The sequence below is a fragment of the Pristiophorus japonicus genome, chromosome 13, assembly GCF_044704955.1.
Source record: "Pristiophorus japonicus isolate sPriJap1 chromosome 13, sPriJap1.hap1, whole genome shotgun sequence".
Lineage (NCBI taxonomy): Eukaryota > Metazoa > Chordata > Chondrichthyes > Pristiophoridae > Pristiophorus > Pristiophorus japonicus.
This window is the reverse complement of record NC_091989.1, coordinates 110521708-110593796: the sequence shown is the minus strand read 5'-3', so window position 1 is coordinate 110593796 and position 72089 is coordinate 110521708. Positions and strand designations below refer to the sequence as shown.

General features: G+C 47.0%; 1 protein-coding gene across 1 annotated transcript; it reads right to left on the bottom strand.

Moving 5' to 3' along the window:
- Positions 1-15764: 15764 nt before the first annotated feature.
- LOC139278163 (caspase-2-like) lies at positions 15765-24939 on the bottom strand. Its single transcript, XM_070896818.1, has 2 exons — positions 24854-24939; positions 15765-16293 (listed from the first exon to the last, which is right to left on the bottom strand). The coding sequence occupies exons 1-2, from the start codon at positions 24937-24939 to the stop codon at positions 15765-15767; spliced, it is 615 nt and encodes a 204-aa protein (XP_070752919.1).
- Positions 24940-72089: the final 47150 nt, after the last annotated feature.

Below are 72089 nucleotides of genomic sequence, written 5' to 3'. Positions count from 1 at the left end.
GAAACTTCAGTACCCCCTTCCTGCTTTCTCGCCATAACCCTTGATCCCCCGAGTAGTAAGGACTTCATCTAACTCCCTTTTGAATATATTTAGTGAATTGGCCTCAACTACTTTCTGTGGTAGAGAATTCCACAGGTTCACCACTCTCTGGGGAAGCTCGGGGTATGGAAGGCCCGGCTTCGGAGTCGAAGGCTCTTGCTCGGCCTTCCCACTCACAGATGCTGTCGGTCTGGGTGGTATGACACTGGGGACTGCAGTGCCAAAAAGTCGAGACCATCAACTGCCTCATGTCCGCAGATTGTGTCGCAGATTGTGCGGCGATGTTGCCGGAAATGACACCCAGGGCCTGGAGGAGCTCGCGACCCAGTTTGACCTTCTCCCTTGACAATCCCACCATGTCCAGGTTTGCGTCTTCCTGTCTTTCAGCAGAGCGGCTTTGCTGACTCAACCTTCACAGAGACGGCATACGGGGTTCAACCCTGGGGGTGCATTGCTGCACACCACTTGGACCTGCTGCCTCGGATGAGACAAAGCCTGTAAATGTGGCTTCCTCTGAGGAACTTGTGGCCGCAGCTAAAAGACGTGCTGACTGCGTCGCCTCCACCACCCCCTCCACCGCCTCCACCCCCTCCACCTCCGCTCCCAACATCTCCTCCACGCCCTCCAACCCCTCCACCTTCACCACCCCCTCCACCCCCTCCACCCCCTCCACCTCCACCACCCCCTCCACCCCCTCCACCTCCACCCCCTCCACCTCCGCTCCCAACATCTCCTCCACCCCCTCCAACCCCTCCACCCCCTCCACCTCCACCACCCCCTCCACCACCTCCACCCCCGCTCCCAACATCTCCACCACCCCCTCTACCACCTCCACCCGCTCCACCTCCGCTCCCAACATCTCCTCCACCCCCTCCAACTCCTCCACCCCCTCCACCTCCACCACCCCCTCCACTACCTCCACCCCCACTCCCAACATCTCCACCACCCCCTCTACCACCTCCACCCCCTCCACCTCCGCTCCCAACATCTCCTCCATCCCCTCCAACCCCTCCACCTCCACCACCCCCTCCACCCCCTCCACCTCCACCACCCCCTCCACCCCCTCCACCTCCACCACCCCCTCCACCACCTCCACCCCCTCCACCTCCGCTCCCAACATCTCCTCCACCCCCTCCAACCCCTCCACCATCACCACCCCCTCCACCTCCACCACCCCCTCCACCACCTCCACCCCCTCCACCTCCGCTCCCAACATCTCCTCCACCCCCTCCAACCCCTCCACCATCACCACCCCCTCCACCCCCTCCACCTCCACCACCCCCTCCACCCCCTCCACCCCCTCCACCTCCACCACCCCCTCCACCACCTCCACCCCCTCCACCTCCGCTCCCAACATCTCCTCCACCCCCTCCAACCCCTCCACATTCACCACCCCCTCCACCCCCTCCACCCCCACCACCCCAACAAACAACACCCTTCCCCACTACAGCTTAATGATGTTGTTCCTCTTGTGGAGGGTCCTCAGCGTGGCCCTCATCTTCCTCTTTGACCCACAAATGATGGGCTGAGGTGGAGGCTTGCATAGGACGATGTGGCGCCTCAGAATCCTCACCTGCAAAATAGAAAACAACAGACGAGTGGTTAACACCAGGGGAGGGGGCAGGGTGACATGAGTAAGGTCACATAGCGCAGGCTTACTTGAAGGACCATCACTATTGCACTATGTGCCATCGAGAGACACTGCATCACATTACCCGAACCCGAGTCCACAGACACTGTATCACATTGCCCCAACCCTAGTCCGCAGACACTACATGACATGATCCTAACCCAGCCCAGGGGTTTTGCAGGACTTACCCTCAGTTCTGACCATGGGCTCAGCACCTCATGGGTAGTTGACCTCCCGTGGGCACCAATTAAGCCAGCCTCCAGGTCTGTTAAGGGATGTGTATTGGGTGGACCACCACCTGTCCGTCGCTGCTCGCGCCGATTGTGGGACAACTTTTCCTGCAAAAATGACAATAAGAATGGTTACCAGAGTGCCCTTCTGCTCTTGTGGCACACACAGATAGCCATCAAAGCACCTATACCATATTGTGTGCATTTAATATAGCCGTCTGTGTAATGGCCCTGGTAGTTGCACATGGTTCATGAGGAAGACATCAACATGCAGAAACATTTTTTAAGATGACAAAAAGCAGTCTTAATAATGTGTAATGATCATTCATGGCAAATAAGGTGCAACACTAAGCTATCTACTGCAATATGTGTCAGATTTGCAATTTAAGTAATTAATGAGTGCATCAATAAAAATATTACTTACTCTCACGACCCTGCAATGGTCACTCTACTTCTTCCTGCATTGTTGGTAGTTCCTGTGAATGTCATCCACTGAGGACACCTCCTCAGCAACAGTGGTCCAAAATCTCTTTACAACGGGCCGGGGGGGCGGGGGCGGGGGTGGGGGTGGTTTACCTCGACCCCTCCTGTTAAACTCCCCCCATCTCCTCTCAATTGCTGTTATAAGTGCCTCATTTCACATCACAGCTAAATTTTCTGGCCCTCTGCCTGCTATGATCAATCTGCTGCATCTTCTCCTGTCTCTCAAAAATGGCAGAATTCAGCGATCTTAAAAAAAACGGACCTTCTGCGCATGTGCACCCTGACACCTCACCAGAATTGTGGAAAAAAATTGCGCATGTGCAGAAGGTCCGTTTTTTAAAAAATCGTGGAATTTGGCTCTGCTGCACAAATTCCATCGTGCAAGGCCAGATTTTACTGCTACCGCCGGCCACAGTTTGATGAATTTTGCAGCCTTCAGTTATAGCGGTATTCAGTTATAGCGGTATTCCGGCGGTAAAAAAAATTGAAATCATTGATTACCGCCCAAAAATCGGTCATAGTGCTATTTCCCGAATTTCTAGCCCAATATTGACTTTGTCTCTGTCAAACTCAATAAAGATTATTTGTAATCAAAAATTGATGTCCAGTCTAAAATCCTTCTCAAAGGGATTTGTGGACAAAGGGGTGATAGTTTGTAGAAGTCACATCATGATAGTATAGGGCAGGCTTGATGAACTAGCTGGTCTTTTCTTGTTCTTTGTTTTCGTATGTTTATAAGTTATTAATATTGTAATCACTCACCGATTGGGTGCATATATACAACAGTTTCAAATACTGAAATCATTTATTGGATATTGATCTATTTGATGTTGATATAACAATTTTATGATTTTGGAATAATTCAGAATTTTAATAAAATAATTTAGCACAGAGTTGTCCGTAATATCCCATTGATATGATTGGTCCATGCTAACATAGAAAGCAGGTTACTATAGAGCCATCAGTTTAACATCAGTTGTGAGGAAGTTACTGGAATCTATCTAAGTCCGAGTGACTGAGCATTTGGACAATTCTGAGCTGATCAAAGATTTGTGAAGTGTAGGTCACGTCTGACTGATCTAGTTGAATTTGTTGAAATCACTTGCATGGTGGATAGGGGAGTGTCTGTGGTTGTTGTCTGTATGGACTTCCAGAAGACATAAGAACATAAAAACATAATAGGAGCAGGAGTAGGCCATACGGCCCCTCGAGCCTGCTCCGCTATTTAATACGATTATGGCTGATCTGATCATGGGCTTAGGTTCATTTCCCTGCCCACTCCCCATAACCCCTTATCCCCTTATCATTTAAGAAACGTCTATTTCTGTCTTAAATTTATTCAATGACCCAGCTTCCACAGCTCTCTGAAGCAGCGAATTCCAACCCTCTGAGAGAAGAAATTCCTCCTCATCTCAGTTTTAAATGGGCAGCCTCTTATTCTAAGATTATGCCCCCTAGTTCTAGTCTCCCATAACAGTGGAAACATCCTCTCTGCATCCACCTTGTCAAGCCCCCTCATAATCTTATACGTTTCGCTAAGATCACCTCTGATTCTTCTGAATTCCAATGAGTAGAGGCTCAACCTACTCAATCTTTCCTCATAAGTCAACCCCTTCATCTCTGGAATCAACCGAGTGAACCTTCTCTGAACTCCCTCCAAAGCAAGTATATCTTTTCTAAAATATGGAAACCAAAACTGTACGCAGTATTCCAGGTGTGGCTCACCAATACCCTGTATAACTGTAACAAGACATCCCTGCTTTTATATTCCATCCCCTTAGCAATAAAGGCCAAGATTCCATTGGCCTTCCTGATCACTTGCTGTATCTGCATACTAACCTTTTGTGTTTCATGCACCAGGACCCCCAGGTCCCGCTGTACTGCAGCACTCTGCAATTTTTCTCCATTTAAATAAAAACTTACTCTTCGATTTTTTTCTGCCAAAGTGCGTAACCTCACACTTTTCAACATTATACTCCACCTGCCAAATTTTTGCCCACTCACTTAGCCTGTCTATGTCCTTTTGCAGGTTTTTTGTGTCCTCCTCACACGTTGCTTTTCCTCCCATCTTTGTATCATCAGCAAACTTGGCCACGTTATACTCAGTCCCTTCATCCAAGTCGTTAATATAGATTGTAAATAGTTGGGGTCCCAGCACTGATTCCTGCGGCATCATCATCATAGCCAGTCCCTAGGAATCGAGGAAGACTTGCTTCCACTCTTAAAATGAGTCCGTAGGTGGCTGAACAGTCCAATATGAGAAGCACAATCCTAGTCACAGGTGGGACAGATAGTCGTTGAGGGAAAGAGTCGGTGGGACAGGTTTGCTGCATGCTCTTTCCACTGCCTGCGCTTGGTTTCTGCATACTCTCGATGATGCGACTCGAGGTGCTCAGCACCCTCACAGAGGCAAGTGCACTTCCTCCACTTAGGGCAGTCTTTGGCCAGCGACTCTCAGGGTATCAGTGGGGATCCCTGTGGCACCCCACTAGTTACTGATTGCCAACGCGAGAATGAACCATTTATCCTGACTCTCTGTTTTCTGTTAGTTAGCCAATCCTCTATCTATGCTAATATATTAGCCCAACCCCATGAACTTTTATCTTGTGCCGTAACCTTTTGTCAAATGCCTTCTGGAAGTCCAAATACATCACATCCACTGGTTCCCCTTTATCCACCCTGTTCGTTACATCCTCAAAGAATTCTAGCAAATTTGTCAAACATGACTTTCCCTTCATAAATCCATGCTGACTCTGCCTAACCGAATTTTGCTTTTCCAAATGTCCTGCTGCTGCTTCTTTAATAATGGACTCCAACATCTTCCCAACCACAGATGTTAAGCTAACCGGTCTATATTTTCCTGCTTTTTGTCTGTCTCCTTTTTCAAATAGGGGCGTTACATTTGCAGTTTTCCAGTCTGCTGGGACCTCCCCAGAATCCAGGGAATTTTGGTAAATTACAACCAATGCATCCACAATCCCTGCCGCTACTTCTCTTAACACCCTGGGATGCAAGCCATCAGTCCAGGGGATTTATCCGCCTTTAGTCCCATTATCTTATGGAGTACCACCTCCTTCGTGATTATGATTGTGTTAAGTTCCTCCTCCCCCCCATAGCCCCTTGACTATTCACTGTTGGGATATTGTTGGTGTCCTCTACCGTAAAGACTGATACAAAATATTTGTTCAAAATTTCTGCCATCTCCATGTTTCCCATCACTAATTCCCCGGTCTTGTCCTCTAAGGGACCAACAATTACTTTAGTCACTCTTTTTCTTTTTATATACATGTAGAAACTCTTGCTATCTGTTTTTATATTTCGTGCTACCTTATAAGGCAATTGTTAAGGTTCTGCCCAAGAAATGATGAGCAAAAAACAAAGCACATGGAATTGGAGGTGACCTTGTGACATGGGCTGGTAATTTGTTGGGGGTGGAAACAGAGAGTAGGAACAGAGGGAATATTCTCTGAGTGGCAGCATGTGCCAAGTGGTGTTTCTCGGGGAACTGTACTGGAGCCTCAGCTTTTCACCATATATATTAATGACTTGGAGGAAGGTATAGAGAGCTTTATATCCAAGTTTACTGAGGATATTAAGTTAGGAGGCACAGTGAATTGTATAGATGGGAGCAGGAAGTTACAAAAGGACATAGATAGATGACGTGAGTGGGTACAATTATGGCAAATAGGGTTCAATATGGGGAAGTGTGACTTATCTTCCTTGAATCAAAGAAAGACACATCAGAATATTTTCTTGAGAGACTAGGAACTTGGAGGAACAAAGGGATTTAGGTGTCCAGGTACACAGATCATGAGGGAGGCCATTGAGAAACATTCCACACGAGGTGACCATTGAGGAACACACAACACGAGGTGACCATTGAGGAACGTTCCACACAAGGTGACCTTTGAGGAACACTCCACACGAGGTGACCTTTGAGGAAAACTCCACACGAGGTGACCATTGAGGAACGTTCCACAGGAGGTGACCATTGAGGTACACTCCACACGAGGTGACCATTGAGGAACGTTCCACATGAGGTGACCATTGAGGAACATTCCACAGGAGGTGACCATTGAGGAACACTCCACACGAGGTGACCATTGAGGAACGTTCCACACGAGGTGACCATTGAGGAACACTCCACACAACGTGACCATTGAAGAACACTCCACACAAGGTGACCATTGAGGAACGTTTCACACGAGGTGACCATTGAGGAACGTTTCACACGAGGTGACCATTGAGGAACACTCCACATGAGGTGACCATTGAGGAACGTTCCACACGAGGTGACCATTGAGGAACACTCCACACAATGTGACCATTGAGGAACACTCCACACAAGGTGACCATTGAGGAACGTTCCACACGAGGTGACCATTGAGGAGCGTTCCACACGAGGTGACCATTGAGGAACATTCCACATGAGGTGACCATTGAGGAACGTTCCACACGAGGTGACCATTGAGGAACATTCCACATGAGGTGACCATTGAGGAACGTTCCACACACGAGGTGACCATTGAGGAACGTTCCACACGAGGTGACCATTGAGGAACATTCCACATGAGGTGACCATTGAGGAACGTTCCATACGAGATGACCATTGAGGAGCGTTCCACACGAGGTGACCATTGAGGAACACTCCACACGAGGTGACCATTGAGGAATGTGCCACACGAGGTGACCATTGAGGAACGTTCCATACGAGGTGACCATTGAGGAACACTCCACACGAGGTGACCATTGAGGAACACTCCACACGAGGTGACCATTGAGGAACGTTCCACACGAGGTGACCATTGAGGAACGTTCCACACGAGGTGACCATTGAGGAACGTTCCATACGAGGTGACCATTGAGGAACACTCCACACGAGGTGACCATTGAGGAACACTCCACACGAGGTGACCATTGAGGAACGTTCCACACGAGGTGACCATTGAGGAACATTCCACACGAGGTGACCATTGAGGAACACTCCACACGAGGTGACCATTGAGGAACGTTCCACACGAGGTGACCATTGAGGAACGTTCCACACGAGGTGACCATTGAGGAACGCTCCACACGAGGTGACCATTGAGGAACACTCCACACGAGGTGACCATTGAGGAACACTCCACATGAGGTGACCATTGAGGAACGTTCCACACGAGGTGACCATTGAGGAATGTTCCACACGAGGTGACCATTGAGGAACGCTCCACACGAGGTGACCATTGAGATGACCATCGAGAAACACTCCACACGAGGTGACCATTGAGGAATGCTCCACACGAGGTGACCATTGAGGAACACTCCACACGAGGTGACCATTGAGGAACGCTCCACACGAGGTGACCATTGAGGAACACTCCACATGATGTGACCATCGAGACACATTCCACACGAGGTGACCATCGAGGAACGTTCCACACGAGGTGACCATTGCGGTGACCATCGAGAAACATTCCACACGAGGTGACCATTGAGGAACGTTCCACACGAGGTGACCATTGAGGAACATTCCACACGAGGTGACCATTGAGGAACATTCTACACGATGTGACCATTGAGAAACACTCCACACGAGAGTGGACAAGATGTGGAGCTGCACACATGGGTTTTTGTTTCCAAGAATGGTACTTTATGTGATATAAGCAGGCAGTTCAAACATGCCTATAGTTGCATCCTCTGAATCAAGAATTAACGTCGCATCCTCAGTACGGTATAAATGTTGTATTAAATTATTCTTCTTTCCCTTGTGCGTACTTTTGTTTTGTTAATTTTCTCCTTTTTTCTTTCTTTCTGTATATGGTAAATCCAGCTGTTTTGCTTGAAGTGAGCATGGATCTGATAATGTGGTCTACAGTATTGTAAAACAGTCTCCAATCCATGATCTGTTGGGAACTGCCACATCCTCTTGAAGATATAATTTGGCGCGTTGTATACAACCATTGCGTTTTTTACCCTTGATCTTTCATTGTGCCTAAGCTGCAGGGCTCACTTTTATTGAAGGTGATAGCGGAGAAACTGCAAACATGCTGAGGAATCCCAACTGAGGTGTGAATGGCAACCATGACTGGAATTCAACCTCGGGGCTCCCAGTTGGGAAGTCAGTGTTTTTTTTAGGTCTGGAGCTGCTAAACGACTCTGTACTGTTCATCTTATCTGTTTCACCAAGCATTGTAATGTGACATACAGTGAAATTTATTGTATAAATGTGTGTTTTTGAAGAATAAGGGGGTCACACCCACACTTATGTATCTTTTACAAGAAGAGGGAAGGGTAATGAGGTGTCTCATTGTGCAAGAGTTTTCCACTGGTAAAAAAAAATGGTGTCAGTGGGTTTATTTGATCAATAATACAAGTTTTTGTTGTTGCAGAGGATGGATCTATAGAAGAAACATGAGCAAGTATTGGAGAAGAATAAAATTGATAAATAAAGAAAACATTAAACTGAGAATTCCTGAACTATTGCTGAAAAGCCTAAACTTGAGTGCAAAGAGTTGGGTTATCCTTCAGCAGATGATACAATTCTGTTGTACTTGCTCTTGTCAAGGAGAGGCAACAGAGACAGGTCTCCTCTGACATGTCCAGGTAGGTGTAGCAGATTCTTTAAACACAGATCCTAGGGGAGTGCTGGAAACGGACAAAATGTCTCGGGCGTTATCACAACTACACTTGTTGTCCTCTCATGGACCCACCTTCCTCAGCTGTGTCATGCAATGTAACCAGAACTCCCAAAGGCATTCCCATCTTCACTCTTCACATGCTTTAGATGGCAGCAGCAACCAATACCAAAGAAGGAAAATACTGGCAGGGAAAAAAATTGTGGACTACACAAAAAAAAAGCCAAATTTAATACCAAACGCACTCTTCTTAACAACTGTGAAACATTATCCTACCTTAACTAAGGTGTATTCCTTGCCTAATGTTACGAAATTCACCATGGGACAACTATTTCCATTGCTACCAGAGGGTTGTGCATCCCTACAGCAAGATCTTTTTATTCTGCCCAAAATCGCCCCTGAGAAAATTCAGTGCACCGTGAATTGGACGTGCAAGATTGGGGACCCGCTTTTCCAACCAATACGGCTCTGACTATCAGAGTCTGTTATTTAAAGTACATTAGTATCTCACATGTGAAGGAATTTTAAAAGTTTCCAATGAATCTTCAGCTGCAGCCAAGAAAATCTCACGACTCAAGTCCTAACGCCCTGCCCTTTCCTGCTGTCTGTCTAGTGTGGGACTTGACCAAAGGTGGTAACTCTACTCCTAAAGCACATATCATTCTGAAATTAAAAGCAAACCTTTCCAGTGACAGGTGGCTCTGGCCATGATTTGAGACAGTGTAAACTTCCTGAAAATCCAACAGGGGGAGCTCATTCAATGAAATGTGTCCTTATGTTTAGCAAATCAAATCCAAAAAAAACAAACGTGATACTCAGATTCACACAGCAATATCAGATCAGAATGGGTGTCACCAAAAACGATGCCTGCTCAGCAATCTGAACCTGATGGTCTCTGTAACTCCATGTCTAAGCCAGGGAAACAAAAACTGCTGCAACTGCACCTCGGCATTTGTCATTAGTCCCAAAGCTTCACCTTGAACACCAGGCAGAAGCTTAATACTCATTGGTCCTGTGGAATTCCTCCTTAGACCATGGTCATCTCACCGTTCTGGAACTTTTCCCTTGAATACAGAGGTTGTAAATGTAACCTGAACTAGCCAAGAAAAGTTACCTGTAACATATATACGCACAGGACAGTGTACACTTACCTGAGATACTGGGAAAAAGTCAGTGCCATTTAAAAAAATTAATTCACCAGATGTGGGCATCAAAACATAAGAAATAGGAGCAGGAGTAGGCTATTTGGCCCCTCAAGCCAGCTCCACCATTCAATAAGATCATGGCTGATCTGATCCTGGCCTCAACTCCAATTCCCTGCCCGCCCACCCCACACCCTTGACTCCCTTATCATTCAAAGATCATGGTAAGGCCAGCATTTATTGCCCATCCCTAATTGCCCTTGAAGGTGATGGTGAGCCACCTTCGTGAATCACTGGAGATCTTGTGTAGGATCACAGTTCTGACTTTGTGGCAGTGGTTTGATACAACTGAATGGCTTGCTAGGCTATTTCAGAGCACAGTTAAGAGTCAACCGCACTGTTGTGGGTCTGGAGTCACATATAGGCTAGACCAGGTATGGTACAGCTGATTTCCTTCCCTGAAGGACATTAGTGAACCAGATGGGTACTTTATGACAATCTAGTAATTTCATGGTTACCATTACTGATACTAGCTTTTTAATTCCAGATTTATTTAATTAATTGAATTGAAGCGATGGTATTTGAAATCACAATGACAGATTATTAGTCCAGGCCTCTGGATTACTAGTCCAGTAACATAACCACTATGCTACCATAACACTGCCCATACTGCTTGGTGCCACTCCTGGCTCATCCTCTTGCAGCAACCACAGGAGGTAGGGGACTGGGAGTGGGTGTAAGGAAGGAGGGAGAACCCAGTCTTGGTGTAACTGAGGAAAGACGGTGGCCGATGTTTTAATGCTCCAAATATAATTCATCTTAACTCCACCTTGTGAAACATAAAGAATGGCTGCAACAATAAAGAGAATCAGATAGAATTGTCACAAATTTCTACTTCAAACTCTAAACGCCCTCAATGATGGGACTTTTCTAATTTTTTTTTCCTACAAATACCTATGTAAGCGAGTACAACAGGCAGATTATTTGCACCGGGCCTACAGGTTTGCTCTGCTTCACATGGTGATTTTTGAAACATCCACTTTCATTTTGTGACTTGTGGAAGAGCATGCATATCAGGAGAGAGGGGAGGGGGCTGGATTATGCCATGGGTTAGACTCTAGCCTTTCACTCCTGGAATGTAGATTCGAGCCTGGTCTCCAATTGCCTTGGATCCCCTTGCCATTGGACCAAGACCTTGATCTGTCAAATTAGTGTGGTAGCTGGTGTGCAACGGCCAGACCACATTAAAAGAATTCACGCACAGGCATCTTCCACACTTTAAAATGAAGTTCGGGCCCTGGAACATCAGGACCCTCATTTGGTCTCATCAGTCACCTTAGCGTGGAAGCAAGTTATCCTCGACTCCGGGGAACTACCTAAGAGAGAAAAGATTTATAGGATAAGTCTGCTCAGGTTCCGTTTGTATTGGGCATGGTTCCACAGCACAAACCTAGCACTGATTGGTCATCTCCACTCAAAACACAATGTGGTTTAGGAAACAGGAAAATGTTAGACTGAGGCAGTAGAAGGTGCTGTTTTGGTACTGAGGCACATCAAGGGTACTTCACTCTGCATCTGACCATGCTGTTAATAACCTGGGAGTGCTTGATGCTGACACTCGGTTCCACTCTCCAATACCAGCATCCTTCACCTTCATGAGTGTATTTCTTGAGAAGTACCTTAACTGTTACTTTATCAGATTTATGCAATAATTTGTATCTCTGCAGATTATCCTCCACTTTTCTCCTTTGCTTTTCTAATGGTAGCAACTCATGCTGGGGTATGTTTCCACTGGTTTTGGAAGCTGCCTGATGCTTGCAATTCTATGGCGATAAAGGGATGGGGGAACAGGGCAGGCATATGGGCTTAGAGCTTTGAAGGTGATTGACAGGGTAGATGGCTGGAGTGTCTAAAACTAGGGGGCATAGTCTCAGGATAAGAAGTCAGCCATTTAAGTCTGATATGAGGAGGAATTTCTTCACTCAGAGAATTGTGAATCCTTGGAATTCTTTGCCCCAGAGCGCTGTGGATACTGAGTCTTTGAGTATATTCAAGGCTGAGATAGATAGATGTTTGGACTCTCGGGGAATCAAGGGATATGGAGATCGGGCGGGAAAGTGATGTTGAGGTCGATGATCAGCCATAATCTTATTGAATGGCGGAGCAGGCTTAAGGGGCCGTAGGGCCTACTCCTGCTCCTATTTCTTATGTTCTTATGTTCTTTGTATGGAGGGTGAACGCTATAACGGACTGGTTGGGCAAGATTGCATGTTTTCGTGTTGTAATTGTATGTAACTTTGTTGAAATGGTGATTCTTCATATGTGGCCATAGACAGCGAGTGATGGTGGGTGGCAATGCCAAGTAACTGAGGAACTACAGCATTCTTTTGATAAATGTCACTGGTGCATCATCTCAACTGGGGTGATGGTGTGTCTCATTATATCAAAACCCCCACAAATGGAGCGACATTTAGTAGCTCTTTGCACCCCTGTATTTCTGTGGGGATTGGCAGTGTTAAGTATGTAAACATTACCAATGTGTAAGACTTTCCATCAGGGGGCGCACCTGTGGGAGACCCAAGGGTCACCTGCACACCCTGGGCAAGCAGGTATAAAAGGCAGACTACTATGCTGCCTCCTCACTCTGGAGTTATAATAAAGAGACCAAGGTCACAACAGTTTGAGCTTAAGATATACAGTCTTGTGGAGTTATTCTAAACATAACAATTGGCAACAAGTAACAGATCACAAACTTTGTTATGGCTGCCGTTGGTATTCTTGAGAGATTTGTTGAGGGTGATGATTGGGAAGGCTTCGTTGAGCGTCTTGACCAGTACTTCATGGCCAACGAGCTGGAAAAGGCAGAAACCGCGATCAAGCGCAAGGTGATTCTCCTCACCGTTTGCAGGTCCACGATATATGGCCTTATCAAAAATCTGCTAGCACCGATGAACCCAACGGACAAGACATATGCAGAGTTGTGTATGCTGGTTCGGGAACACCTCAAGCTGAAGGAGAGCATCTTGATGGCCAGGTATCGATTTTATACGCACCACCGCTACGAGGGCCAGGACGTGGCGAGCTATGTCGCCGACCTAAGACGCCTTGCATGACCGTGCGTATTTGCTGGATTTTTGCGGGAAATGTTGCGGGACATTTTCGTGCTTGGAATCAGCCACGAGGTCATTCTTCGTAAACTGCTGTCTGCTGAATCCCTAGATCTGAGCAAGGCCATCATGATAGCCCAGGCTTTTATGTCCACGAATGATAACACTAAACAGATATCATTGCAGCATCGGAACTCACCGGCAAGTACTGTGCATAAAATAACGCCTTCAGCAGGCAGAACTGTACATGGCAGGGCCTACACGCCCGCAGAGGCCAGACCTAGGATGACTCAGAGTCTGCCGTGAGGCGTGAATGCAAATCCATTTGCACCGTGTTAGCGCTGTGGGGGTAATCATTGACCCCATCAATGTCGATTCAAGCACTACATGTGCAAGGGCTGTGGAACAATGGGGCACCTCCAGCGAATGTGCAGACATGCTGCGACTCACCACGTGGCAGAGTCGGCAGAAGATGACCGATCCGGCGCGGATCACGCTGAACGAGTGAGAGCAGCAACTCAACCCGAGGCTGAAGAGGAAGTGTATGGGGTACACACCTTCACCACCAAAAGCCCTCCGATAATATTAAAAGTCAAATTAAACGGCATTCTAGCTTGCATGGAATTGGACACGGGGGCGAGTCAGTCAATTATGAGCCAGAAGGCTTTTGAGAAACTGTGGGGCCAGAAGGCACAAAGGCCAAAACTAAGTCCGATCCACACCAAGCTGCGCACTTACACCAAAGAGCTCATATCAGTCATTGGCAGTGCGGCAGTGAAGGTAATGTACAATGGAGCTGTGCATGATTTACCACTATGTATTTTACCAGGCGATGGCCCAATGCTGTTCGGCAGAAGCTGGCTAGGAAAGATCCAATGGAACTGGGACGACATCAAAGCGCTGTCTTCGGAGGATGACGCCTCATGCACCCAAGTGCTAAACAAATTCCCGTCGTTATTCGAGCAGGCATCGGCAACTTCACAGGCAAAGTGCAGATCCATCTAGTCCCTGATGCACGACCCATTCATCACAAGGTCCGAGCGGTTCCATACATGATGCGAGAGAAAGTCGAGATCGAGCTGGACAGATTTCAACGAGAGGGGATCATATTGCCAGTCGAGTTCAACGAGTGGGCCAGGACAATTGTTCCGGTGTTGAAGTGCGATGGGATGGTCAGAACCTGCGGGGACTACAAGGTAACGATCAACCGAGTCTCGTTACAAGACCAGTACCCGCTACCCAAAGCGGATGACCTGTTTACAGGGGGGAAGTCATTCACCAAGCTGGATCTAACCTCTGTGCCCCTTTGGGATTCGTTCGGCAGCGGCCATCTTCCAGAGGAACATGGAGAGTCTGCTGAAATTGGTTCCATGCACCGTGGTGTTCTAAGATGATATCGTGATCACTGGCCGCAACACCACCGAACACTTGCACAGCCTGGAAGAGGTTCTCAAGCGACTGGACAGAGTGAGACTCAGGTTGAAACACTCCAAGTGAGTTTTTCTGCCGCCAGAGTTCAAATTTCTGGGGAGAAAGATTGCGGTGGATGGCATCAGACCCACGGATTCCAAGACGGAGGCCATCAAGAATGCACCCAGACCACAGAATGTGACGGAGCTGCGTTCATTCCTGGGACTCCTCAACTATTTTGGTAACTTTCTACCGGGGTTGAGCACTTTGTTGGAACCATTGCATTTATTACTACGCAAGGGTGACGACTGGGTTTGGGGTAAAGCTCAAGAGACAGCCTTTAACAAGGCAAGATCCCTGCTATGTTCCAACAAGTTAATTGTATTGTATGACCCGTGTAAACGTTTAATACTAGCTTCGTGAGGGGTCGGGAGTAATACGGGGCAATCAATAATAACAATCGTCCGAGAGAGGGGGGCAGGGAGAGAGACAGAGAAAGAGAGAGGGAGAGAGAGATGGAGAGAGAGAGAGAGACAGAGAGAGAGACGGAGAGAGATGGAGAGAGAGAGAGACGGAGAGAGAGGGAGACAGAGAGAGAGGCTGAGAGAGAGAGAGAAAGAGAGACAAAGGGAGAGACAGAGAGAGACAGAGAGAGAGACAGAGAGAGAGAGAGAGAGAGAGAGAGAGAGAGACAGAGAGAGAGAGAGAGAGAGACACAGACACATAGAGAGAGAGAGACAGAGAGAGAGAGAAAGAAAGACAAAGAGAGAGACAGAGAGAGAGAGAGAGAGAGACACAGACACATAGAGAGAGAGAGACAGAGAGAGAGAGAAAGAAAGACAAAGAGAGAGACAGAGAGAGAGATACAGACAGCGCGAGCGGACACAGCCCGTGTCTAGCCGGCAGCAGATAGGGGCAGGGAAGCAGATCTGGCTGAGACTAGGAGCTCGACTCCCCCTCACCCCGTCAGAGCTCCACTGTCTCACCTCCCGATGAGATCGACATGCGGCAACGGCAGGCGATAGATGAGGCATCCGGGAAAGGGCTGGGAGAGCGGGATCACCCAGGGTGCGGAGGCCCTGTGTCCCAGTCTCCTCCTCCATCTCCTACTTCTCCCCGTGGGGCTCAGGGAAGAGGTGCAGGTCCTTGTACAGGGTGCTGGAGTATTCCGACATCTCCTTGTAGCGATGGAATTCTGTGCCGGGCGAGAATCCTTCACGATCCTTGATCAGGGAGTTCACCTTCACCAGCATGTCGGCCACATGCATGTCTTTGGTGTGTGGGGCGAAAACTTGTGCAAGGGCTTGAGCAAATCCTGACCCTTTGTGTGTGTTCCTGAGCGTCGCAGTCCCTTTCAGACAGGCGTAGCCACAGATGATGTCGGATCGAGTTGGTAGCTTGATCTGAAGAGGCTCCTCTCTCCCAGCATCACTCTGCTCCCAGCCCGGCGAATCAGAACATTCCTTCCCATCCTGCAGGTCCATCCCAATGTCTGTCTCATCTCTGTGGCAGGCCTGGATGAAGACCATTTTGGGTTTGTTCTGGAGTTGGGGGCAGTTGTCATTGTCGAAGAGCCGTAATATGTCGTGGATCTGTAGCAGTTTGCCATCTGTATTACTCCCAGTGGTGGGGCTGCTGTATTATCCCCGTGTGGGGCCTGTATCTCTGTGTCGATCTGCCATGGGTCCTGGTGCTATTTCCGTGCTGTACACTGAACTCCGCCTCATTCTCTGCAAACCCTGTCTGATATAAACTTTCCCGGTGACAGTCAGTCCTCTCTCAGCCACGGAGGGCTAAGTGGGACCCAACTAACCATCTCTGTACACTGCCTGCCGTGTGCCCACACCGTAAGACCCTTCCCACCAGTCCCATCTCTTCATCCCTCCTTGCACAATGTCCCCAAGACCCCCTCTCTCGAACATCACATTCCAGCGTAGCCCTTGCTGACATGGGGGGGCGGAGAGGGAGCTGGTGAAACGGTTGTGGTGCATGTCACTCTGGGAGGGTGTGGAGACTCTGGTGTAGCTCCGGAGAGCCCTCCCAGGGTGACATATACTGCGGCGGTTTCACCAGCTCCTCCTCTTCCCTGACGGTATGAACGCTGCAAGAACTGCTTCACTGACACACCGACACAGGCTTGGAGCAAACAGGCTTGGAGCAAACTCTGGTCCTCCAGCATTGCAATGGTCTTCAGAGACGTCTCCAAATGTTGGCCCTCCAGCATGGCAATGGTCTTCCTGGAACATCGTGGGCTGCCCTGACCTGTGTGAGAACACCACCGCAGGTCGGGGCTATAAATATAGCTGGAGTGCCAGGCCCTGGAACATCACGGCGAATGAGGGTATGGGGCCTAGAAGAGCCCAGGGCCCAGGGGCAACACGGGCCAGCCCACACTGCGATATGTGCGTGCACTAGGTCCGTGCAGCAGAGCTGGTCTCCAGTCGTCCTGGTTAACCCTTGCCATTGGATAAAGGCCTAGCTCTGTCGAGCCCGTGTGGTGGCTGATGTCCAACGGTCAACACACGTTAAAAAAATTCACGCACAGGCAACTTCCACCCCTTCAATTGGAGTTCAGGACTGGAACATTAGGTTCTTCATTAAAACACCTGTGAACTCATGTGGAAGCAAGTCATCCTCGTTCGAGGGACCGCCTATGATGACATCAAGCCAATGTGTCAGGCAAACTGCAACCAGTTGCATATGCATCCAGAAGCTTATCTAGGGCTGAAAGAGCCTACAATATGGTTGAAAAAGAAACATTAGCAATGCGTATACGGGGTTAAGAAAATGCACCAATACCTATTTGGGCTCCGGTTCGAGCTCGAAACCGACCACAAGCTGCCAATTTCGTTGTTCTAAGAAAGCAAAGGTATTAATACCAATGCTTTGTCCCACATCCAAAGATGGGCACTAAGGTTATCTGCGTATGATTATGCAACCCACACAGGCCAGGGACTGAGAACTGTGCGGATGCCCTCAGTCGGCTACCATTGCCCACCACCGGGGTGGAAATGGTGCAAACCGCAGACTTGCTCCTTGTAATGAATGCTTATGAGAGCGAGGGGTCACCCGTCACGGCTCGCCAGATCAGGACCTGGACTAACCAGGACCCGGTGCTGTCACTTGTAAAAAGCTGTATCCTCAATGGGAGCTGGTCGGGGAAATGCAAGATGAAATTAAGCCGTTCCATCGACGCAAGGTCGAAATGTCCATCCATTCAGACTGCCTCCTATGACGGAATCATGTAATTTTGCCAAAAAAAGGCAGGGAAACATTTATACGCGACCTTCACAGTACCCATCCAGGCATAGTTATGATGAAGGCTATCGCCAGGTCGCATGTTTGGTGGCCCAGCATTGACTTGGAATTGGAGTCATGCATGCACCAATGCAACACTTGCTCACAGTTGAGCAATGCACCAAGGGAGGCCCTACTGAGTCTGTGGTCATGGCCCTCCAAACCGTGGTCCAGGGTCCACGTAGATTTCGCTGGCCCCTTTCTAGGAAAGATATTCCTAGTAGCAGTGGACGCTTATTCTAAATGGATTGAATGTATAATAATGTCGTCATATACATTCACTGCCACCATTGAAAGCCTCCGGGCCATGTTCGCCACCCATGGTTTGCCCGACGTCCTTGTTAGTGACAATGACCATGCTTCATCAGCTCGGAATTCAACGAGTTCATGACCCGCAATGGCATCAAGCATGTCAGGTCTGCGCTGTTTAAGCCCGCATCCAATGGTCAAGTGGAACGGGCAGTCCAAACCATCAAGCAGAGCTTGAAATGTGTGGCAGACGGTTCCCTGCAGACCCGGTTATCTCGGATTCTGCTCAGCTACCGCACGCGACCCCACTCGCTTACCGGGCTTCCCCCTGCAGAATTGCTAATGAAGAGAGCACTCAAAACCAGTCTCTCCTTAGACCACCTGGATCTCAATGATCATGTAGAAATCCGGCGTCACCGGCATAACATGTACCACGATTGCGCGGCTGTATCAAGCAACATTGAAGTTAATGACTCTGTGTTTGTTCTTAATTATGGTCATGGTTCCAAATGGGTTGCTGGCACTGTGTTAGCCAAGGAGGGGAATAGAGTGTTTGTTGTCAAACTTTTGAACAGACAAACGTGCAGAAAACACTTGGATCAGACCAAACTCAGGTTCACTGACAACCAAATATACAGTTTGAAGAGGACACTACCATCAACACACACACACCCAACCAGCAATCGACCTTGCGGTCAACCACGAGGATGAACCCACCATGCCCGACAGTCTGATCAGACCAGCCACGCTGCAGCGACCGACTCACCCAGGCCAGGACTTCAACTCAGGCGATCGACCCGGGAACGCAGAGCCCCGGATCGCCTCAACTTGTAAATAGAAACATCGAAACATAGAAAATAGGTGCACGGGTAGGCCATTCGGCCCTTCGAGCCTGCACCACCATTCAATAAGATCATGGCTGATCATTCAACTCTGTATCCCTTTCCTGCTTTCTCTCCATACCCCTTGATCCTTTAGCTGTAAGGGCCATATCTAACTCCCTCTTGATTATAGCCAATGAACTGGCATTAACAACTCTCTGTGGTAAGGAATTCCACAGGTTAACTTGTACATAAGACTTTAGGGGGGAAATGATGTTCTGTATGTAAACATTGCCAATGTGTAAGACTTTCCATCGGGGGCGCACCCGTGGGAGACCCAAGGGTCACCTGCACACCCTGGGCAAGCAGGTATAAAAGACAGTCTACCATGCTGCCTCCTCACTCTGGAGTTATAATAAAGAGACCAAGGTCACAACAGTTTGAGCTTAAGATATACAGTCTTATGGAGTTATTCTAAATGTAACAGACAGGGTAGATGCTGAGAGGTTTTTTCCGCTGGATCTCTCAATATTTACAGAAGGTTTACAGAAGACCAGTTTTTCAGACATGATATAATTGGTTGCGGAGGTTATAAATGGAGAGCAGTTTGTATAATGCTCTTGAACTGCATTGATCTGTCATTGAGTGCTGGGTGGCCTTTGCAACGTTTAAAACACCAGCTTCCCGTCGACTAACTGAGAAGTGTACAAGTGCTGAACGCTCAGGAATCAGCAACAGCGCAGATTATTTCTGGTTTCACAAAATGAAACCGAGCTAAAAACATTTCGGGAACAACTTGACATTTTGGGAGCCTAAATGTTACTGCTCGCAGTTAGGGCAAAAAATGTCATCTCCATCAGAACTAATGAGTGCCCCCTGAATAATAGGAATCTAACAAGCTTCTAAAGAGGAACTAATGAGGTCTAAAGAGCAGCCAACAAAGATCTGAGCAAGATTTAAGGAGGGTCTAAAGGTGAGTCAATATAGGCTGAACAACCCGAGCAACACACTGTCCCAGACCACCGAGTGCAGCAGTAATTATGCACTAATGAGGGGATTTCAATGTTTTATCATTTCTTACTCCCATTCAAGGGAAAGAGCCACAGGTTGTGACTGGTGCAGCGCAGGGAATCACGTTTTCCACAGGTCAGGTCGGGGTTAGAGTTGGGGTTAAGCTCAGACACTTCTCTTCATGCTCCAGTGACTGCATTACTCAAAGGGTTCATCGTGGGAACGAGGGTAATCATCTCCTTTCCAATCCTGAAAATAGTCTGTGTGCAGGAGCCTATGTCGAAATGAACATATAAAAAAAAGAACTTCAGTCATATGATTATAATTCACCCATTAATACTTTTAAAAGCCTCTAGCAAATGGCAATCATCAGCTGCTCTCTGTCATTATAGCACTTCTCATTTTGACCCACATCTCAGCACACTTATTATTTTCTGTGATTTTTCAACATAGTTAGTTGTTCATCGGGTGATATTTTATCAACAATCTATATCTGCAGCAAAATAGTAGGTTTCCAGCTGCAGAGATGATAAGATCGTAAATAAACATCTCATCGTACCTTTTTAAAATCTCAGTTTATCAAAATCTTACTTGATGTGAATAGTGCAGCAATGATGCCTATTTGGGAAGCTCACCATGTTAACCATCAGATACATTCAATATCAAACGGGGCTCCATTTTTACCTCGTCCATCTTGGGTTGCACTCCATCATTTCCCAGCTGAGCCGACAGGCCAGGCTTTTCACTCGAAGGTCTATGTGAGTAGCAGATTTGGCCTCCGACCTTTTATTCTTCCCTGTAGTGACGTGAATGTCACAGGGAGTTTCTCAAAGCGCACAATGAAAATAGAAGCCCAAGCCTTATAATCTTACAACGGAGGTGGTAGGCCCCAAATTCTGGGAATCCTGTTCTTTGGGGGTGGGGGCGGTGGGGGAAGCTCTCAGTCACCCATGGCACAAGACGTAGACCCCATCAGCAATTAGGAGAACATGGTCATTGCACAGTCGGGTGGGCATTTCAGCAGCATCCCCCCCAATGTCAGCTTGGAACATCAGAGCTCCACCGAGGGCTGAAGAGCTCAGGAAACATCCACGTCCTGCAACCTTTACCCTTCCTTCACGCAACTCCTAACCTCTCAACAAAACTTCCTCAGATCCATGTTTTCTGCCATTGTTAATGATTCGCTTGACTCGAGCACCGTCTCTATCTCTTTAGATTAGTTCATTAATTAGTTCACTAGATTGATTCCTGGGATGAGAGGGCTGTCTTATGATGAGAGATTGTGTAGAATGGGCCTATACTCTCTGGAGTTGAGAAGAATGAGGTGATCTCATTGAAACATACAAGATTCTGAAAGGGATTGACAGGGTAGATACTGAGAGGTTGTTTCCCCTGGCTGGAGTGTCAAAAAGTAGGGGACACAGTCTCAGGATAAGGGGTAGGCCATTCAAGATAGAGGTGTGGAGTAATTTCTTCACTCAGAGGATTGTGAATCTTTGGAATTCGCTGCCCCAGTGGGCTGTGGCTGCTGAGTCTCCGAATATATTCAAGGCTGAGATAAATAGATTTTTGGAGAATCAAGGGGAATCAAGGGATATAGGGCTAGATTTTCCATTATTTTTGCATGCATAATGCCCACTTAACGTCCATTTTACTGCTGAAATGAGGAATAACGTCCAGATATCGCCCATTTAGCCACAAAATGGAAACTGACGCCCATTTTTCGGACACTTATCGCTGAGTGTTACTTTCGGCATGTACGTAACACCTGGAAAAAATAATACTGCCCGCCCACTTTTTTTGTGTGGAATCATCAGAATGGGCGAAACCAATGCCTATAATATCACCACCTCACACACATCCCGCCCACAATATCGCTTGCCGAAACACCGCTCTGAAAAAGTGGAACTGTTCTGCACGAATCACAGCGGTGTGGGCACCATTTTTCAATTCGCTTCATTCAATAGGCTGCTTCAACTTCAGGGGAATTTGGATTGACTCTGGAGTTCTTCTAAGGTGAAGTGACCATCTCAACAGACATATTTTCAGATTCTGGATGTTTGGGTTTTACTGTAGGTGTCTTTTAGCGTGGAAATTATTGCTTCTGATCAATCGCTATTATACTTTCATTGGAATGGGGCCAGCCATTTCTCAGCCTGCATCGATTAATACGCAGATGCTGCAGAGTTCAAATGGCACACCGTCTAATGCACATCATTATGTGCCCAATCTAAGACATGCCAGAATGAGGAGGAGGTCCAGACCATACACATCCCGCACTTATAGGGAGAAAAGGTCTTACCTCGTCGTGTCTGAGAACACTTGCCTTCAGAGACTGCGCTTCCACAAGGTGGTGATCACTGAAATATGCGAGCTCATCAGGCCAGATATGCAGCCTGCCATCAGGACATCACTGTTGGTTGAGTTCAAGGTCACCACGGCACTGTCGTTCTACACGTCCAGTTCCTTTCGGACCTCCGCAGTCGGGATTTCCCCTCTGTCTCACCATGCCACACATCGCTGCATTAGACAGGTCATGGAAGCCCTGTAGGATGGACTTTAACAGCTTCCCCATGACCACGGAGGCTCAGACCGACAGGGTTGGAGCATTCTACTGCATAGCTAAGTTCCCCAGGGTGCAGGGAGAAATACAGTGTACTCACATCGCTATGCGGGCACCTTCTCAGGACCCAGAGCTTTTTTGTAACAGAAAAACATTTCACTCCTTGAAGGTCCAACTAGTTGTCGACTACAACCAGATAATAATGGCAGTGAATGCCAAATGTCCGGGCAGCTTCGATGAGGCTCACATCCTGAGTGAGAGCGCTGTCTCTGACATGTTTAAGAGTCAGCCACAAGGACAATGCTGGATGCTTGGTGACAACCGATATGGCCTAGCCACCTGGCTGATGACCCCCTCTGCGTGATACCCACTTCAAGGATGACAAACGAAAACAACCTGAGCCACAGAGACATACACAATGTGGTCCAGAAAACAATAACTGTGCTTAAGCAGCACATTAGATGCCTGGATCACTCAGGAGGGAAGCTACAATACAACCTTGAGCAAGTAGCTAAACTAGTGGTCGTGTGCTCCATGCTACAAAACCTGGCTATCAGGAGGGGACAAGAATTGCCAGAAGGGACTGATGGTCCACCTCAGGAGAAAGAGGAAGAGGAGGACGAGGGGCTGGATGCTGACCCAGGGCCAGACAATCAGGCTGACTATGCAACCATGCCCACTCCCCCCTCCAAACCGCAGGAATGGGCCCCTGGTGGCTACATAGCTACAAGACTCTTATGTCAGGAGCTCATAAATGAGCGATTTTCCTGAAAGAACGTTGCTGTAATTGACAAAGCTGACACACTGCTGTGTGTGTGCAGCTCAGACATCAATGGTGAGCACCACCTTGGTGCCAGTTAAACTTTAAATTGATTCCAGTTATGTTTTATTTCATGTTAAGGAATCACCAGTGTGTAACGGTCCAGCTATCCGAGACAATGCGCAACAAGGTTATATTGAATAAAAAGCATTTTACACGACCATTGATCTGAAATCATAAGTATCATGGGCAAAAACACTGCACCCCCACCCCACTTTTTCGACCATTGACATCAATCAAATGGTCAACATGTCCAGCAACACAGAATACAAATGCAAAGCAGGAGGGTGATCCCCTCCCCCCATACATTACAATAAATTGCATACACTGAGATGGAGATATAACATAGCCATCACTTGCGGACATGTAGCTCACTTTCCTTCCCCTCTCCCCTTCTTCTCCCCATCTTTATGCCTTCCTCTCCTCACTCCACTCTGACTAGCCGAAGGCTCCTCAGGTGGTGCCTCATTGGCCTGGATGAAGGCAGAGGCAGTGGTTGCACGGGGACGGTAGCGGGGGGTGCTGAGGTGGGAACATCCTCCGATCCAGAAGCAGGATCTTGGTCCTGCCTCTCATGTGTCACTAGCACTGGTGGTGCAGAAACTAGGGGTGGAGTGCCGCGCTCCGGGACCACTGGGAGGCCTGTGCCAGCAGTGTTCCTGACTATCACCTCCAGGGCCTCCGCCATCCGCGGAACGTACTCAGTCATGGTGCCGGAGATGGTAGCCAGCTGTCGGAATATGCTCCCCAATGCATCAAGGATCTGGTCACCAATGTCTACAGTTCTCCTGGACAACTGTACCATCTCTCTGCTCTCATCTGGCGCTCGTGGACCAGACCTGCTGAGTCCACGAAACCTCCGCGGGGTTGGCACCGTCCTGGGGACAAATGAGGTGCCCTGTGGCGAGCTGCTTGAGCCCAGTACCTCCAGAGTGGAGGCGGGAATGACCGGAGGAGCACTAGATGGCCTTGGGGTGGAATGCCTTCTGGAGCGTGGCGAAGCAGGTTCCTCGAAGTCTGCGCTCTCATCCATAGCGAAAAGACCCAGCGAATTGACAGGCGGGAATCGGAGCTCCTCAGCACCAGATGTAGGATTGTCCGGCGAGTCCAGCCCCGCACTCCCACCTTCTGGCCTCTGTGGTCTTGTCTGGGGCTGCGCTGCTGGCTGAGCTGCAAAACACAAATGAGGTTATTAGAGGAGAAGTGGGTGCTAAGGTGACAAGGTGAGTCCAGCGCTACACACAGCATATGCACGACAAAAGCACCACCGCTCTCAAAATCATCACAGACATCACATTTCATGACCATCAAAACATTCTGCATTGCAATGATTTTCATTAGGCCAGCATTATTTATAGGACAATTTATTATTGTTCAGATATGAGTAGGTGTGGCATCAATTGACCTTACATCATGCAATGGTGTATACTTTACTCAGGTGGCATCACTTCAGGGTCGGCAGCTGCTTGTGTGGCTGTCTGGGTGTGCTTCCCCATGAGTATGAGCACCCGCTCCTCCATGTCAGTGATGTTGCTGATGACTGGTGGTCCCCCACCCGTTCGCCTCTGCACGGATCTCATCATCGACAGCTTCTTCTGTAAAAGGTAACAGGACGACATGGCATGAGATCATTGTGTGATATCATTGCTAGGTACTGTCACAGAGACTGATACAACATGTAACCAACAGATGTAATCATGATTATTATGATAATTATCATTCTTTACCTAAAGACATACATCATGAACGCAGGCTTTGAGTACAACATTCCCGCTAAAAGTGAAAGGCCTCACATCTGATGATAGTCACTCATGACTCTTACAAATCAAATTATATAAATATATAAGTACATGTAAATAAATGTAATACTTACTCTTGCAGATCCAACATGGTCGTTCCATCGCTTGCATCATTGGTTGTCCTCACGCACCTCGTTGGTCGCCGACGAGACCACCTCTGCTATCTCGGCCCATTTCTTCTGGTAAGCTTTTGGAGTGGGCTTCCCACACCCTCCCTGGGTCAAATCACCCCAGCGTAACTCGACCTCCTGCAAAGGAAGGCCTTTGCCTCCTCCAAGAACCTTCTCGCTCTTTTGCGGCCTCCAATGTGCTCCTCTCTCAGCTCACTGCTCTCGCTAGGGGCAGTCTCCACAGCGCGCTGTGTCACCTCCTCCTCTTCCTTGATTATAGGCACCAAATTCAGGCAAATATCTGGCTGGTAACAGCTAATTTTTTTGGCACAATTTGCTATAAAGCTCGAAACTCTCCCTCCATCCTCCCAAAGCAGCCACACTACACCCACACACGCCTTCACTCTCTCTCAGCTCCCTCTCTCTGGGCCCAAGTTTCCACAGGATAAAAAACGGGCGCCCAGCTCGTTTTCGCGCCTAAAACGGCGGCAGAAAAAAAACGCGCTATTCTCGAGCGCTTTGCAGCTTCTTGTCTGTTTGGCGCGGCGCCCAGGGGGGCGGAGCCTACACTCGCGCCGATTTTGTAAGTGGGAGGGGGCGGGTACTATTTAAATTAGTTTTTTTCCTGCCGGCAATGCTGCGCGTGCGCGTTGGAGCGTTCGCGCATGCGCAGTGTGAAGGAAACATTGGCACTCGTCCATTTTTGTAGTTCTTTGTAGCTGTTTAATTTTTGAACATTTCTTAATAAAAGCACATTGCCATCAGCACATCAGCACTGAGGCTACCCGTCTCACTGTCTCCTTCCCCTCCTCACCCTCCACGGCAACAAACGGCGGTTTCCTCCCCCTCCCTCCCCTCCACGGCAACAAACCGCTGTCTCCTTCCCCTCCCTCCCCTCCACGGCAACAAACGGCGGTTTCCTTCCCCTCCCTCCCCTCCACGGCAACAAATGGCGGTTTCCTCCCCCTCCCTCCCCTCCACGGCAACAAACCGTTGTCTCCTCCCCCTCCCTCCCCTCCACGGCAACAAACGGCGGTTTCCTCCCCCTCCCTCCCCTCCACGGCAACAAACGGCGGTTTCCTCCCCCTCCCTCCCCTCCACGGCAACAAACCGCTGTCTCTTTCTCCTCCCTCCCCTCCGCGGCGGCAACAAACCGCTGTCTCCTTCCCCTCCCTCCCCTCCGCGGCAACAAACCGCTGTCTCCTTCCCCTCCCTCCCCTCCGCAGCAACAAATGGCGGTTTCCTCCCCCTCCCTCCCCTCCACAGCAACAAACCGTTGTCTCCTTCCCCTCCCTCCCCTCCGCGGCAACAAACCGCTGTCTCCTTCCCCTCCCTCCCCTCCGCAGCAACAAATGGCGGTTTCCTCCCCCTCCCTCCCCTCCACAGCAACAAACCGCTGTCTCCTTCCCCTCCCTCCCCTCCGCGGCAACAAACGGCGGTTTCCTCCCCCTCCCTCCCCTCCGCGGCAACAAACGCCGGTTTCCTCCCACGGGAACGAACGATGGCTGAAGCACTTTCACACAGGTAGGAAGATGGTTTATTTAATCTTTTCTTTGCTTATAAATGTTTATTCAGGTTGGATTTATTTGTATAATATTTGTAGAAGTATAAATAAGGATTGATTGTAGAATTTAATGACTTCCCTTCCCCCCCCCCCACCTCATTCTGGACACCTAATTTGTAACCTGCGCCTGATTTTTTAATGTGTAGATCAGGTTTTTTCAGTTCTACAAAAATCTTCACTTGCTCCATTCTACTTTAGTTTGGAGTACGTTTTCACTGTGGAAACTTTGAAATCAGGCGTCAGTGGCCGGACATGCCCCCTTTTGAAGAAAAAATTCTGTTCCAAAGTAGAACTGTTCTACCTGATTAGAACTGCAGAAAAAAAAAATGTGGAGAATTGCGATTTCTAAGATAGTCCGTTCTCCACCAGTTGCTCCTAAAAATCAGGCGCAAATCATGTGGAAACTTGGGCCCTCTATGTCTCCTCTTATGCGAATGTCATGATGATCCTTGACCTCCTGAATCGCGGGAATCGAGCGTTACCATGCCATTGCTAAGGACGGCGACACTTTACGGCATATTGCTCGCGGTAATGCCCAATTTCAAAAATGGAGACTAGGGGCTTTGAGAATGGGCGACAAGGTGGCGATCTGAAAACTAATTTTTACCGCCCACGCCGGAAATAACGTCCATTTTTGGGCGATCTGCATAAAAGTGTAATATCTAGCCCATGGAGCTCGGCGGCCAAGTGAAGTTGAGGACGATGATCAGCCATGATCTTATTGAATGGCGGAGCAGGCTCAACGGGTCATAAGGCTTACACCTGCTCCTATTTCTTATGTTCTTTGGAAACTGGCATCATCATTCAGCCTCAAAAGGTCCGCTCTCGACCCATCCATTCTCTCCTACATAGCTACATGCCACAGTGTGCTTAGCTTTAGTTACCAGTTCCTTCGCAGTAATAACACACACATGCTTTGAGAGAGTGCACACACAATCCACCGAGCATCAAGCCATCAAGAAGAGGTCTGGGTATAGACTGACAGGCAATACACCAAAATAGTCTGAATTTTGATCACAGATAAATCATTTACTAGGGCCTTTAGAAATCCCCATCAAAGTACGATGCAATCAATTTCTTTAGAATTGATTTCTTTTAAGTTCCGATGCCAAAAAAATCCTATTTTCTCAGCAAAGGGAAGAGCAGCCTGGATTTCAATACGTCCATCATTGCAATATACCGGCACAAAAATCTACTTGCAGAAATCAGGCTCGTCACACAAGTGCCAGCTATTTGGGTTTACGCTTCAGATCTCCGCTTTGCTGCTGCCACTCACTGCGAGCCAAAGCCACTGAGGTGCCCGCTCAATTTGCATTTGGCCCTTGCTGATTTTTCAGTGGGTCTGGGGGAGGAAACCTACTTGGGGCATGTGCCGCACTGTGTCCCTTCTTCCTTCCCCACCCCCATTTCTTGGTGAGTGCACCCGGCAACCTAAATGTGCTCACCCACATAAGGGCGAGAACATGAAAATTAGATTCAACTGAGGGATATCCGGCCTCTGTTGTATTTCCCACCATTTGCACCCAACTGGATGCTAGGGTTGCGGGTTAGGTCCCTATATTCAATGTTCAACGTTGGGGATGGGTTGGGGGGGGGGTGCCTTGGAGGAAGAATCATCCAAAGGCTTGTGTTAGTGCTTTCAGCTGGAGATACTGGAGGGAAATAAAATGAATGGGTAAAAAAGCACGGGTTGGCAGACACGGAAAAATCTGGCGGTTAAGTTTCAAGGAACTGCCAAGGGTTTCCAACAGGGACAGCACGGGAAGTGGGTGCAAGCACAGCGGCCCAGAGCCAGGTTGGCAAACCAAGCAGCAAACAGGAGCTGACTGCCGCGTCCTCATTCATCTGGAACCTGCAAGGCTACAATCCAAGGTACACACACTGTCGCCTTTCAGATCAGGCTGCAGCAGCACCTTCCATTTGACTCTGGGGCCGCAGTTAACATTTATCGCAGGTGCCAGCGTAACCTTTTTACCGAGACACTGAAACTGCTTAAAATGTCACGGCCCTATCCTGACTTGATTCGCAGTGTTTGCTGTCGCAGTTTCAGTTTTCATATCCAATCCCGCTGACGTGGTTCCGTCCTGCCCACATTTTGCCATTTTTCTCTTGTGCCCAGAAAATTAAAAATCAAACCATCTGCTCTCCTTTTGGAAATGTGTAATCTCTATTGGAATCAATTAGAATAGTGAGTTAACGCCAAGCAATAAAATTTTAGCTCCATGCACCTAATTTAATTTGTGTATCAGCAGAGTACTTTCCATGTCTTTGTTACCTCGAGACTTGACTATTCCAACACACTCCTGGCTGGCCTCCCACATGCTACCCTACGTAAACTTGAGGTGATCCAAAACTTGGCAGCCCATGTCCTAACTCGCACCAAGTCCCATTCACCCATCACCCCTGTGCTCGCTGACCTACATTGGCTCCCGGTTAAGCAATGCCTCAATTTCTAAATTCTCATCCTTGTTTACAAATCCCTCCATGGCCTCGCCCCTCCCTATCTCTGTATGGCGGAGAGGCACTATTGGAACGAACGCATGACCTCATCGCTCTCATCTGGAAGGAGGAGAGCATGCCGGGAGATCTCAGGGATGCAGTAATCGTGACCCTTTTTAAAAAAGGGGAGAAGTCCGACTGCGGCAATGACAGAGGAATCTCCCTGCTATCAACCACTGGGAAAGTCGTCGCTAGAATCCTCCTCAACCGTCTTCTCCCTGTGGCTGAGGAGCTCCTCCCGGAGTCACAGTGCAGATTTCGTCCCCTACAGGGTACAACAGACGTGATTTTTACAGTGCGACAGCTGCAAGAAAAATGCAGGGAACAGCACCAGCCATGGCCTTCTTTGACCTTACAAAGGCATTTGACACTGTCAAACGCGAGGGTCTATGGAGCGTCCTCCTCTGTTTCGGCTGCCCCCAAAAGTTCATCACCATCCTCCGCCTGTTCCACGACGACATGCAAGCTGTGATCCTTACCAACGGATCCATTACAGACCGAATCCACGTCTGGACCGGGGTCAAACAGGGCTGTGTCATCGCACCAACCCTCTTCACAATCTTCCTCGCTGCTATGTTCCACCTCACAGTCAACAAGCTCCCCGCTGGAGTGGAACTAAACTACAGAACCAGTGGGAACCTATTCAACCTTCGTCGTCTCCAGGCCAGGTCCAAGACCGTCCCAACCTCTGCCTTCAAGCTACAGTACGCGGATGATGCCTGCGTCTGCACACGTTCAGAGGCTGAACTCCAAGTCATAGTCAACATCTTCACTGAGGCGTACGAAAGCATGGGCCTTACTCTAAACATCCGTAAGACAAAGGTCCTCCATCAACCTGTCCCCGCCGCACAGCACTGCCCCCCAGTCATCAAGATGACAACGTGGACCATTTTCTGTACCTCAGGAGCCTCTTATCAACAAAGGCAGACATTGACGACGAGATTCAACATCACCTCCAATGTGCCAGTGCAGACTTCGGCCGCCTGAGGAAAAGAATGTTCGAAGATCAGGTCCTCAGATCTGTCACCAAGCTCATGGTCTACAGGGCTGTAGTAATGCCCACCCTCCTGTATGGCTCAGAGACATGGACTATATACAGTAAGACACCTCAAATCGCTGGAGAAATACCACCAACGATGTCTCCGCAAGATCCTGCAAATTCCCTGGGAGGACAGATGCACCAACGTTAGCGTCCTCACCAGGCCAACATCCTCAGCATTGAAGCACTGACTACACTCGAGCAGCTCCGCTGGACAGGCCACAATGTTCGCATGCCTGAGACAAGACTCCCAAAGCAAGCGCTCTACTCGGAACTCCTTCACGGCAAACAAACCAAAGGTGGGCAGAGGAAACGTTTCAAGGCCATCCTCAACGCCTCCTTGATAAAATGCAACCTCCCCACTGACACCTGGGAGTCCCTGGCCAAAGACCACCCTAAATGGATCTGTGAGGATGCTGAGCACCTCGAGTTTCATCGCCGAGAGCATGCAGAAACCAAGCGCAGACAGCAGAAAGAACGAGCGGCAAACCAGTCCCACCCATCCTTTCGCTCAATGACTGTCTGTCCCACCTGTGACAGGGACTGTGGTTCTCGTATAGGACTGTTCCATTAACTAAGAATTAATTTTTAGAGTGGAAGCAAGTCTTCCTTGATTCCGAGGGACTGCCTATGATGATGAATTTCCTTCAGCCTCACAACGCTTCGAGATGTCTGCACTTCTCAAATTCTGCCCTCTTGAGCATCCCTAATTATAACTGCTGAATCATTGGTGGCCGTGCCCTCAGCTGCCTAGGCCCTAAGCTCTGGTACTCCCTTCCTAAACCTCTCTGCCTCGCTACCTCTCTTTCCTCCTTTAAGACGCTCCTTAAAACCTACCTCTTTGACCAAGCTTTTGGTCACCTGCCGTAATTTCTTATGTGGCTTGATGTCAAATGCTGATGGCAGCATGAGAGTTCAGTTGGTAACTCTGAGAATGTGAGTGTTGGATGAAATGCATGAGGCTTCCACCAAATGTTTGAGACTTGGCATAGTGAGAGCAAAGCAAGAGCCACCCACATTTTACATATGGGGTACCTAACCTGGAATGCTCGATGGGGCAATGTAAAAGAGAGCTACATTACATCTACAAATACAGGTTGTGCCTGACGTGGGAGTGCCTGACAGGGCAGTTTAGATGGAGTGTTACCCTGCATTTAACATGTGTTTCACTCCCAACTCTGGTTAGAAAGTATTACAGGAGATTTCATCACATGACCTCCCACCTCCAACTGTTCCGCCACTGGTTACACGGCACATCAAATCTCGAGGCAATTGGTCAATAATGATGACTTCAATACCCAGAATCCTTTGGGCTACAGAAAAGGCTCTCTCCATTACGTGGTTTTACCGGTTAGAGCGCACATGTGCCAGAGTTTCACTGTGGCCCTGCTGTTTGTGACTCCAGCCAGAGCAAAATAGATAAAGAAAATGACCCTATGATTCTTCTCCTGGATTGCTTTCAGGAGTGTTAGAGAGATTAATCATTAATTTCAGGAGATTCTAGGTCAATCTGGGAGGGTTGGCATCCCTAGTTGTAGCAGAGTGTTCGACGGGTCAGCGTAGAAAGTTATCCTACATCTAACACATGTTGTGCCTGACCAGGGATGTATAACGAGCCAGTCTAAAATGAGAGTTGCAATTTCGGAACTGAACTTTCAACCCCATATCCTCTCCATCACCAAGAGCGCCTACTTCCACCTCCGTAATATCACCTGTCTCCACCCCAGCCTCAGCTCAGCTGCTTCTAACACCATCATCCATGGCTCCTCCAGGCTTTACTATTCCAATGCTCTTCAGGCTAGCTTCCCACCTTCCATAAATTGAGCTCATCCAAAACTCTGCTGTTCGTGTTCTAACTTGCACCAAGTCCTGTTCACTCATCACTCGTGTGCTTGCTGACCTACATTGGCTCCCGGTCCGGCAATGCCACCATTTTAATAATCTCATCTGTAGTGGAGTATTTAAAATAAACACTCAACACCAGATCTGGGTTCAAAGATTCAAGCAGTCTTTATTTTGCACCGGTGGGGAGGTTGTCTGTAGCCAGGCCTCTCCAATGATACAAAGTTCCAAGCAACCTTTTATACACTTAGGGCCAGACTTTTGGCTTCATTGTCGGTGATTTTCTTGGCGTTACAGCTGGTTTTTCGCCCGGCGAGAGTTTCCAGGCAAGCTTTTGAATGTCATCGCCCATATCTGAACTCCTCCGCCGGGACCAAACCGCCCAAGTGCAACGCCGAGAACAACCGTAAGTTTGGCCTCAACCGCCGACGCCCAGATCGCTGAGAGACCCGCCCTGTAAAAGCTGCTTTTATAGGGCAGTAAGGGGGGACCCAGAAAAAAAATTAAGTTAAAGGTTCTTTAATTTAAAAATTTTTTTTTAACATGGCGATTAGGGTTAAAACTGTCTTGGGAATGGTTTGTACATGTTTATTTTTTTTAATGAAGATTTCTTTTTTGAGTTTTCCCCATCCCCAGGCCCAACCGCAGCCTCAGGCTAAATTTTTCTACTTACCATCTATTCCAGTAACGACCGCCCATTTGTCTAACTTTGCACTTACCCGCTGAGAAAACCGCTGAGAATGAGTGTGCAACGCCCATTTTCTCGCCGGGCGATCAGTTCTACTTAATTTTACCTTCAAAATGGAAATTCTCGCCAGCTTTTTTCGCCGAACGTTAGCGGTCCTTCTCAGCGGGCAATCGGGCGTTGAGGGCCTTTATGTAAAGTCTGGCCCTTAATAATGCATGTCGGCATCGTGTACGGCCCCCCTATGCCGTGTAATTGGCCCAAAGCCCACTTGCACAGTTGCTGATTGACGAATTCCCTTTCGTGTCACACAATCATTCACCTATGTCTCATACCAGATGGAGTTTCTCCAGCGTGTCACTTTTGCCCTTTTTAACTGCCTCTCTGGGGCTCCTGTGGTTCAACAGTTTGGCTATTTGTAATTGTCCTCAGGTTACACAGATTGTAACAGTTAATCATTCCGACTTATTATCTCTTCTGCCCTTTAAGCAACTTAGAAAGAACCCTTTAATTATAGCAGAGCTCAAAAGCCCCACTTTCGTCCATCCTTTTGCTACTTGGTTACCCAGCCCAAGATTACCAACCTAATTCTACTTCATCCTGTGTCCCCTGCTCCATTCTGTGGTGATCAGCCATGCGGTTTGGGGCACTCAGGACATGACCTACGTCTCAAAGTTTTTCAGGGTACTCGGCTAACAACTTTTGCTGTTCCATAATTAAAGCTTTTGCCTTCCTTCTCCGTTGCCTCTTTCTGCATGCCATGCATAACCCGATTCCCCATCTGACAGCTAGCCCTAACTGCATGACCACCAATACGTGAGAGTCTATATGAATCCACGGATGGATATTCACATTCATTCCCCAATTCCATACATGTTCCCACTATTGAGTGTCTTCCAGGGTTTCTTCAATGTCCTTTGAATGCTGTATGGAATCTTCCAGTCTGCTTTTCTCAGTGTCCGTTTTCAATTGCGTCAAATGTTCTTTGAGACGGGGAATGTCTTGCCAACTTGGTATCTCCTATTGTTCCATTTCATCATCCCATCTCGGGTTGTTTAAAGTGACGTTCTCGATGCATTCCTCTCTTCGTGGGAATAAGTATCGATGGCCTAGTTTGACCACAGCTTTAGGCGTAAAACAGAAATTATGTTGTGGGATCGCACATTCAGCACTACCATATTCCTACTTAGTTTCTTTGGTGGATATGCAGTACGTCCCGTCATCCCGGGCTGCCACCTCAGTCCCTCCATGCCTAAGGGGACTAATCTCCAACATGCAATTAACCGTCTGAGTGAACCCGCACGTTGTGCATTGCCCTCCTTCCATGGGATGTGCGCACACTACCACATCCAAATATTGAGTGCAAACAACGGTATGCATCCCTTGAAATGTGCCACTGAGTTTTACCGCATAAGGGAACGTATCGTGGAATTGAACCCAGGAATGGCCTTGTATTTCACCTATGTTCTGTACTGCCCACAGAGGTTCGGTATTCGTACCCTCTATTTGTGGGATAGCTAGAACCATATCTACCAATTTCAATTCTCTGGTAATACAATTACTTGGGGACAAGAACACTTGTGTTGTCTTATGAACATCACAGAGGGTAATACTGTCCTTAGTCCATTTGGACAACTGCTCATTACTTATTCAATTGGGTATTTTTCCCTGTTTCATCTGCTTTACATTGTATTGGATGTTCCCTAGTAACCATGTGCCATACATTGCATATACAAGTTCTTTATGTATTTCTTGGGTTAGATCATTTGGTCGCACACTTATCCTATTGATAGTTTGGGCCTGAGGCTCTCGGATTTCCTTGACTTGCAGCATTTGTCTGGCGACCACGTCCCCGGTTTCTGACAACTGCGAAGTCCACTCGTTTCTCTTTAGTAAAAGGGTTCTCAAATATTGGGCTAAGTCTTGAACTTCTTGGTTTATACTGGCTATGTCAAATGTGTTAATAGCTGCCACTCCCGCCGCATATCGATAGTGTGTGACGGTTGTTGTTAGACCAATAGATAACATGAAGACCACACATCGTCTCGTGGTTCATTGTCGGATTATCTCGATCATATGTATTGTAAGTATCACCTCAGCGTCTAGCCGTTGTTACCCTCTGTTCCCCATTTCGCTTAATGCCCATTGTACGTGGTCCTAAATTGGCCCAATTAACTATCCAAATTCATTATATTTTCCCTTTGGCAGTTATACTTTTAACTCCTTTCTTACAGTGATATTTACTTGCCTACGCAAATAAATACTTAATGAAACTCGCGCCCAAGTCTCACAGTTTGGACTGGGTAATACAAAAAGTTCCTGTCACAATGGGACAAGTCATGTAGGTACTGTACTGGTATTCCTGATGTATGGTGCTGATACAACATTCACCCTTCCCTCTTTATACAGATCGTACAGGAAATGCTGTCCCGCAAATACCTTCATCGTGCAGTTCCATGTTATCCCATCCACCCGGGTTACATTTCCGGTTTTCATTGTATGTTACTAAATTTTCTCAGGCATGATTGGGTAATACTATACTATCTCTAACAGGGTGATGGCATTCTGTTCCTGTAACTGACACTCGTGCCACCAGGTACACCTTTACCAACCTTCTGACTGGGCAGAGTCTTAGTAAGTTGATAAGTGGACATTGCCCTAGGTTTCAATCAGTTGCCCAGAAAGAGAGCTTTCCCTCTGCAATATGCTGCAGGTTTCCTTGGGCTTGTTACACTAACCAAGATCCATAAATTACTTCGAGCCATTTCATTGAAGACGATTTGTTCCCCTTCTATAATCTGGTTTACCCCCTTTTTAGCATTAAACCTGTTGCAACATATTAATCAGGCCTCACTGCCTTCTGTTATGATTCTCCCCACTAGTCTCAGCATTATTCTTGTTAAGGTACGATCAAGCCCATCACTCTCCCTGAATTCAGTGTGGGTTGTACTGGCCCTCTGCCAAAATCCTTTCATCATTCTCCCATGTAGCCACGCTGTTTTAGGCTTGCACCACCCAGGTAGTCCCACTTTGGTCCGATTCAATATTACAGGTACCACTTTGTGATGCACATCATGGTACAATATCATCTGAGTTGAGATTACCATTAGCCCATTTGTTGGCCCTGGATGTGCTTATGACAAACAATTCACTTATCCCAAAAGGAGGGAGAGAGAAAACAGGGTAAACAGGGAATTATAGACCGGTCAGCCTGACCTCAGTAGTGGGTAAAATGATGGAATCAATTATTAAGGATGTCATAGCAGCGCATTTGGAAAATGGTGACATAATAGGTCCAAGTCAGCATGGATTTGTGAAAGGGAAATCATGCTTGACAAATCTTCTGGAATTTTTTGAGGATGTTTCCAGTAAAGTGGACGAAGGAGAACCAGTTGATGTGGTATATTTGGACTTTCAGAAGGCTTTCGACAAGGTCCCACACAAGAGATTAATGTGCAAAGTTAAAGCACATGGGATTGGGGGTAGTGTGCTGACGTGGATTGAGAACTGGTTGTCAGACAGGAAGCAAAGAGTAGGAGTAAATGGGTACTTTTCAGAATGGCAGGCAGTGACTAGTGGGGTACCGCAAGGTTCTGTGCTGGGGCCCCAGCTGTTTACATTGTACATTAATGATTTAGACGAGGGGATTAAATGCAGTATCTCCAAATTTGCGGATGACACTAAGTTGGGTGGCAGTGTGAGCTGCGAGGAGGATGCTATTAGGCTGCAGAGTGACTTGGATAGGTTAGGTGAGTGGGCAAATGCATGGCAGATGAAGTATAATGTGGATAAATGTGAGGTTATCCACTTTGGTGGTAAAAACAGAGAGACAGACTATTATCTGAATGGTGACAGATTAGGAAAAGGGAAGGTGCAATGAGACCTGGGTGTCATGGTACATCAGTCATTGAAGGTTAGCATGCAGGTACAGCAGGCGGTTAAGAAAGCAAATGGCATGTTGGCCTTCATAGCGAGGGGATTTGAATACAGGGGCAGGGAGATGTTGCTACAGTTGTACAGGGCCTTGGTGAGGCCACACCTGGGGTATTGTGTACAGTTTTGGTCTCCTAACTTGAGGAAGGACATTCTTGCTATTGAGGGAGTGCAGCGAAGATTCACCAGACTGATTCCCGGGATGGCGGGACTGACCTATCAAGAAAGACTGGATCAACTGGGCTTGTATTCACTGGAGTTCAGAAGAATGAGAGGGGACCTCATAGAAACGTTTAAAATTCTGACGGGTTTAGACAGGTTAGATGCAGGAAGAATGTTCCCAATGTTGGGGAAGTCCAGAACCAGGGGTCACAGTCTGAGGATAAGGGGTAAGCCATTTAGGACCGAGATGAGGAGAAACTTCTTCACCCAGAGAGTGGTGAACCTGTGGAATTCTCTACCACAGAAAGTAGTTGAGGCCAATTCACTAAATATATTCAAAAGGGAGTTAGATGAAGTCCTTACTACTTGGGGGATCAAGGGTTATGGCGAGAAAGCAGGAAGGGGGTACTGAAGTTTAATGTTCAGCCATGAACTCATTGAATGGCGGTGCAGGCTAGAAGGGCTGAATGGCCTGCTCCTGCACCTATTTTCTATGTTTCTATGTTTCTATCCAGTGAGTTGGTCACACCGCAGGTAAGGGTTAGGACAGATAGTGAATGGGTGACCAAGAGACAAGGCAAGAGCAGGAAGGTAGTGCAGGAGTCCCCTGCGGTCATCTCCCTCCAAAACAGATATACCGTTTTGGATACTGTTGGGGGAGATGACTTACCAGGGGAATGTACCAGCAGCCAGGTTCATGGCACCATGGGTGGCTCTGCTGCACAGAAGGGCGGGAAAAAGAGTGGGAGGGCTATCGTGATAGGGGACTCTATTGTAAGGGGAATAGATAGGAGTTTCTGTGGCCGCAACCGAGACTCCAGGATGGTATGTTGCCTCCCTGGTGCAAGTGTCAAGGATGTCTCGGAGTGGCTGCAGAGCATTCTGGAGAGGAAGGGTGAATAGCCAGTTGTCGTGGTACGATATAGGTAAGAAGCTGGAAGAGGTCCTACAAGCTGAATTTAGTGGGCTAGGAGTTAAATTAAAAAGTAGGACCTCAAAGGTAGTAATCTCTGGATTGCTACCAGTGCCACGTGCTTATCAGAGTAGAGGGAGCAGGATAGTTAGAATAAATACGTGGCTTGAGCAGTGGTGCAAGAGGGAGGGATTCAAATTCCTGGGACATTGAAACCAGTTCTGGGGGAAGTGGGACCTGTACAAAAGGGACGGTTTGCACTTGGGCAGGACTGGAACTGATGTCCTGGGGGTAACATTTGCTATTGCAGTTCAGGAGTGTTTAAACTAATATGGCAGGGGGATGGGCACCTATGCAGCGAGACAGGGCGAAGTAATATGGAGTCAGCAACAGAAGGTAGAAAGGTAAAAAGCAATAGTGGAAGGCCGAGTAAACAAAGGCAAGAAACAAAAAGGGCCACACTACATCATAATTCTAAAAGGACAAAGGGTGTTAAAAAAACAAGCCTGAAGGCTTTGTGTCTTAGGAGTATCCGTAATAAGGTGGATGAATTAACTGTGCAAATAGATATTAACAGATATGATGTGATTGGGATTACAGAGACGTGGCTCCAGGATGATCAGGGCTGGGAACTCAACATCCAAGGGTATTCAACATTCAGGAAGGGTAGAATAAAAGGAAAAGGAAGTGGGGTAGCATTACTGGTTAAAGAGGAGATTAATGCAATAGTTAGGAAGGACATTAGCTTGGATGATGTGGAATCTATATGGGTAGAGCTACAGAACACCAAAGGGCAAAAAACATTAGTGGGAGTTGTGTACAGACCTCCAAACAGTAGTAGTGATGTTGGGGAGGGCATCAAACAGGAAATTAGGGGTGCATGCAATAAAGGTGCAGCAGTTATCATGGGTGACTTTAATATGTATACAGATTGGGCTAACCAAACTGGAAGCAATACGGTGGAGGAGGATTTCCTGGAGTGCATAAGGGATGGTTTTCTAGACCAATATATCGAGGAACCAACTAGGGGGGAGGCCATCTTAGACTGAGTGTTGTGTAATGAGAGGGGATTAATTAGCAATCTCATTGTGCAAGGCCCCTTGGGGAAGAGTGACCATAATATGGTAGAATTCTACATTAGGATGGAGAATGAAACAGTTAATTCAGAGACCATGTTCCAGAACTTAAAGAAGGGTAACTTTGAAGGTATGAGGCGTGAATTGGCTAGGATAGGTTGGCGAATGATACTTAAGGGGTTGACAGTGGATGGGCAATGGCAGACATTTAGAGACCGCATGGATGAACTACAACAATGGTACATCCCTGTCTGGCGTAAAAATAAAAAATGGAAGGTGGCTCAACCGTGGCTATCTAGGGAAATCAGGGATAGTATTAAAGCCAAGGAAGTGGCATACAAATTGGCCAGAAATAGCAGCGAACCTGGGGATTGGGAGAAATTTAGAACCCAGCAGAGGAGGACAAAGGGTTTGATTAGGGCAGGGAAAATAGAGTACGAGAGGAAGCTTGCAGGGAACATTAAGACGGACTGCAAAAGCTTCTATAGATATGTAAAGAGAAAAAGGTTAGTAAAGACAAATGTAGGTCCCCTGCAGTCAGAATCAGGGGAAGTCAGAACGGGGAACAAAGAAATGGCAGATCAATTGAACAAGTACTTTGGTTCGGTATTCACTAAGGAGGACAAAAACAACCTTCCGGATATAAAAGGGGTCAGAGGGTCTAGAAAGAAGGAGGAACTGAGGGAAATCTTTATTAGTCGGGAAATTGTGTTGGGGAAATTGATGGGATTGAAAGCTGATAAATCCCCAGGGGCTGATGGACTGCATCCCAGAGTACTTAAGGAGGTGGCCTTGGAAATAGCGGATGCATTGACAGTCATTTTCCAACATTCCATAGACTCTGGATCAGTTCCTATGGAGTGGCGGGTAGCCAATGAAACCCCACTTTTTAAAAAAGGAGGGAGAGAGAAAACAGGGAATTATAGACCTGACATCGGTAGTGGGTAAAATGATGGAATCAATTATTAAGGATGTCATAGCAGCGCATTTGGAAAATGGTGACATGATAGGTCCAAGTCAGCATGGATTTGTGAAAGGGAAATCATGCTTGACAAATCTTCTGGAATTTTTTGAGGATGTTTCCAGTAGAGTGGACAAGGGAGAACCAGTTGATGTGGTGTATTTGGACTTTCAGAAGGCTTTCGACAAGGTCCCACACAAGAGATTAATGTGCAAAGTTAAAGCACATGGGATTGGGGGTAGTGTACTGACGTGGATTGAGAATTGGTTGGCAGACAGGAAGCAAAGAGTAGGAGTAAATGGGTACTTTTCAGAATGGCAGGCAGTGACTAGTGGAGTATCGCAAGGTTCTGTGCTGGGGCCCCAGCTGTTTACATTGTACATTAATGATTTAGACGAGGGGATTAAATGTAGTATCTCCAAATTTGCGGATGACACTAAGTTGGGTGGCAGTGTGAGCTGCGAGGAGGATGCTATGAGGCTGCAGAGTGACTTGGATAGGTTAGGTGAGTGGGCAAATGCATGGCAGATGAAGTATAATGTGGATAAATGTGAGGTTATCCACTTTGGTGGTAAAAACAGAGAGACAGACTATTATCTGAATGGTGACAGATTAGGAAAAGGGGAGGTGCAACGAGACCTGGGTGTCATGGTACATCAGTCATTGAAGGTTGGTATGCAGGTACAGCAGGCGGTTAAGAAAGCAAATGGCATGTTGGCCTTCATAGCGAGAGGATTTGAGTACAGGGGCAGGGAGGTTTTACTACAGTTGTACAGGGCCTTGGTGAGGCCACACCTGTAGTATTGTGTACAGTTTTGGTCTCCTAACTTGAGGAAGGACATTCTTGCTATTGACGGAGTGCAGCGAAGGTTCACCAGACTGATTCCCGGGATGGCGGGACTGACATATCAAGAAAGACTGGATCAACTGGGCTTGTATTCACTGGAGTTCAGAAGAATGAGTGGGGATCTCATAGAAACGTTTAAAATTCTGATGAGTTTGGACAGGTTAGATGCAGGAAGAATGTTCCCAATGTTGGGGAAGTCCAGAACCAGGGGTCACAGTCTAAGGATAAGGGGTAAGCCATTTAGGACCGAGAAGAGGAGAAACTTCTTCACCCAGAGAGTGGTGAACCTGTGGAATTCTCTACCACAGGAAGTTGTTGAGGCCAATTCACTAAATATATTCAAAAAGGAGTTAGATGTAGTCCTTACTACTAGGGGGATCAAGGGGTATGGCGAGAACGCAGGAATGGGGTACTGAAGATGCATGTTCAGCCATAAATTCATTGAATGACGGTGCAGGCTCGAAGAGCCGAATGGCATACTCCTGCACCTATTTTCTATGTTTCTATGTTTATGTTTCTATCTGTTTATTCCTTGGAGAAGGAGCCTTTCGATGAGTCTTTTTTGAACTCTACTACTTGTACAACCGCGCTCCTGTTCTTGCAACCCTTGATATAATGGATGGTTACATGCCACTGTAAACATATCCTTATCCTATACCCTCGGCTATCCCTACTTCTACCATTCACGATATGTCTCTTACTGCTTCGTGAGATTGGCGGGGTTTGCGAGGCATGTCTGTGGACAGGAGGTGGTTCCAGATCTGGGAACCAAGGAGATTCTTCCAGCTCCCATGTCCTGTCCACTTCCCTTTGGATCATACTGTACCTGATTAGCTGGGGATATCCCATTAGGCACCCCTTCTTCCTCATCCCCCTGGATAGGACGAATCCAGTTCCCCATATTCATAACCATCTCCTCTTGTCTCAGTACCTGCTGGTGAACTGAAAAAACTTAATCTGGTTGATATAAAACATTTAAATTCTCCTAGGTAACCGGGCTGCATATACAATGGGACTAGCTGTATCAATGATATTGTACAGTCCCTTGTACCAGAGTTCAAAACTTCCACCCTGGCATAGTTTTGTTCCATTACCTGGTCCCCCCACTCCCACTCCTAAGATTTACTTAGGGCCAGATGTAATCGGTTATGGTGGTGTGCCCTCCTGATCACTTAGGCACAATCCACTAACCCCTTTAAACTACATCGCCTCTTCCTGATGATCACCTACTTAAAATAAAAGAAACAGAGAATCTCTGGTTATTCTCTTCAAATTAAGAAAATTTCCAATATTCAAAAGGTATCGCCCACTGAGTTAAAATAAAGTTCACAGCTGCCTGTGAAAGAGTTAACTTCCTTTGATTCGAAAGCCGCCAAACACAGACACCAATCAATGTCAACTTCAATCCCACAGCCTGCAGCCTTTTCAGTTTGAACAGCCCAGTTAAAAATCTCTTACTTTTGTAAAGTCTCTGCGCTTTTATGCGCAAAATAAACGTTCAGAAAAACAACTTCGCACACAATATCATTTCATACTTTTCTCCCCAGGTACACATTGGTCAGAATTTTTTAAAAAACCATGCTAATTAAGATGTGAAATGCCTTATGTCCGGAACTAAAGGCTCTCCACACAATTTACACCAACCAGAATTTTATTATGGCCATAATAAAAGTCTGATTTTTAATAGGTTAATTAACCTCAGTAATTCCAATCTTAAACTTTCCAATGCCACTTAAAAAGGGGGGAGGGGCCACAGCCACACAAAGGAATATGCCTTCCCAAAAACTTTAAACACCAAAGAAAAACACCAGAGCAGCAAGAAATAAACATTATCTTCTCTTTTTTCCTTTTTATTGAGTCATAACTATCCATTATTCCTTTAAACAATTTCAATTTCTGATCCCCATACACTCTAAGTGCATCTGCAATTACTCTCTAAGTTTGGTGAGGGTTTCTGCCTCTACCACCCTTTCAGGCAGTGAGTTCCAGGGTGAAGGGATCTTCTCGAAACCTCCCCCTAATTCCTTTAAACCTATGTCCCCTATAGGTTTTAGCATATGCTTCCCTCCATTTTCATGGTTTGAATTCCCACTAAACATCTTTTCTTTTAAAGATTACTTCCTGCTTTTTTAAAACGGTCACCATAGCAACTAACTTCGACCCTTATTTCTTGCAGCACAAAAAGGTCCCTCTCTCTCCACATTCCAATCATCACTTTTGTCCGAGTTTGTTGCAGTTATAACAGACTTCGGGTTTTTCTACCACCCCCACTGTTTCTAATTAATGGGGGCTGCTGGCAGTTGTTTCTCATAGGGGAGTGGTCCAAACACTTGTGGTCTTGATTTTACTCAGTGGCCTTTCTGCCTAAGACCCCCCCCAGTCTATATCGTCGGCCTTTTCGTGTGTCTTAACAGGTGCTGTCGCCATCACACCTACTGTCGGATTATCGCTATTTCGTCGCTTTTCAGTTAATAGTCTAGTCCGTCTACTTAATTCATAATATGCACGAGTGACTAAAACAAGGGCTTTCTCCTCCTTTTTTTTCTTTTCTGACTCCCACTATTTTCCTTGTTCAGCTGGTCGGTCGTCTGGTTTCCAATTTTGTTTAATCATTATTTCAATTAGTTTTTGATTTTTGTCTGCCAGGTATGATGTCAGAGACCCCTCTGGTCCCCACTCGAATTTCTCACTTCCCATGGCTATTGGTTGTCAGCGGTATATTCCTTACTTACTTACTTGCTCCTCACGAGTGAGACTGATACTTGCAACCTATTTGTTGTCAGCGGTACGTCCCTTACTCCTCACAAGTGAGACCGTTACTTGCAACCTATTTGTTGTCAACGGTACGTCCCTTACTCCTCACAAGTGAGACTGTTATTGCAACCTATTGGTTGTCAGCGGTACGTCCCGTACTTACTCGCCCTGAGTGAGACCGATACTTGCAACCTATTTGTTGTCAGCGGTACGTCCCTTACTCCTCACAAGTGAGACTGTTACTTGCAACCTCGCCATCATCATCATCATAGGCAGTCCCTCGAAAAGAGGATGACTTGCTTCCACGCTGAAAAGGGATGAGTTCACAGATGTTTCAATGAAGGACCTAATATTCCGGATCCTGAACTACATCTTGAAGGGTGGAAGATTGCAACCTATACCAATTATCAGTCACAATGTTATACAGTCACACTTCTATATAATCAACCATAATTGTTTCACCTGGGATCTTCCGCTGACTACTTGAAATCTCGGCCAGACCTGCAGATTCGGATCTCTCAGGCAGCTGACACCAGACAGATTTCTGCCCTTGTCATAACTGTGCATGGTAATTAAAACATACTCATGCCTTTGTCATGGCTTCCATCTGCTGGTGTCCGCCATCCGCTTGAGATCCTGCCGACTACACCAATTGTAGTGGAGTATTTAATATAAACATTCAACACCAGGTCTGGGTTCAAAGATTCAAGTAGTCTTTATTTTGCACCGGTGGGGAGCCTGCCTGCTGGTTTGTCGGTAGCCAGGCTTCTCCAATGATACAAAGTTCCAAGCAATCTTTTATAAAATTAATGATGCATGTCAGCCTCGTGCATGGCCCCACCCCCCACCCCCCCATGGCATTTACTTGGCCTAAAGCCCGCGTGCACAATTACTGATTGACGAATTCCCTTTCGCATCACACAATTATTCACCTGTGTCTCATGCCAAGATGGAGTTTGTCAACGTGTCACGTTTTCCCTATTTAACTGCCTCTCTGGGCCTCCTGTGGTTCAACAGTTTGGCTATTTGTAATTGTCCTCAGGTTACACAGCTTGTAACAATTAATCATTCTGTCATGTTAGCTCTTCTGCCCTTTGAGCAACTTAGAATTAATTATAGCAGTGCTCAAAAGCCCCACTTCATCATCCTTATGTTCAAGTTCCTCCATGGCCTCGCCCCTCTGTATCTCTGTAACCTCGTCTAAACATAGAAACATAGAAACTTAGAAAACAGGTGCAGGTGTAGGCCATTCGGCCCTTCGAGCCTGCACCACCATTCAATAAGATCATGGCAGATCATTCACCTCAGTACCCTTTCCTGCTTTCTCTCCATACCCCTTGATCCCTTTAGTCGTAAGGCTCATATCTCATCATTGATGTATATTATAAATAGCTGGGGTCCCAGCACTGAGCCTTGCAGCACCCCACTAGTTACTGCCTGCCATTCTGAAAAGGACCCATTTATCCCGATTCTCTGCTTCCTGTCTGCCAACCAATTCTCTATCCATGTCAATACATTACCCCCAATACCATGTGCTTTAATTTTGCACACTAATCTCTTGTGTGGGACCTTGTCAAAAGCCTTTTGAAAGTCCAAATACACCACATCCACTGGTTCTCCCTTGTCCACTCTACTAGTTACATCCTCAAAAAATTCTAGAAGATTTGTCAAGCATGATTTCCCTTTCATAAATCCATGTTGACTTGGACCGATCCTGTCACTGCTTTCCAAATGCGCTGCTATTTCATCTTTAATAATTGATTCCAACATTTTCCCCACTACCGATGTCAGGCTAACCGGTCTATAATTCCCCATTTTCTCTCTCCCTTCTTTTTTAAAAAGTGGTGTTTTTTTAACACCCTTTGTCCTTTTAGAATGCAATAAAGGTGCAGCAGTTATAATGGGTGACTTTAATATGCACATAGATTGGGCTAGCCAAACTGGAAGCAAGACGGTGGAGGAGGATTTCCTGGAGTGCATAAGGGATGGTTTTCTAAACCAATATGTTGAGGAACCAACTAGGGGGGAGGCCATCTTAGACTGGGTGTTGTGTAATGAGAGAGGATTAATTAGCAATCTCATTGTGCGAGGCCCCTTGTGGAAGAGTGACCATAATATGGTGGAATTCTGCATTAGGATGGAGAATGAAACAGTTAATTCAGAGACCATGGTCCAGAACTTAAAGAAGGGTAACTTTGAAGGTATGAGGCGTGAATTGGCTAGGATAGATTGGCGAATGATACTTAAGGGGTTGGCTGTGGATGGGCAATGGCAGACATTTAGAGACCGCATGGATGAACTACAACAATTGTACATTCCTGTCTGGCGTAAAAATAAAAAAGGGAAGGTGGCTCAACCGTGGCTATCTAGGGAAATCAGGGATAGTATTAAAGCCAAGGAAGTGGCATACAAATTGGCCAGAAATAGCAGCGAACCCGGGGACTGGGAGAAATTTAGAACTCAGCAGAGGAGGACAAAGGGTTTGATTAGGGCAGGGAAAATGGAGTACGAGAAGAAGCTTGCAGGGAACATTAAGGCGAATTGCAAAAGTTTCTATAGGTATGTAAAGAGAAAAAGGTTAGTAAAGACAAACGTAGGTCCCCTGCAGTCAGAATCAGGGGAAGTCAGAACGGGGAACAAAGAAATGGCAGACCAATTGAACAAGTACTTTGGTTCGGTATTCACTAAGGAGGACACAAACAACCTTCCAGATATAAAAGGGGTCAGAGGGTCTAGTAAGGAGGAGGAACTGAGGGAAATCTTTATTAGTCGGGAAATTGTGTTGGGGAAATTGATGGGATTGAAGGCCGATAAATCCCCAGGGCCTGATGGACTGCATCCCAGAGTACTTAAGGAGGTGGCCTTGGAAATAGCGGATGCATTGACAGTCATTTTCCAACATTCCATTGACTCTGGATCAGTTCCTATGGAGTGGAGGGTAGCCAATGTAACCCCACTTTTTAAAAAAGGAGGGAGAGAGAAAACAGGGAATTATAGACCGGTCAGCCTGACCTCAGTAGTGGGTAAAATGATGGAATCAATTATTAAGGATGTCATAGCAGCGCATTTGGAAAATGGTGACATGATAGGTCCAAGTCAGCATGGATTTGTGAAAGGGAAATCATGCTTGACAAATCTTCTGGAATTTTTTGAGGATGTTTCCAGTAAAGTGGACAAAGGAGAACCAGTTGATGTGGTATATTTGGACTTTCAGAAGGCTTTCGACAAGGTCCCACACAAGAGATTAATGTGCAAAGTTAAAGCACATGGGATTGGGGGTAGTGTGCTGACGTGGATTGAGAACTGGTTGTCAGACAGGAAGCAAAGAGTAGGAGTAAATGGGTACTTTTCAGAATGGCAGGCAGTGACTAGTGGAGTACCGCAAGGTTCTGTGCTGGGGCCCCAGCTGTTTACATTGTACATTAATGATTTAGACGAGGGGATTAAATGTAGTATCTCCAAATTTGCGGATGACACTAAGTTGGGTGGCAGTGTGAGCTGCGAGGAGGATGCTATGAGGCTGCAGAGTGACTTGGATAGGTTAGGTGAGTGGGCAAATGAATGGCAGATGAAGTATAATGTGGATAAATGTGAGGTTATCCACTTTGGTGGTAAAAACAGAGAGACAGACCATTATCTGAATGGTGACAGATTAGGAAAAGGGGAGGTGCAACGAGACCTGGGTGTCATGGTACATCAGTCATTGAAGGTTGGCATGCAGGTACAGCAGGCGGTTAAGAAAGCAAATGGCATGTTGGCCTTCATAGCGAGGGGATTTGAGTACAGGGGCAGGGAGGTGTTGCTACAGTTGTACAGGGCCTTGGTGAGGCCACACCTGGAGTATTGTGTACAGTTTTGGTCTCCTAACTTGAGGAAGGACATTCTTGCTATTGAGGGAGTGCAGCGAAGATTCACCAGACTGATTCCCGGGATGGTGGGACTGACCTATCAAGAAAGACTGGATCAACTGGGCTTGTATTCACTGGAGTTCAGAAGAATGAGAGGGGACCTCATAGAAACGTTTAAAATTCTGACGGGTTTAGACAGGTTAGATGCAGGAAGAATGTTCCCAATGTTGGGGAAGTCCAGAACCAGGGGTCACAGTCTAAGGATAAGGGGTAAGCCATTTGGGACCGAAATGAGGAGAAACTTCTTCACCCAGAGAGTGGTGAACCTGTGGAATTCTCTACCACAGAAAGTAGTTGAGGTCAATTCACTAAATATATTCAAAAGGGAGTTAGATGAAGTCCTTACTACTCGGGGGATCAAGGGGTATGGCGAGAAAGCAGGAAGGGGGTACTGAAGTTTCATGTTCAGCCATGAACTCATTGAATGGCGGTGCAGGCTTGAAGGGCTGAATGGCCTGCTCCTGCACCTATTTTCTATGTTTCTATGTTTCTATGTTTACATTAGCTACCCTCCAGTCCATAGGAACTGATCCAGAGTCGATAGACTGTTGGAAAATGATCACCAATGCATCCACTATTTCTCGGGCCACTTCCTTAAGTAATCTGGGATGCAGACTATCAGTCCCTGGGGATTTATCGGCCTTCAATCCCATCAATTTCCCTAACACAATTTCCTGACTAATAAGGATTTTCTTCAGTTCCTCCTTCTCGCTAGACCCTTGGTTCCTAGTATTTCCGGAAGGTTATTTGTGTCTTCCTTCGTGAAGACAGAACCAAAGTATTTGGTCAATTGGTCTGCCATTTCTTTTTACCCTTTATAAATTCACCTGAATCTGACTGCAAGGGACCTACGTTTGTCTTCATTAATCTTTTTCTCTTCACATATCTATAGAAGCTTTTGCAGTCAGTTTTTATGTTCCCAGCAAGCTTCTTCTCATATCTTATTTTCCCCCTTCTAATTAAAACCTTTGTCCTTCTCTGCTGAATTCTAAACTCAACCCGCCGAGATTTATGCGCTCTTTAAATTCTGGTCTCTTATTTGTCCCCGATTTTAATCGCTCCACCATTTGCTGGAATTCCCTCCCTAAACCTCTCCGCCTCTCTACCTCTCTCTCCTCCTTTTAAGTCGCTCCTTAAAACCTACCCCTCTGACCAAGCTTTTGGTCACCTGTCCTAATATCTCTTTTTGTGACTCGGTTTCAAATTTTGTTTGATACCGCTCCTGTGAAGTGCCATGGGAAATTTTTATTACTTGAAGACGCTATATAAATGCAAGCTGTTGATGTTGTATATCTAACACATGTTGTGCCTGACCTGGGAGCGCTTACCAGCGCAGTGCAGAGCGAAAGTTACGCTGCAAACCTGCTTCTGAATCCAATGTCTGAATCTGCCTGCCCCTGAAACTGTAATATTACATCATTTGAGAACATAGCCCATCTGTAAAGGCCACTCATCTCTTTGCAATACCTTCCCACACCCCACTTGCTTTGCCAGCTGCTCAGGGACTAGCTGAAGAAATCTGAGATGATTAAAAATTGAAATAACCATTAGCCATGGATAACCATTGCTGGCGCACACGCACCCAAGCAGAATGCGAACACGTGGCCAGTGATTGTTCCTGTTGGAGGGGCATTTCCTCAGTGCTGACCCTGAGGAGCATCACTCCTGCAAGCTGCCTGTGCACATTCTATGTTCAGGCAGGTAGGCCCAAGCACTGGCAGTGCTGCACCCCACACACTGCGATCAGGAAATGTTACCGTTGTTCAAGGCCAAGCTCAGAGCCTGCACCTTAGCTCTGTATTTGATGCAAATTAATTTCAATGGGTCCTACAACGAATTACTTGTGTTTTCTGACTTCTAAACTCTTTGTGAGATGCTCGCCGCTTTAAAACCGGCATTTATTGGCTTCAGTGCTGTTCACTGGTTGGTTTACAGTCTCAAAGCTGGACTTTCTGAGTTGAACTTTGCTTCCTTTTTTGATCTGCCAAGCTCCTGATACTACATTCGTGTTTTTCCAATGCAGGAATCCGTAATGTATGTCCCTGTGAGCATGCTCACAGGTTGGTAGTGCTGTTGAGTTGTGAATGGCTGAGCCAGCCATGTGATGTTCACAAGACTCAATAAAACCCCAGCCAGTTAGGTTCAGGGGATGCATGATGAGGCAGGTGGTTGTGAGCATGGTGGCTGAACTAGTAATGTTAAACCTTTGCTAATAAATCAACTAATTCTTAATAGCAATGTGTTGCTATGATTTCTTAAGCAAAGAACCCATGAAGCAAATATATTACAGAATCAATCTTCACAAACCTCACACCACAGCATTGCTGCTGCCATGAGCTGCAGACCTCACATCCAATCACCTCGCTTAGTATATCTGTTGTACCGGGCCACCAATGACTGTCGTGGATTCAGAGGAGGAAGAGGAGCTCATGCACAGGGAGCTCCACCTGCAGCCCAGGCCTCAGGTGCCCACTCCAAAGCAGCAGCAGGAACAATATTTTCAGACCTCGGCCCACTTACTTGGCCATGTCTGAGGAGACCTGCCTTTGCCACCTCCATTTCACGAGGGAGGCCATGATTGAGTTATCACTCCTCATGGAGCCTGCAGACAAGATCCAGGGACAGCCGCACCTGTCGCGATGAAAGTCACCACGGCACTGAAGTGCTACACAACCAAATCCTGTGACGTCCTCACTGGTGAAGTGCGCCACATTAGTCAGACTTCGCTCGCCGAAGAATCAAACAGTGGGCAAAGGCTTTGTTTGTGAGGGGAATGAAAGCAATAGCATAAAAGCATTTTTACCAAGTGGCTGGCTTTGTGAAATACAGGGCCTCAGCGATGCCATACATATAGTCGTCAAGGCCCCTAACAACGACCCTGTGACGTTATGAATAGAAAAGGCTTTCAATCCATCAATGCACACATCATCATCATAGGTAGTCCCTCAAATGAGGATGACTTGCTTCCACATAAGTTCTCAGATGAAGGACCCGATGTTCCAGTCCTGAACTCCAATTGAGGGGGTGGAAGATGCCTGTGCGTGGATTTTTTTAACATGTGGTGACCGTTGCACATCAGCCACCACACGGGCTTGACAGAGCTAGGGCTTTATCCAGCGGCGAGGGTTAATGCACACAAGAATGGAGGTGAAAGCACAGTTCCCGAGCAGCAGTGACAATGCCGGCAGTTTGCAGCAGTCCACAGTGTCAGCAGTATTTCACGGAGCTGGATGCATGGCTCCTGGGGGTCTAGGCTAGTCTCTGGAGCCCTGGCTATTAACATCTGTAATGGGTAACCTTTGACGAGAGGCCCAGCAGAAAGTACAATGAGGCTCTAACCTCCACTTGAATTCTAGTGGGACATACAGCTGGCAGATTGGAGCAGAGATTTCATTGTCTGGACTGATCAAGTAGGTGTTAGTTTTAATGGTTAGCTCCCTGGTGCTTCTTCTTTGTGTGAGAATATGGTGTGAGGATAGATTGACTAGCCTGTGCCCTCAAAGTGTCTCCTTGTCAAAAAGAGGACAACTCTGACACTAGCAGCAGGTCACAAACCAGCTTCTTCAGCACAGTCTGGCTCAACAGTCAGCCTATGGAAAATGCCATGTCCGTTTCACGAGAGAGGCCAAGGCTGCGTTATGCCTCCTACTGGAGCCTGCACACAATAGATCTTGCCCTATAAACAGCAGCAGGCTTCTAAGAGATGCTGTGCTCTCATTCCCAGGCACTACAAGTTCAACCGCCCTTATCGGGAATCAGCCCTCGTCCGTAACCATTCCGGCCACCAGGTGGCGCATGCACAGATATCCGACAAGAACAAATTGAAGTCCTTCCTCGCTGCTGACTCGCTGGCCTGACCCCGCGATCCACTGCACCCCCCCCCACGATCTCTCTGCCGCACTCCCAGCCTCAAGCCAGCCAGCCCCGACATCCCCTTGCTCAGTACCATCCAATTTAACGTGACCACCCCTCGTCCGGAAAAATCCCTGATCCAGAACAGGCCAGGTCCCGAGGCTTCCGGAAAGGGAGGTTCAACCTGTACTGCCAAAGCACTCATGCCTGCTTCCCAAACCAGCACACCATGAAGGGCACCTATCCACACTGGGACCTAGACCGCGATTCTACCTACCGACGCAGGTTCAGTGCAGCTGAGGGCTGTTATGGGATCCGTACCCACTGCTGGCTCCATTCCGACTGTACAAGTGATTTTACATTGATTGGGCTTGTTTACCCCACCCAGCGAGGTTCTCGGCCAATTAAAAGGAAGCCGGTCTGATATCATTTGATGATGTGTCATCAGCCGGTTTCCTTAAAGGGACCATGGCCACATTGATTTTGACAGTTGTGTTGTTGGTGTTCTGCAGCATTGAGGTGCTACAAACACTGACAAACACTGCACCGAGGTACACGGCTGCACCCAGACTCTCACATGACTCCCTTCATATGGAGGGAGTCACAGCAGGCATGGAGGTTCTCTTCCCCTCCAATGGGCGGAAGAGACCTACCTAGAACACCAATGCAGCCTGGTTGCACATTGTACAGAAGGGCACAAGTAGGGGTGTGATCAGGAGGAGCTGGCTGTAGTGGTGCAAACCTTTCGATGATCTTCATAGATCACGGAATGTTACTAGAAAGCCACACTCAATCTCATCCTGCTGTGCCACTCATCGCGTCCCCATCACTCTGCCTTCCCTACCCTACTCCTGCATATCCTTACTCACACCAACTCACCTTGCACCTCCACCCATCCCTCTCTCTCTATATTATCACTTCCTCATTTACTAGCCATCCCTCACACTCTCCTCACCCTAGTGCAATCATACCAACAAACAACACACAAGAGGAGGCACTTGGATCCTTTAGCCAATGTTCATGTAAAGTTTATGATAATGTGTTGTCAAACATTGAAATCCTTACTTTCTACATTTTGCGTACTCGGATAGATTTGTGTGCACCTTTGGAAGTGGCTTAGTGAGTTGCAGTGAGTGATGAGACAGAACGGTTCCTCCCGCAATGGTGATGAGTGTCAAAGGAATGGCTTGGGCATTGTAGGGATGCTTTATGTTGCTGGTGTGGGGTGATGCCAACCTGGCGCATCATGTGACAGCGAGGGTGTACAGCATCAAGTGAAATAAATCTGGCCATGGTGAGGCCATCCCTGGCATCCCAGTCAGCAATGTGGTCGGGTGCTGATGCCCTGTGTCCTGTGCAGCATCAGTTGATTGCGGAGAAGGTTTGAATTGTTGTTGGTGCTGCTTGTGTTGGGGATGATCGTGGTGTGATTCTGAGGACCAAGGTGAGATAGTTTTAAGGGAACCGATGCTAATGTAATAGATGGCAGGTGAAGTAGAGATGACGAGCCACCGATCCTGTCTTTTGAGCGCTGTCACAATTCTGGCCCTAGTGTCTAAAGGCCCAAGTTTCGAGCCGTGCCTAGAACGGCGCAGTCCCGACCTGGACGGCCATTTTTCGCGCCACAAAGTGCGCCTAAAAAAACCCTCCAGATTCTCCACCTCCCTGCAGGTCATTTGCAGCTCGGCGCAGCGCACCCAAGTGCAGTAGCTCCAGACGCCCAAAACTGTGTGGGAGGGCCCGAAGCACGCAGCCCCTAGCCCTGGCCGAATGGCCTCACTGGGGCTGCGTGAATAAGGCTCCTCCCACGGCCAGCTCCTGCTTCCTCCCGACCCGACCCGACTCCCGCTTCCCCCCCGCCCCTGGACCGGACCAGACACCGACCCGACTCCCGCTTCCCCCCCCCCCGCCCCTGGACCGGACCAGACACCGACCCGACTCCCGCTTCCCCCCCCCCGGCCCCTGGACCGGACCAGACACCGACCCGACTCCCGCTTCCCCCCCCCCCGCCCCTGGACCGGACCAGACACCGACCCGACTCCCGCTTCCCCCCCCCCGCCCCTGGACCGGACCAGACACCGACCCGACTCCCGCTTCCCCCCCCCCCGCCCCTGGACCGGACCAGACACCGACCCGACTCCCGCTTCCCCCCTGCCCCCGGACTGGATCCGACCTGACCTCCCTCCCCCTCCCTCCCTCTCCCCAACCCGAACTGAACCGACCTCCCTCCCACCACACACCCCGACTCGTGCTCCCCCCGACCCGACCCAACGCCACCTACCTGTAAATCTGGTGCTGGGGACAGGCCCTGCCCGAAGTCTCCTTCTCCTTCCCCCCCCTCCCCCATCTCCTTCCCCCCCCTCCCCCATCTCCTTCCCCCATCTCCTTTCCCCCCCATTTCCTTCCCCCCCCATCTCCTTTCCCCCCATCTCCTTCCCCCCATCTCCTTTCCCCCCATCTCCTTTCCCCCCATCTCCTTTCCCCGCCATCTCCTTTCCCCCATCTCCTTCCCCCTCCCCCTCCTCCCCCTTCTCCCCCTCCCCCTTCTCCCCTATCCTTCCCCCTTCCCTCCCTCTGCTCCCCCCTCTCTCCCTCTACCCCCCTCCTCCCCCTCCCCTCGCTGTCAGAAACACAGACACTGACAGACAGAGAATGAGAGACACAGACAGACAGACAGACAGAGAGAAAGAGACACTGACAGAGACACACTGGGGGGCGGGGGGCATCCCAGCACGCTGTTGGAGGGCTCCCGGTGCTGCAGTTGGTAAGTAGAAAATGTTTTATTTATTGATTTAAAAAAAAAATTATTTCTTATAAATTTTTTTTGATTGATTTATTGGTTGATTTATTGATGTATTTATCATTTATTATTGATGATGGCTCTTTATTTGTAAAACTGAAGTGTTTAATGTTTGTAAACTTCCCTTTAAAACCCCGCCCCCCCCCCCCCCCGCCGCCATTCCCTACGCCTGATTTGTAACCTACGCCTGATTTTCTAAAGTGTAGACAAGGTTTTTTCGAGCGTACAAAAATCTTCACTTACTCCATTCTAAGTTAATTTGGAGTAAGTTTTCACTGACGAAACTTTGAAAACAGGTGTAAGTGGCCGGACACGCCCCCTTTTGAAAAAAAAATTCTGTTCCAAAGTGAAACTGTTCTAACTGACTAGAACTGGAGCAAACTAAATGGCGAGAATTCCGATTTCTAAGATACTCCGTTCTACATCAGTTGCTCCTAAAAATCAGGAGCAAATCATGTCGAAACTTGGGGCCTAACTGTGGGGTGCTCAGCATAGTGACAGTGAGAGTGGGAGTGGGATGTATAAACGCTGGGTAATAACACAGGGACCTAAATACAAGGATGAGGATCGAGCACAAGAATATTGCATGCATGGTTCTCTAGTTGGTGAATCCACTGTGCAGTTCAAGTGGTCAGATTCAGCATGTGTAACTAAATGGCTTCTATAGAACCAGGACACAGTACATATAAAAGTTATTACTGACACTCCATCCTCCAATACCAAGTCCCACCACCTTCTGGAAATGGCTGTCTTTTGATGTTGTTGCACAATGTCATGTTTACAGATCAGGTTAAATCAAAGAGTTAGTGAGGTGGCTACTTCTGGTGCCTCACTAGAGCCTGCAGCCTTCCCTAAATGGACAGAAGAATTTGTTTCCCAGGCAGACACGTCTCTCACTTTGATGTACACACATTCACACTCACTCAGTCACACATTCACACTCACTCACTCACACATTCCCACTAACTCACTCACACATTCACATTAACTCACTCACACATTCGCACTCACTCACTCATTCACACTCACTCACTCATTCACACTCACCCACTCACACATTCACACTCACTCACACATTCACACCAACTCACTCACACATTCGCACTCACTCACACATTCACACTAACTCACTCACACATTCGCACTCACTCACTCATTCACACTCACTCATTCACACTCACCCACTCACACATTCACACTCACTCACAAACACATTTGTACTTGCTCACTCACACATTCACACTCACTCATACATTCACACACACTCATACATTCAAACTCACTCACTCACACATTCAAACTCACTCATACATTCACACTCACTCACTCACACATTCGCACTCGCTCACATATTCACACTCACTCACTCACTCACACATTCACACTCACTCACACATTCACACTCACTCACTCACACATTCACACTCATTCACACATTCACACTCACTCACACATTCGCACTCACTCATTCACACATTCACACTCACTCACTCACACATTCACACTCACTCACATTCACACTCACACTCACACACACATTCATACTCACTCACACATTCACACTCACTCACACATTCACACCCACTCACTCACACACACATTCATACTCACTCACACATTCACACTCACTCACACATTCACACCCACTCACTCACACACACATTCACACTCACTCACACATTCACACTCACTCACATTCACACTCACACTCACACACACATTCACACTCACTCACACATTCACACCCACTCACACATTCACACTAACTCACTCACACATTCGCACTCACTCACTCATTCACACTCACTCACTCATTCACACTCACCCACTCACACATTCACACTCACTCACAAACACATTTGTACTCGCTCACACATTCACACTCACTCGCACATTAACACTCATTCACTCACACATTCACACTCACTCATACATTCACACACACTCATACATTCACACTCACTCACTCACACATTCACACTCACTCATACATTCACACTCACCCACTCACACATTCACACTCACTCACACATTCACACTAACTTGCTCACACATTCGCACTCACTCACTCATTCACACTCACTCACTCATTCACACTCACCCACTCACACATTCACACTCACTCACAAACACATTTGTACTTGCTCACTCACACATTCACACTCACTCGCACATTAACACTCATTCACTCACACATTCACACTCACTCATACATTCACACACACTCATACATTCACACTCACTCACTCACACATTCACACTCACTCATACATTCACACTCACTCACTCACACATTCGCACTCACTCACATATTCACACTCACTCACTCACACATTCACACTCACTCACACATCCACACACACTCACTCACACATTCACACTCACTCAGACATTCACACTCACTCACACATTCGCACTCACTCTCACATTCGCACTCACTCGCACATTCACACTCACTCGCACATTCATACTCACATGCACATTCACACTCACTCACTCACACACTCACACATTCGCAGTCACTCACTCACTCACGCACACATTCACACTCACTCACACATGCACACATTCACACTCACACACACATTCACACTCACTCACTCACACATTCACACTCACTCACTCACACATTCACACTGATTCACTCACACATTCACACTGATTCACTCATTCATTCACACTCACACACACATTCACACTCACTCACTTACACACTCACACATTCGCACTCACTCGCACATTCACACTCACATTCACACTCACATGCACATTCATACTCACATGCACATTCACACTCACTCACTCACACACTCACACATTCGCACTCACTGACTCACTCACAAACGCACACATTCACACTCACTCACACATTCACACTCACACACACATTCACACTCACTCACTCACACATTCACACTCACTCACATTCACACTCACACTCACACACACATTCATACTCACTCACACATTCACACTCACTCACACATTCACACCCACTCACTCACACACACATTCACACTCACTCACACATTCACACTCACTCACATTCACACTCACACTCACACACACATTCACACTCACTCACACATTCACACCCACTCACACATTCACACTAACTCACTCACACATTCGCACTCACTCACTCATTCACACTCACTCACTCATTCACACTCACCCACTCACACATTCACACTCACTCACAAACACATTTGTACTCGCTCACACATTCACACTCACTCGCACATTAACACTCATTCACTCACACATTCACACTCACTCATACATTCACACACACTCATACATTCACACTCACTCACTCACACATTCACACTCACTCATACATTCACACTCACCCACTCACACATTCACACTCACTCACACATTCACACTAACTTGCTCACACATTCGCACTCACTCACTCATTCACACTCACTCACTCATTCACACTCACCCACTCACACATTCACACTCACTCACAAACACATTTGTACTTGCTCACTCACACATTCACACTCACTCGCACATTAACACTCATTCACTCACACATTCACACTCACTCATACATTCACACACACTCATACATTCACACTCACTCACTCACACATTCACACTCACTCATACATTCACACTCACTCACTCACACATTCGCACTCACTCACATATTCACACTCACTCACTCACACATTCACACTCACTCACACATCCACACACACTCACTCACACATTCACACTCACTCAGACATTCACACTCACTCACACATTCGCACTCACTCTCACATTCGCACTCACTCGCACATTCACACTCACTCGCACATTCATACTCACATGCACATTCACACTCACTCACTCACACACTCACACATTCGCAGTCACTCACTCACTCACGCACACATTCACACTCACTCACACATGCACACATTCACACTCACACACACATTCACACTCACTCACTCACACATTCACACTCACTCACTCACACATTCACACTGATTCACTCACACATTCACACTGATTCACTCATTCATTCACACTCACACACCCATTCACACTCACTCACTTACACACTCACACATTCGCACTCACTCGCACATTCACACTCACATTCACACTCACATGCACATTCATACTCACATGCACATTCACACTCACTCACTCACACACTCACACATTCGCACTCACTGACTCACTCACAAACGCACACATTCACACTCACTCACACAAGCACACATTCACACTCACTCACACATTCACAGTCACTCACTCACACATTCGCACTCACTCACACATTCACAATCACTCACACACTCACACTCACTCACAGATTCGCACTCACTCACTCATTCACACTCACCCACTCACGCATTCACACTCACTCACAAACACATTTGTACTCGCTCACTCACACATTCACACTCACTCGCACATTCACAGTCATTCACTCACACATTCACACTCACTCATACATTCACACACACTCATACATTCACACTCACTCACTCACACATTCACACTCACTCATACATTCACACTCACTCACTCACACATTCGCACTCACTCACATATTCACACTCACTCACTCACTCACACATTCACACTCACTCACACATTCACACTCACTCACTCACACATTCACACTCATTCACACATACACACTCACTCACACATTCACACTCACTCATTCACACATTCACACTCACTCACTCACACATTCACACTCACTCACATTCACACTCACACTCACACACACATTCATACTCACTCACACATTCACACCCACTCACACATTCACACCCACTCACTCACACACTCATTCACACTCACTCACACATTCACACCCACTCACTCACACACACATTCACACTCACTGACACACACATTCATACTCACTCACACATTCACACCCACTCACACATTCACACCCACTCACTCATACACACATTCACACTCACTCACACATTCACACTCACTCACATTCACACTCACACTCACACACACATTCACACTCACTCATACATTCACACCCACTCACACATTCACACTAACTCACTCACACATTCGCACTCACTCACTCATTTATACTCACTCACTCATTCACACTCACCCACTCACACATTCACACTCACTCACAAACACATTTGTACTCGCTCACACATTCACACTCACTCGCACATTAACACTCATTCACTCACACATTCACACTCACTCATACATTCACACACACTCATACATTCACACTCACTCACTCACACATTCACACTCACTCATACATTCACACTCACTCACTCACACATTCGCACTCACTCACATATTCACACTCACTCACTCACACATTCACACTCACTCACACATTCACACTCACTCACTCACACATTCACACTCACTCAGACATTCACACTCACTCACACATTCGCACTCACTCACTCACACATTCACACTCACTCACTCACACATTCACACTCACTCACATTCACACTCACACTCACACACACATTCATACTCACTCACACATTCACACCCACTCACCCATACACACATTCACACTCACATTCACACTCACACTCACACACACATTCATACTCACTCACACATTCACACCCACTCACACATTCACACTCACACACACATTCACACACACTCACACATTCACACCCACTCACACATTCACACTCACTCACTCATGTACACTCACTCACTTACACACTCACACATTCACATTCACTCACACATTCGCACTCACTCACATTCACAACCACTCACACCCACTCACAGATTCACATTCACACATTCACACTCACTCACTCATTCACACTCACACACGCATTCAACTCACTCAATTACACACGCACACATTCACACTCACTCACACATTCGCACTCACTCACATTCACACTCACTCACACATTCGCACGCACTCACATTCGCACTCACTCGCATTCACACTCACATGCACATTCACACTCACTCACTCACACACTCACACATTCGCACTCACTCACTCACACACGCACACATTCACACTCACTCACACATTCACACTCACTCACACATTCACACCCACTCACACATTCACACTCACTCACTCATTCACACTCACTCATTCACACTCACTCACTCATTCACACTCACTCACTTACACACTCACACATTCGCACTCACTCACTCATTCACACTCACACACACATTCAACTCACTCACTTACAAACTCACACATTCACACTCACTCACACATTTGCACGCACTCACATTCGCACTCACTCGCACATTCACACTCACATGCACATTCACACTCACTCACTCACACACTCACACATTCGCACTCACTCACTCACACACGCACACATTCACACTCACTCACACATTCACACTCACTCACACATTCACACTCACACTCACTCACAGATTCGCACTCACTCACTCACACACTCACACATTCACACTCACTCACTTACACACTCACACATTTGCACTCACTCACACATTCACACCCACTCACACATTCACACTCACTCACTCATTCACACTCACTCATTCACACTCACTCACTCATTCACACTCACTCACTCATTCACACTCACTCACTTACACACTCACACATTCGCACTCACTCACTCATTCACACTCACAGACACATTCAACTCACTCACTTACAAACTCACACATTCACACTCACTCACACATTTGCACGCACTCACATTCGCACTCACTCGCACATTCACACTCACATGCACATTCACACTCACTCACTCACACACTCACACATTCGCACTCACTCACTCACACACTCACACATTCACACTCACTCACACACACATACATTCACACTCACTCACACATTCACACTCACACACTCATTCACACTCACACACACATTCAACTCACTCACTTACACACTCACACATTCACACTCACTCATACATTCACACACACTCATACATTCACACTCACTCACTCACACATTCGCACACACTCCCATATTCACACTCACTCACTCACACATTCACACTCACTCACACATTCGCACTCACTCACTCACACATTCACACTCACTCACTCACACATTCACACTCACTCACATTCACACTCACACTCACACACACATTCATACTCACTCACACATTGACACCCACTCACACATTCACACCCACTCACTCACACACACATTCACACTCACACACACATTCACACTCACACACACATTCACACTCACTCACTCACACATTCACACTCACTCACACATTCACACTCACTCACACACTCACACTCACTCACAGATTCGCATTCACTCACTCACACACTCACACATTCACACTCACTCACACATTCACACTCACGCACACATTCACGCTCACTCACTTACACATTCGCACTCACTCACACATTCACTCACACATTCACACTCACTCACTTACATATTCGCACTCACTCACACATTCACTCACACATTCACACTCACTCACTCACACTTTTGCACTCACTCACTCACACATTCAAACTCACTCACTCACACATTCACACTGATTCACTCACACATTCACACTCACACACACATTCACACTCACTCACACACACATTCACACTCACTCACTCACACATTCACACTGATTCACTCACACATTCACACTGATTCACTCACTCATTCACAATCACACACACATTCACACTCACTCACTTACACACTCACACATTCGCAGTCACTCACTCACACACGTACACATTCACACTCACTCACACACGCACACACACACGCACACATTCACACTCACTCACACATTCACACTCACACACACATTCACACTCACTCACAGATTCGCACTCACTCACAGATTCGCACTCACTCACTCACACACTCACACAGTCACACTCACTCACACATTTGCACTCACTCACACATTCACATCCACTCACACATTCACACTCACTCCCTCATTCACACTCACTCACTCATTTACACTCACTCATTCACACTCACTCACTTACACACTCACACATTCGCATTCACTCACATTCGCACTCACTCTCACATTCGCACTCACTCGCACATTCGCACTCACTCGCACATTCACACTCACTCGCACATTCACACTCACATGCACATTCACACTCACTCACTCACACACTCACACATTCGCAGTCACTCACTCACTCACGCACACATTCACACTCACTCACACATGCACACATTCACACTCACTCACACATTCACACTCACACACACATTCACACTCACTCACTCACACACTCACACATTCGCAGTCACTCACTCACTCACGCACACATTCACACTCACTCACACATGCACACATTCACACTCACTCACACATTCACACTCACACACACATTCACACTCACTCACTCACACATTCACACTCACTCACACATTCACACTGATTCACTCACATTCACACTGATTCACTCATTCATTCACACTCACACACACATTCACACTCACTCACTTATACACTCACACATTCGCACTCACTCGCACATTCACACTCACATTCACACTCACATGCACATTCATACTCACATGCACATTCACACTCACTCACTCACACACTCACACATTCGCACTCACTGACTCACTCACAAACGCACACATTCACACTCACTCACACATTCACACTCACACACACATTCACACTCACTCACTCACACATTCATACTCACTCACATTCACACTCACACTCACACACACATTCATACTCACTCACACATTCACACCCACTCACACATTCACACCCACTCACTCACACACACATTCACACTCACATTCACACTCACACTCACACACACATTCACACTCACTCACACATTCACACCCACTCACACATTCACACTCACACACTCACTTAAACCCACTCACAGATTCACACTCACACATTCACACTCACACACACATTCAACTCACTCACTTACAAACTCACACATTCACACTCACTCACACATTCGCACGCACTCACATTCGCACTCACTCGCACATTCACATTCACATGCACATTCACACTCACTCACTCACACACTCACACATTCGCACTCACTCACTCACACACTCACACATTCACACTCACTCACACACACACACATTCACACTCACTCACACATTCACACTCACACACTCATTCACACTCACACACACATTCAACTCACTCACTTACACACTCACACATTCACACTCACTCATACATTCACACACACTCATACATTCACACTCACTCACTCACACATTCGCACTCACTCACATATTCACACTCACTCACTCACACTTTCACACTCACTCACACATTCACACTCACTCACTCACACATTCACATTCACACTCACTCACACATTCGCACTCACTCACTCACACATTCACACTCACTCACATTCACACTCACACTCACACACACATTCATACTCACTCACACATTGACACCCACTCACACATTCACACCCACTCACTCACACACACATTCACACACCCACTAACTCACACACACATTCACACTCACACACACATTCACACTCACTCACACATTCACACTCACTCACATTCACACTCACACTCACACACACATTCACACTCACTCACACATTCACACCCACTCACACATTCACACTCACTCACTCATGTACACTCACTCACTTACACACTCACACATTCACATTCACTCACACATTCGCACTCATTCACATTCACACTCACTCACACCCACTCACAGATTCACATTCACACATTCACACTCACTCACTCATTCACACTCACACACGCATTCAACTCACTCACTTACACACGCACACATTCACACTCACTCACACATTCGCACGCACTCACATTCGCACTCACTCGCACATTCACACTCACATGCACATTTACACTCACTCACTCACACACTCACACATTCGCACTCACTCACTCACACACGCACACATTCACACTCACTCACACGTTCACACTCACTCACACATTCACACTCACTCACTCACACATTCACACTCACACTCACTCACAGCTTCGCACTCACTCACTCACACACTCACATATTCACACTCACTCACTTACACACTCACACATTTGCACTCACTCACACATTCACACCCACTCACACATTCACACTCACTCACTCATTCACACTCACTCATTCACACTCACTCACTCATTCACACTCACTCACTTACACACTCACACATTCGCACTCACTCACTCATTCACACTCACACACACATTCAACTCACTCACTTACAAACTCACACATTCACACTCACTCACACATTTGCACGCACTCACATTCGCACTCACTCGCACATTCACACTCACATGCACATTCACACTCACTCACTCACACACTCACACATTCGCACTCACTCACTCACACACTCACACATTCACACTCACTCACACGCACATACATTCACACTCACTCACACATTCACACTCACACACTCATTCACACTCACACACACATTCAACTCACTCACTTACACACTCACACATTCACACTCACTCATACATTCACACACACTCATACATTCACACTCACTCACTCACACATTCGCACACACTCCCATATTCACACTCACTCACTCACACATTCACACTCACTCACACATTCACACTCACTCACACATTCGCACTCACTCACACATTCGCACTCACTCACTCACACATTCACACTCACTCACATTCACACTCACACTCACACACACATTCATACTCACTCACACATTGACACCCACTCACACATTCACACCCACTCACTCACACACACATTCACACTCACACACACATTCACACTCACTCACATTCACACTCACACTCACACACACATTCACACTCACTCACACATTCACACCCACTCACACATTCACACTCACTCACTCATGTACACTCACTCACTTACACACTCACACATTCACATTCACTCACACATTCGCACTCACTCACATTCACACTCACTCACACCCACTCACAGATTCACATTCACACATTCACACTCACTCACTCATTCACACTCACACACGCATTCAACTCACTCAATTACACACGCACACATTCACACTCACTCACACATTCGCACTCACTCACACATTCGCACGCACTCACATTCGCACTCACTCGCATTCACACTCACATGCACATTCACACTCACTCACTCACACACTCACACATTCGCACTCACTCACTCACACACGCACACATTCACACTCACTCACTCACTCACACACTCACACATTCACACTCACTCACTTACACACTCACACATTTGCACTCACTCACACATTCACACCCACTCACACATTCACACTCACTCACTCATTCACACTCACTCATTCACACTCACTCACTCATTCACACTCACTCACTCATTCACACTCACTCACTTACACACTCACACATTCGCACTCACTCACTCATTCACACTCACACACACATTCAACTCACTCACTTACACACTCACACATTCACACTCACTCATACATTCACACACACTCATACATTCACACTCACTCACTCACACATTCGCACACACTCCCATATTCACACTCACTCACTCACACATTCACACTCACTCACACATTCGCACTCACTCACTCACACATTCACACTCACTCACTCACACATTCACACTCACTCACATTCACACTCACACTCACACACACATTCATACTCACTCACACATTGACACCCACTCACACATTCACACCCACTCACTCACACACACATTCACACTCACACACACATTCACACTCACTCACTCACACATTCGCACTCACTCACACATTCACACTCACTCACACACTCACACTCACTCACAGATTCGCATTCACTCACTCACACACTCACACATTCACACTCACTCACACATTCACACTCACGCACACATTCACGCTCACTCACTTACACATTCGCACTCACTCACACATTCACTCACACATTCACACTCACTCACTTACATATTCGCACTCACTCACACATTCACTCACACATTCACACTCACTCACTCACACATTCACACTCACTCATACATTCACACACACTCATACATTCACACTCACTCACTCACACATTCGCACACACTCCCATATTCACACTCACTCACTCACACATTCACACTCACTCACACATTCACACTCACTCACACATTCACACTCACTCAGACATTCACACTCACTCACACATTCGCACTCACTCACTCACACATTCACACTCACTCACACATTCACACTCACTCACATTCACACTCACACTCACACACACATTCATACTCACTCACACATTGACACCCACTCACACATTCACACCCACTCACTCACACACACATTCACACTCACACACACATTCACACTCACTCACACATTCACACTCACTCACTTATACACTCACACATTCGCACTCACTCGCACATTCACACTCACATTCACACTCACATGCACATTCATACTCACATGCACATTCACACTCACTCACTCACACACTCACACATTCGCACTCACTGACTCACTCACAAACGCACACATTCACACTCACTCACACATTCACACTCACACACACATTCACACTCACTCACTCACACATTCATACTCACTCACATTCACACTCACACTCACACACACATTCATACTCACTCACACATTCACACCCACTCACACATTCACACCCACTCACTCACACACACATTCACACTCACATTCACACTCACACTCACACACACATTCACACTCACTCACACATTCACACCCACTCACACATTCACACTCACACACTCACTTAAACCCACTCACAGATTCACACTCACACATTCACACTCACACACACATTCAACTCACTCACTTACAAACTCACACATTCACACTCACTCACACATTCGCACGCACTCACATTCGCACTCACTCGCACATTCACATTCACATGCACATTCACACTCACTCACTCACACACTCACACATTCGCACTCACTCACTCACACACTCACACATTCACACTCACTCACACACACACACATTCACACTCACTCACACATTCACACTCACACACTCATTCACACTCACACACACATTCAACTCACTCACTTACACACTCACATATTCACACTCACTCATACATTCACACACACTCATACATTCACACTCACTCACTCACACATTCGCACTCACTCACATATTCACACTCACTCACTCACACTTTCACACTCACTCACACATTCACACTCACTCACTCACACATTCACATTCACACTCACTCACACATTCGCACTCACTCACTCACACATTCACACTCACTCACATTCACACTCACACTCACACACACATTCATACTCACTCACACATTGACACCCACTCACACATTCACACCCACTCACTCACACACACATTCACACACCCACTAACTCACACACACATTCACACTCACACACACATTCACACTCACTCACACATTCACACTCACTCACATTCACACTCACACTCACACACACATTCACACTCACTCACACATTCACACCCACTCACACATTCACACTCACTCACTCATGTACACTCACTCACTTACACACTCACACATTCACATTCACTCACACATTCGCACTCATTCACATTCACACTCACTCACACCCACTCACAGATTCACATTCACACATTCACACTCACTCACTCATTCACACTCACACACGCATTCAACTCACTCACTTACACACGCACACATTCACACTCACTCACACATTCGCACGCACTCACATTCGCACTCACTCGCACATTCACACTCACATGCACATTCACACTCACTCACTCACACACTCACACATTCGCACTCACTCACTCACACACGCACACATTCACACTCACTCACACGTTCACACTCACTCACACATTCACACTCACTCACTCACACATTCACACTCACACTCACTCACAGATTCGCACTCACTCACTCACACACTCACATATTCACACTCACTCACTTACACACTCACACATTTGCACTCACTCACACATTCACACCCACTCACACATTCACACTCACTCACTCATTCACACTCACTCATTCACACTCACTCACTCATTCACACTCACTCACTTACACACTCACACATTCGCACTCACTCACTCATTCACACTCACACACACATTCAACTCACTCACTTACAAACTCACACATTCACACTCACTCACACATTTGCACGCACTCACATTCGCACTCACTCGCACATTCACACTCACATGCACATTCACACTCACTCACTCACACACTCACACATTCGCACTCACTCACTCACACACTCACACATTCACACTCACTCACACGCACATACATTCACACTCACTCACACATTCACACTCACACACTCATTCACACTCACACACACATTCAACTCACTCACTTACACACTCACACATTCACACTCACTCATACATTCACACACACTCATACATTCACACTCACTCACTCACACATTCGCACACACTCCCATATTCACACTCACTCACTCACACATTCACACTCACTCACACATTCACACTCACTCACACATTCGCACTCACTCACACATTCGCACTCACTCACTCACACATTCACACTCACTCACATTCACACTCACACTCACACACACATTCATACTCACTCACACATTGACACCCACTCACACATTCACACCCACTCACTCACACACACATTCACACTCACACACACATTCACACTCACTCACACATTCACACTCACTCACATTCACACTCACACTCACACACACATTCACACTCACTCACACATTCACACCCACTCACACATTCACACTCACTCACTCATGTACACTCACTCACTTACACACTCACACATTCACATTCACTCACACATTCGCACTCACTCACATTCACACTCACTCACACCCACTCACAGATTCACATTCACACATTCACACTCACTCACTCATTCACACTCACACACGCATTCAAATCACTCAATTACACACGCACACATTCACACTCACTCACACATTCGCACTCACTCACACATTCGCACGCACTCACATTCGCACTCACTCGCATTCACACTCAAATGCACATTCACACTCACTCACTCACACACTCACACATTCGCACTCACTCACTCACACACGCACACATTCACACTCACTCACTCACTCACACACTCACACATTCACACTCACTCACTTACACACTCACACATTTGCACTCACTCACACATTCACACCCACTCACACATTCACACTCACTCACTCATTCACACTCACTCATTCACACTCACTCACTCATTCACACTCACTCACTCATTCACACTCACTCACTTACACACTCACACATTCGCACTCACTCACTCATTCACACTCACACACACATTCAACTCACTCACTTACAAACTCACACATTCACACTCACTCACACATTTGCACGCACTCACATTCGCACTCACTCGCACATTCACACTCACATGCACATTCACACTCACTCACTCACACACTCACACATTCGCACTCACTCACTCACACACTCACACATTCACACTCACTCACACACACATACATTCACACTCACTCACACATTCACACTCACACACTCATTCACACTCACACACACATTCAACTCACTCACTTACACACTCACACATTCACACTCACTCATACATTCACACACACTCATACATTCACACTCACTCACTCACACATTCGCACACACTCCCATATTCACACTCACTCACTCACACATTCACACTCACTCACACATTCGCACTCACTCACTCACACATTCACACTCACTCACTCACACATTCACACTCACTCACATTCACACTCACACTCACACACACATTCATACTCACTCACACATTGACACCCACTCACACATTCACACCCACTCACTCACACACACATTCACACTCACACACACATTCACACTCACTCACTCACACATTCGCACTCACTCACACATTCACACTCACTCACACACTCACACTCACTCACTCACAGATTCGCATTCACTCACTCACACACTCACACATTCACACTCACTCACACATTCACACTCACGCACACATTCACGCTCACTCACTTACACATTCGCACTCACTCACACATTCACTCACACATTCACACTCACTCACTTACATATTCGCACTCACTCACACATTCACTCACACATTCACACTCACTCACTCACACATTCACACTCACTCATACATTCACACACACTCATACATTCACACTCACTCACTCACACATTCGCACACACTCCCATATTCACACTCACTCACTCACACATTCACACTCACTCACACATTCACACTCACTCACACATTCACACTCACTCAGACATTCACACTCACTCACACATTCGCACTCACTCACTCACACATTCACACTCACTCACTCACACATTCACACTCACTCACATTCACACTCACACTCACACACACATTCATACTCACTCACACATTGACACCCACTCACACATTCACACCCACTCACTCACACACACATTCACACTCACACACACATTCACACTCACTCACACATTCACACTCACTCACATTCACACTCACACTCACACACATTCACACTCACTCACACATTCACACCCACTCACACATTCACACTCACGCACTCATGTACACTCACTCACTTACACACTCACACATTCACATTCACTCACACATTCGCACTCACTCACATTCACACTCACTCACACCCACTCACAGATTCACATTCACACATTCACACTCACTCACTCATTCACACTCACACATGCATTCAACTCACTCACTTACACACGCACACATTCACACTCACTCACACATTCGCACGCACTCACATTCGCACTCACTCGCACATTCACACTCACATGCACATTCACACTCACTCACTCACACACTCACACATTCGCACTCACTCACTCACACACTCACACATTCACACTCACTCACACACACATACATTCACACTCACTCACACATTCACACTCACACACTCATTCACACTCACACACACATTCAACTCACTCACTTACACACTCACACATTCACACTCACTCATACATTCACACACACTCATACATTCACACTCACTCACTCACACATTCGCACACACTCCCATATTCACACTCACTCACTCACACATTCACACTCACTCACACATTCGCACTCACTCACTCACACATTCACACTCACTCACTCACACATTCACACTCACTCACATTCACACTCACACTCACACACACATTCATACTCACTCACACATTGACACCCACTCACACATTCACACCCACTCACTCACACACACATTCACACTCACACACACATTCACACTCACTCACTCACACATTCGCACTCACTCACACATTCACACTCACTCACACACTCACACTCACTCACTCACAGATTCGCATTCACTCACTCACACACTCACACATTCACACTCACTCACACATTCACACTCACGCACACATTCACGCTCACTCACTTACACATTCGCACTCACTCACACATTCACTCACACATTCACACTCACTCACTTACATATTCGCACTCACTCACACATTCACTCACACATTCACACTCACTCACTCACACATTCACACTCACTCATACATTCACACACACTCATACATTCACACTCACTCACTCACACATTCGCACACACTCCCATATTCACACTCACTCACTCACACATTCACACTCACTCACACATTCACACTCACTCACACATTCACACTCACTCAGACATTCACACTCACTCACACATTCGCACTCACTCACTCACACATTCACACTCACTCACTCACACATTCACACTCACTCACATTCACACTCACACTCACACACACATTCATACTCACTCACACATTGACACCCACTCACACATTCACACCCACTCACTCACACACACATTCACACTCACACACACATTCACACTCACTCACACATTCACACTCACTCACATTC

What these genes read in the sequence shown, in the direction of transcription:
- LOC139278163 (XM_070896818.1), bottom strand. Translation starts at nt 24,939, where the DNA reads ATGGAGGAGCGGGTGCTCATACTCATGGGGAAGCACACCCAGACAGCC. An exon ending in CCTGAAGTGATGCCACCTGA is followed by an intron (nt 16,294 to 24,853) that starts GTAAAGTATACA and finishes GGGATAATACAG; the next exon opens with CAGCCCCACCACTGGGAGTA.